At 41.2% G+C, this 72,089-nt stretch overlaps 2 protein-coding genes and 1 pseudogene across 7 annotated transcripts in view; 2 read left to right on the plus strand and 1 right to left on the minus strand.

The window, feature by feature from the left end:
* The first annotated feature begins 11,728 nt into the window (after positions 1-11,728).
* On the plus strand, positions 11,729-31,932 carry LOC148100138 (glutathione hydrolase 5 proenzyme-like). Of its 6 annotated transcripts, none has more exons than XM_087848916.1 (14): positions 11,729-11,922; positions 15,427-15,554; positions 15,630-15,661; position 17,106; positions 20,608-20,670; positions 22,459-22,636; positions 22,725-22,885; positions 23,116-23,295; positions 23,385-23,515; positions 24,246-24,433; positions 24,594-24,685; positions 31,026-31,132; positions 31,301-31,414; positions 31,502-31,932. In XM_087848916.1, exons 1-14 carry the CDS (start codon positions 11,729-11,731, stop codon positions 31,640-31,642), a joined length of 1,710 nt encoding a protein of 569 aa, XP_087705042.1. In that variant the 3' UTR covers positions 31,643-31,932. The 6 variants fall into 6 exon arrangements, with proteins under 6 accessions (XP_087705042.1, XP_087705043.1, XP_087705047.1 ...); XM_087848917.1 differs by lacking the exon at position 17,106 and adding an exon at positions 18,627-18,628 and having other exon boundaries at positions 11,829-11,922; positions 15,630-15,667; positions 20,615-20,670; ... (1 more) ...; positions 23,150-23,295; positions 24,255-24,433; XM_087848921.1 differs by having other exon boundaries at positions 11,846-11,922; positions 22,725-22,886; positions 23,150-23,295; positions 24,255-24,433.
* On the minus strand, positions 27,977-28,943 carry LOC148100139 (uncharacterized; annotated as a pseudogene).
* Positions 31,933-64,064: 32,132 nt separating the features above from the next.
* The window catches only part of LOC148100140 (glutathione hydrolase 5 proenzyme-like), a 13,276-nt gene continuing 5,251 nt past the window's right edge, over positions 64,065-72,089 (plus strand). Inside the window, exons 1-6 of the mRNA XM_087848663.1 lie at positions 64,065-64,186; positions 64,261-64,368; positions 70,807-70,984; positions 71,073-71,233; positions 71,462-71,608; positions 71,741-71,871. Of these exons, the coding sequence (XP_087704789.1) occupies positions 64,174-64,186; positions 64,261-64,368; positions 70,807-70,984; positions 71,073-71,233; positions 71,462-71,608; positions 71,741-71,871 (738 nt within the window). The 5' untranslated portion in view covers positions 64,065-64,173. The remainder of the gene's footprint in view (positions 64,187-64,260; positions 64,369-70,806; positions 70,985-71,072; positions 71,234-71,461; positions 71,609-71,740; positions 71,872-72,089) is intronic.

Below are 72,089 nucleotides of genomic sequence, written 5' to 3' on the forward strand. Positions count from 1 at the left end.
ACTAAACCTCCACCAGGGACACCAGCCAGCTTGCAGTGAAAAAAATAAAATAAAATAAAATAAAATAAAATAAAATAAAATAAAATAAAATAAAATAAAATAAAATAAAATAAAATAAAAATCAAGGCTATACCTTCCAAAGTAAAAGTCTTGATGGGGAGGGTATTGAAATTAGTTAAAGTTGGATATCAGAGACTCCAAGCTTCATAAAAGACTATGATGCACTGATTCCTAGTTGCAAAACACATTTTAAATTTGCAAGTCTCAATAATCTGCACAGAAATATAAAGAGGTTGATTTATGAGGCATGTTGTCTGTTTTTATAGCACAAGATGTCCTTCATATGGATGAATGTTTTTGTTCAAGATGATAATAAAAATAACAATAACACATTTTATTTATAGGCGGCTTTCAAGACCCTCAAGGTCAATTTACATTAGTACAACAAAATAAAAACCAAAGGTAAATGAAAAATAAAACAAGTATGAAAGATGAAAGTATGAAAGCAGGAATAAAAGCTTAAAAGGTAATAATAGTCTAAGACTTAATCATGATGAAGGGTATGCAATTTTGAAAAGATGGGTTTTAAGACGCGGTTTAAAAGTGGAGAGAGTTTGTATTCCGAAGATCTGGTGGAAGTGCATGCTAAAGTCTCGGGCAGAACTACTAAAAGCTCCCATGGAAGTCAGGCGAGCAGGTGGAAGAGACAGAAGGGAAGCTGAAGAAGAGCGGAGTGTACTAGGGGGTGAGTACGTATGAAGAAGACAGATAAATATGGGGGAGCAGGGTTATGAAGCGCTTTGAAAGTAAGACGAGTAGACGAGAGATTAAAGAATTACAGTAATCTAAATGAGATGTTACAAGAGCATTGACAAGTATGGTTGTTAAAAGATTTTGAATTTTATTAATATTCAACAGTGATAAATGTTTATGTTTAGCTTATTTAAATTGCACAGAAATGCCTGTACATAGCGTGTCAGCAAATTCTTTAGCTGGAACAAAGTGATCACATGAGGAAGTTGCTCAAGTTTAGACAACACCCACATGTATTGTTTTAACCCACTACAAGATCGTTAATCAACTTGTCCATCTTTGTCTTGCAAGGCTGCATCCTGTGCAGCCTCGTATGCAATCACCAGATAAGAAGTTGTTTTTTCCTAACTTGTACTCCACCCATTAGTAAAGCAGTATATAATAAAGTCTGACCAGATGCCTGGTGCGCTTTGCCTGCACGTCTTTGTAATTGACGGGACGTGGTCAGGCAATCGTCCATGTACATGAATTAACTCTGGGCCCGTGATTCTTTGCTTTCCTGAGGTTTTTCTCCTTACATTTCTTGGTCCTCCGAGCCAGAGTTGGAAAAAGCAACTCGATTGTTGTGACTCCAAACCAGAGATCTACCTGTATCCTGTCGCCGTGGGGGGCCGTACCGCAGACTGTCGACAGCCTCCTCAAGGAAGGAGCAAAAGTCCTGGGACGTAAAAAATTCGGGTCCAGGCCGGTTAAGCGGTCCACGGCGCTGGGATCCAGTGAAAGACCTCAAACATAGACGGAGAGATCTTGGAAAGGTAAAGAATCCACTCAATCACACTCGCGTAAAACGAAAGGGTTTGACAGTCTAATCCACTGTACGGATTTTTAAAAAATACGTGTAATAAGGTTGACCCACTGTAAGAGCTCATAGGACTAATCCGCCGAAAGGATTGTAAAGTAAAACACGTTAAAGGTCTCACCCGCCGTAAGGGTTTAGGAGTGATCCGCCGTAAGAATCTGCGCGACTGTGTATAAATGTTTGTGTTTTCTGTGTCGGAAGTAAGTGATTTTTTGACAGCACAATAAGTTGCTGAACTACTTCCATTGTTACTGTCTTTTTATTTACTGTAAGGAGCTCAAGTACTGGTGACAAAGGGGAAAGGTTGGGTTTCATCCCATAAAACTGGCACCGCTTCATGAGTAGTATGAAGTAGAAGGGCGTGTCAGCAACCACCCCCGCGTCTCGTGCCAGAGACGGCTCTGCAGTTGTGTGATAATGGGTAATCAGCTCACCAAACTCACTGCTGACGAGCAGTGGCTAGAGAAAAATGTCCAGGCGCCGGACAAATTAGTGTTTATACATGGAGATCAAAGTAGTTTAAAGTAGTTTAAAAAGGGTTGGAAACAGACCCAACTGAATAATGAAAAATAAACGAACGGCAAAATTAAATTACAACTTATCTTTAATGTATTCATACTAATAATAGCAAGGATAACAACCTGTAAATTGGTGTTAATGATGAAATAATATTAATATGAAGAGGCACCTCAGTCAGTCATGATGTGAGGTGGATAATTGTTGAAAGTAATCTGCATTAAGCTTAGGGTTGCTCAAATTCAGTACAATGACATATGATGTAAAATAGGTAAATATTTAAACTAATTAAGTGCATAGAGGCACTTGACCTGCTTGAAAACTTGTCATCCTGGATGAGACTTTGCTGAGATATAGAGCAAACCTATGAAAACAACTAATATGCTGAACCCTGTATGAAACAGCTGAAAACTACATGACGGAGAAGCTGAATTGAATATGAAAGTGCAAGTCTTTGCCACTGTGGGGCAAAGCATGCAAGCACTGTGTGAGGTTGCGTTTTGGTCTTTTCTGAGCTGATGAGCAAGCTACACATTATCAGATCAGAAGCTGGCTGAGAACTCTTCAAAGAGAAGGAAATAGAACTATGATAACTGTGATAACTGGAATGTGCAGAGTTTCCGTGAGCAGTTTTCCTCCATCTTGACTCATGTGTGTAGAGTGTTCATAGCATCAGCATCATGTTTTTGTTTATTTGTTTTGGTGGGTTGAAAAATAGTTAAATAAACTTGTGATCATATTTATGGATCACCATGGCACATGCCATTGGCCAAATTATTTATTTACGCAGATGAAAAAAGTGAGTGTTAATGTGTCTGACGTCACAGTGTTTTTGTGCGCTGTGTAAAAGTAATTGCCTCTGATTGTGAGAGCGGTGATTCTGCAGGTCACCAGCTATTAAAAAAAAAAAAAAAAAAAAGAGTAAAAAAGAAACAAAATTTACATTGTAGATGAAAAATAATCATAGAAAAAAGGTTTTGTGTTAATCAGCCAAGAACAACTACAATCTCATTTTCTGCTTTTAAGAAAGGACAGTTCACAAAAACAGAGAGAGAGAGAGAGTTGTGTGTGTTGGTTAAGCAGTGATAATAATAATGAAAATGTCTTAGTTTGTCACTTTTAGGTGACAAGCAGACCTGAATCAATTTTCCACATCGGAAAATCGGTCGGAAGAAAGTTATAGTTTAACATCATTGGAAACATTCAGGCCAAGTTTCTGGCTAACTTATTTACAGCACCATGTGTCTCTCAAACTCACAAGCTAGCTCTCACTCCTCCCTGAAGACAAGGAATGCATCTCCAAAGAGCAATAACATGGCAGATAAAGAGACAGCAGCAAAGTCCTGAGCAAAGAGTCCAAGCAAGCAGCAGCAGTGTGGACAAACAGCATCAGAGAAGAAGAGCAAACCCATCATCCTGCCTGACTGGATGAATGGCACTGTGTTCCCAACAAGCTGCAAATTCTCTGTGCATGTGAAAAGAACGTTTGAGGAGACTGTTGGAGTTTGACATTTGCCACTTTTGGAGAAAATGGCAAGAAGAGACAGTGAAACACAGGACAAAGCTGAAAGAGAACTGCCTGCTATTGGACTGTTGAAGTGGGAGAGGACAACAGTGAGAGTAAGTGAGAATGCTGGTGTTTAAAGTGGGAAATCAAAATTTGGGTTAGCAAACCTGGGAAAAACAAAACTGACTGCTTAAGTGGGAAAATTGTGAAGGAGTCTGAAACACTGCAAAAAGAAACATACAAAATCACACAAACACAAGCAGAACATGCATTAACCCTACTAACACAAACACAAGAGAGCTCATGAAGATTAGACAACATCTTAAGCATGTGAGTCTGTTTACCATCTTGTCCAAGTCACTTAGTGTGATGCAAAGATCAATGGACTCATAGCACATTAGTTACAAAATGATTAAAAATAGCAGAGAAATGTGTAGGAAAGGCAGCTTTAAGAACATGCTCTGCTGGATATGCAGCTCCACAGACATGCATTAAACCTGCCTAGTAACACAAACACCCATGCAATGAAAATTAGCTTGTTATCTCTCATCAGTGTTAAAATAGTGTGAATTTAACAGGCACTTGTTATCAAATGCTGAATTTATCCAATAAAAAAAAATTGACTCTCTAGGTTGCAGGACAACAGTTTAACTTTTGTGGGAAAAAAGATTCTGGTTTGACCAACCAGTAATCAGACAATAAATTTAGTTGGTAATACAGTAAATTGGGAGATGCTTCCCGCTTGATTGATGCAGCACAAGTAATTTACTGTATGAGGGAAATTCTATTTTTGTGATAACATTTTGAAGATGCATTTCTGTTGTCCTGTTATCTTAGTGGGTTAATAGCTGATATGCAAATTAGTTGATCATTTTTAGATTAATGAAAGGTGACTGAATCTTAGCACGAGTGAATGAGATGTGTTGGAGTTTGTTAGAGTGGAGACTCTAAAACACTGAGTTTCCTGTTTTGATGTGTGAGTGAATCCTGTACCTAGATACACAACTCTGAATACATAAGAACAAACGTCTTTTGTGAAATAGCTGATGACATGTCTCACGTTTTATGATGATGGGAAAAAAGAAAAACTGGATAATATGGATCTGTGGCCCAAATGAGTGAAAGGCACAGACTTGGGGATTAAACTCATAACATATTAGGGTTATGTTGTGTGTTGTGCAGCTGATGGTTGGTTCGGAGTGAATCTAGCTGATGATTTTTCTTTTGTTGTGAAGTTGAGCCTGCCAATTAGTATGATGATAAATCATGCTGATGGTATGATTTACCCTCCTGAGATGAGGAGCTTGTGTCATGACTCAACAAGACCTTTTTATTTTGATACTTTCACAGTGCACTGAAAGTTTTGTTCGATAATCTCTGTTTGAGCAGATCTGCACGATTAGAACAGAAAGCGCTGTACGATACGTCGTCAAGAAAATTGTTACAAGTGAGTTTCTCCACATTGAAATGGGCTCAGGAGAAAGCCACTTATTTGGGACAATTAGAAAATGAGAGTCCCTGCCTAAAAAGGATTCAGCGAGGTAATCCGATCTAAAATTCTTCTTTTTTCTTTTGAAATGACATCATTTTGCTGAGGGTGGAAATCAAATGCGGTGATAGTTTCCACTATCAGCAAAGAAAGAAAGAATGGATGAATGAATGAATGAATGGAAATAAAAACAAACTGACTGACTGGTAAAAGCTGACAAGACTGGGCACGACTCAAAGTTAACCTCCACCTAGACAGGCCAAAAGGGTGGATGAATTTATGTGTTTCTTTTACAGGAGCAGAAAGATGACAGCAACATCCGAGGTTGCATACCAATTTAACTTTTAAATGCCACTTTCTGTGTTTGTGAATCTACCAGGGGTGTGTTATTCATGGGTTTGTGTTGTTCATAGAGATTACTGTGAGAAAGAGTGTATACACCCGCGCAGCGCTAACATTTACATTTCTTTTCTACAGCATTACAGTTCTTCATGTGACTTGATCATGTGATTTATAACAGGACAACTGGTTAATGTTTTCCTACTACAGGATTTCTGGGTTTATGTGTGAAGAAACTGTGTTTATAGGTTATGAGTTGGTGATGCAGTTACACTGTGTTTCCTGTGTTGAAAACTAGTGTCACTTCTTTCCACAGCTATGGATGGCTAACTTTATGGTCTTTTTATGGCACCTCTGGAACCTGTCGACCTGCGTCTGACCACAGGGATGGTCAATGTGTATTGCTAATGTTTGTTTTTCTAAGAGTACATGTAGGGGATTCAGCAGAAGCGGACAAGTGACATGAGAAAAACAAATAAGAGATGCAGTGTTTATGGAAATAATTGTAGTTTACTGATTTGAAAAAACCTGCACATGATACTTGTCTTGCTGATGTTGAATGCTTTATTACTCTTATGATATAATTGTTTATAAGTGTGAAGTTTGATTTCACTTCCAGATCTTGTTTTTCAGGCCATGTTAGTGTGTATGCAGGCTCCTGGCGGAGCCAGTTTTTAAGCAAACTTAATATGCAAACACACTAACATCTTTTATTGCAGGATTATAGGTCCGGGGTGGTGCTGCTCCAGAGGAGGAGATGCCCTGATGTTGCCTGGGACGTAATCTAGCTAACCTCTTTCTTTAACACAGGAATCTGGTTTTGATGAGTTGACTCATGGGAGTGTCCATGCGTCAAGAGGAGGGGTCCAGGATTAACATGAACAATGAATTAACATTAAACTATGTTTTATATGATTTTTGCAGCAATTTGTGTGATTAACAGTTCATTCAATGGGTATTGAACCTATGCAAGTGGTGCATCCATGTTCAGATGAGGCTTTGATGGCCTATAAGTGAAGTTCACTGAACTAAAGAATGTGGTTTGATGATTGTTGACATGCTCTCCAAATAGAAGTTTTTCCTCCTAGCAAGGAAATACAGGTGCAGCAGTCATCTCCTGAGAAATCTTCAGAGGCCCGGTGAGAAACAAGAACCATTCTAGGCATAGCTGACAGCCCAGGCAGTGGTTGAGGTCAAAGGTCGAGCTGGTTGGGGCCCATCATGAGATTAGACTTTGGAGCTGCAGCAAGGACCACGAAGCTGCGTTGGAATGAGAACTGTGCCAAGGGGGATTTCCAGAGGCCAACAGAGGAGATTCTGGACAACAGACGGGCACCTGAAGGATGAGGGGAGCGTGCCAAGCTCCATCGACAGCGCAGAGGGAGTCTAAGGATGACATCATGATTCTGTGAAAAGCACATGAACCAGAAGCTATGGTGGTGATAACAGCAGTTTCCTATGAACATCACCTAATGCTGTGTCACTGTACTGTGCATACGATGACACTCTGAAGACTGCTGGGATCATAACAGCAGTAAGATAACTGGACCCAGCACCCTTTCCACAGAGGGTTTTTTTCTGCAGTAGAAGAGTCATAAGTATTCCTATCACAGGACAGAAAGTTCTCCATGCCCTTTTCCCATGGATAGGGACTGGAAAACATGCTCTCGGAAGTGAGACACTGGACTATAGATTCGGCTTGTTCCTCAATGCATCCTGCAAGGTCAACGAGGGACATAACCAAGAAATGGACGCTCTCCGAATTGCTGTAATGCAATATCGTGTAGCACTGGACATGATCCTGGCTGAGAAAGGAGGATTGTGTGTCTTATTCAACACCATGTGCTGCACCTACATACCAGATAATGTACATTCTTTAAACATGGCTTCAGATTCTAAAGAGACTGTTGATCGGCATTGGAGTTTTCCTGGTTTTATTTTACTTTATTATATTTTATTTTATTTTGCTTTTCTTTACTTGTGTTATACCTTGTTTAAAGGCTGTAATTCCACAGATGATGAGTTTATCACTCACAACATACGCAGATGTACCACAAACCGATGAAGATCATGAAGACTTCTTTTCTTATTTGTTAAATGAAGATGAAACTGCTCAAAGAAGTCCTGCCATTGATTAATTCTTCGATCTTATATATGATCAACCTATCTCTAATAATCGGCTATGTACCACAGGCCTTTAAGGTGGCTGCAGTTAAACCTTTACTCAAAAAGCCATCTCTAGACCAAGCAGTCTTAGCTAATTATAGGCCAATCTCCAACCTTCCTTTCATATCAAAAATCCTTGAAAGAGTAGTTGTCAAACAGCTAACAGATCATCTGCAGAGGAATGGTTTATTTGAAGAGTTTCAGTCAGGTTTCAGAGTTCATCACAGCACAGAAACAGCTTTAGTGAAGGTTACAAATGATCTTCTTATGGCCTCTGACAGTGGTCTCATCTCTGTGCTTGTCCTTCTTGACCTTAGTGCAGCATTCGATACTGTTGACCATAATATCCTATTAGAGCGATTAGAACATGCTGTAGGTATTACAGGTATTGCACTGCAGTGGTTTGTATCATATCTATCTAATAGACTCCAATTTGTGCATGTAAATGGAGAGTCCTCTTCACACACTGAGGTTAATTATGGAGTTCCACAGGGTTCAGTGCTAGGACCAATTCTGTTTACATTATACATGCTTCCCTTAGGCAGCATCATTAAAAGACATAGTATACATTTTCACTGCTATGCAGATGACACCCAGCTCTATCTGTCCATGAAGCCAGATAACACACCAATTAGTTAAACTACAGGAATGTCTTAAAGACATAAAGACTTGGATGGCCACTAACTTTCTGCTTCTTAACTCAGATAAAACTGAGGTCATTGTACTCGGCGCTGAAAAGCTTAGAAATATGGTATCTAACCAGATTCTTACTCTGGATGGCATTACCTTGGCCTCCAGTAACACTGTGAGGAACCTTGGAGTCATTTTTGACCAGGATATGTCCTTCAACGCACATATTAAACAAATATGTAAGACTGCGTTCTTCCATCTGCGCAACATCTCTAAAATTAGAAATATCCTGTCTCAGAGTGACGCTGAAAAACTAGTTCATGCATTTATTACTTCCAGGCTGGACTACTGCAATTCATTATTATCAGGATGTCCAAAAAACTCACTGAAAAGCCTTCAGCTAATCCAAAATGCTGCAGCAAGAGTACTGACAGGGACTAGAAAGAGAGAGCATATTTCTCCTGTTTTGGCTTCCCTTCATTGGCTTCCTGTTAAATCCAGAATTGAATTCAAAATCTTGCTCCTCACATACAAGGTCTTAAATAATCAGGCCCCATCTTATCTTAATGACCTTGTAGTACCATATCACCCTATTAGAGCACTTCGCTCCCGCTCTGCAGGCCTGCTTGTTGTTCCTAGAGTATCTAAAAGTAGAATGGGAGGGAGAGCCTTCAGTTTTCAGGCCCCTCTTCTGTGGAACCAGCTTCCAGTTTGGATTCGGGAGACAGACACTATCTCTACTTTTAAGATTAGGCTTAAAACTTTCCTTTTTGCTAAAGCATATAGTTAGGGCTGGATCAGGTGACCCTGAATCCTCCCTTAGTTATGCTGCAATAGACGTAGGCTGCCGGGGATTCCCATGATGCATTGAGTTTTTCCTTTCCAGTCACCTTTCTCGCTCACTATGTATTAACAGACCTCTCTGTATTGAATCATATCTGTTATTAACCTCTGTCTCTCTTCCACAGCATGTCTTTTATCCTGTCTTCCTTCTCTCACCCCAACCGGTCGCAGCAGATGGCCGCCCCTCCCATAGCCTGGTTCTGCCGGAGGTTTCTTCCTGTTAAAAGGGAGTTTTTCCTTCCCACTGTCGCCAAAGTGCTTGCTCATAGGGGGTCATATGATTGTTGGGTTTTTCTCTGTATCTATGAAGCGCCTTGAGGCGACTTTTGTTGTGATTTGGCGCTATATAAATAAAATTGAATTGAATTGAATTGAATTGAATGACTGCTTTCTTTTTTGCCAGCTCGTTGCGTCTCTGTAAAGCAATGCGGTGTCCTTCGTCCAGTTGACAGGCTATGTTAACTTTACCAAACATTGATGGATTTACACTATTTTCCAATGTGCTTCATTCATCAACTTCGTTCATGCTAATGTTTGCCATTGCAGCCATATTGATTTCACCTTCGACACTCACAAAAGGGTCTCTTCTCTCGTTCACTAAAATTCCTGCCTCTGGGCTGAACTAACTTCAGCCCAGCAAATCAAGGGGGCGTGGCCTGACACTTGTAAATCACTACTCTATGAAAGTGAATGGTAGATGATGCTGTGGAGCATGGGCTGTGAAAAATAAGCCCATGTAGCTAAATCCTGTTTAGCTGTTTTTCTTGTTTTTCTTTTGAACATTTGGTGTTGTTGCTGCACTTCGTTACACCAGCGTTTAAGCAATTGATTCTAAGATGATTTTAAATATATATATTTATTTTTTATTGAATAGGATAGGGAGGACTTAGCCCTGTCAGCCAATTCATACCAGCTGTCCCTGTTTGCGAACACTATGCATCATATATATTTTTACTTATTTATTTTATTTATACAACCCATATACAACACATATAGATATAACATGTTTTGAAAGAAAAAGAAAATATATTAAAATGCAAACACTTTGAATGCAGTTAACTTAGACATCTCAGTTTCAACAGAGGTTCTTTATGATGGTTGTGTTGACAAAGTTGTCCAAATCTGAAGTTAACAAAATACATTTAAGCTAAAGACAGTTCATATAGGTTTCATCTTAAATACAAAATATTGTTTCGGTTTTTATTTTTCCAAAAGTTTAGTTTTAAATGTCTGTTAACTACATTTTTTCACACTTGGGTTTTAATTTCAGTTTTAGATCACTATAAATAATTCATATTTGAGCAGTCCTGACAGATATCTGAACATTCAGCTGCAGTTGATATTAGTCCAACTGAAGATCATAATTTACTGCAGTAATATCTCTTCTCTCACTCGGTCAGACAGTGAACCAACATCACTGACCGGAGACTAAAAGTCACAATCTTGATGCAAAGTGCTTTATGGTTTGGGTGAAAAAGAGCAGCGCGTGGCTGAAGAACATCGCATAGAGTACAGTAGGAAGTCGCTAAAGTAGCGATAAGGGCCGTTGATGCTATTTTTTTTTTCAGTGGGAAAAACAATATCCATAATATCCCTGGTGGGATCACACACAATGAGGAAAAAGCTGAGGTAAGCGAGGTCCACCCAGTATTTTGCAGATATGAGTAAAAATGTCAGCCCTACCGCACCCTGTGGCGTGCGCAGAGAGAGAAAGAGGAAGCGGTGTTTATCAACCTAGCAGCTACCTCTGTTTACCAATGAGCAAACACACGTCTCCGCCTACCATACCATAGTTTATTTATAAAGCGCTTTAAAAACAACACATGCCTGACTAAAGCGCTGCCAATAACAATGTCCGTTATCCACTGAGTCAAAGGCCAGCGCAAAAATTAGTTTTTAACCTGGATTTACAAACCACCACTGATATCGATTTCCTAATGTGAAGAGGAAGATCATTCCAAGAATGGGGCCACAATCGGTCTCCGTGATTTTAGGGCTGAGAATAACAGCTGCTCACCTGACCAGACCGGTGTCAGCAGATCGGACAAATGTACAGGTGCCAGACCATTCAAGGATTTAAAAACCAGTAAAAGGATTTTAAAATGGATTCTAAATGTAATTGGAAGCCAATGTAAGGTGGCCAGAACCTGAGTAATGTGCTAAAATTTTCTTTTATCAGTTAAAAACGCAGCAGAATTCTGCACCAGTTGCAGGCGTGACAGAGTGCCCTGGCCAACCCCTATTAAAAGGGAGTTGCAGTAGTCCAAGGTTAGGTTATAAAAGCATGGATGACAGTTTCCAAATCACGCTTGGAAAGAAAAGGCTTGATCTTCGACAGACATCTGAGGTGAAAGAATGAAGATTTCACCACCCCGTTTACGTGGCCATCAAAACTAAGTACAGAGTCTATTTTTACCCCAAGATTAATAATCGAGCTCTTCAGGTGAGGAGTCAGAGCAGCAAGGTCAACTTCTAGGGTACCAGAGGAACGATTAGGATCGAATATACCATTACCCACACAGCGAATATATGTGTGTAATACGTCGCTGTGCTATCGGTTAATCATCAAGCGGTAAACTTTCAGAGTAAGTGAACTACCGACGGTTACGCAGAGAAGAAAGCAGGGATGTCAAGAAATCCGACAATACCTATTTTGGTCTTCGTAATTGTAGTCTTAAGCGCTGCTCTAATTACAGTTAGTGTAATTTGGGGGGTATGTAAATATAAAAATTGTTTTGCCCCGTCGGACAAGGACCCTAAATGCCCTTTCTCAAAAGCTGCTGTGGCCGCTGACTCCGGGAAATGTTCAGAAATTGGACGGTGAGTAACATTTTAACCCCTGTAATGTTAAGCAGACCACTTGGGAGTATTTTGTTGTTTTAGCTGTAATAGCGTTTTTCAACCATCTGGTAGTTGTTTTGCTCTGCAAAATTTGTAATCAGGGATTATTAACAGAAAAACACAACAAACAAATTTGAAATTTTACAATTTGCAATTTTTACTGAATAAGGCACTCAGAATGTACATGAATAAAATATTTAGAATAGCCAATTTAAATTGTGAACTGTATAACAACGAGAAGCATGCAACCCTTGGCCCTGTGGTTTGTTTTGGGGCATCGCTTTATTCTAAATAAGTGAAAAGCGAAAGAGCAAACCCACTCTGCTCTGCCTGTATGTTCTACAAGCCTCAAAACCCTGCTTTTTCAGGTGTTGGAAGAGGGCTGTGTATGTTTGCTGATGGGTGATGAGACATAAGATACAAGATACCAAAAAATGGCATAAAATGCTAAAAACGCAGCAAAAATCAGCTTTCGGTATAACTCCGTGGTACTAGTGATTAGGGCTGGGTATCGTCACTGATTTCTAGAATCGATTCAATTCCGATTCACAAGGTCCCGAATCGATTTGATCCACAATTAGATTTAATTCGATTCAATTCGATTTGAATCTGGGAAATTTTTGACAGTCAGAAATATTATAATTCAGATCAGTACATTTACATATTTTTGTATCTATAAAAAGGAAGCTGACACACGCAAGACTTTATCAAAGGTGTGAGCGTCACAGCAGATGCATTTGTGTCAAAGTAGCTGAAGATAAAACACAGAAAAACATGAAGGTGATTTTTCCTGGCCTGGGATTTTATAAAAATATTCTGCAGTACATCAAAAACGAAAGAAAACCATTAATCAACACATGAACATTACCTCTGAAGTTACAGCGGTTTTATCAGAGACACGGCTAAGCGTTTTGCATTTTGCATAATTTTAAAAAGTTTAAATTTGTTCAATATTGAAGGCAGAAATTAGGTTTTCTAAAAAACGTCGGCCGACAGCGCTGTAAACAACGGTAGACTTGTGCGTAACAAGCAAGCGAATAATGCAGAAAACAGACAGACAGGGAGAGACAGAGAGAGAGAGAGAGCTGTGCATGAAGTGTGATTTTATCATGGAGAAAGCAAAACAGTAAACGTCAGAGGGAATTCATGACGACGTTTATGTGAAGCTTAGTTTGGATCTTCTTTTGCTGCTGGTTCGGCTAGTATTGTTTGGAGAGAGATAAAACTAACAGCTTTATGATCAGCGCGAAAAGGGCGTAAACACACAGTGCGGACCGCGCTTTCAGCCCCGACCGTCAGCTGAGAAAGGCGACATCTCACTGATTCTGATCCGCGGGTCCGCACTGTGTGTTTACGTCTTTGTGCAGAATCCGTGTACCTGCTCTCATTTACTGTCTTAGCTGTTTGGTGGTTGTTGAAATTTTGTGATCTTTCACCAGAGACTCTGGCATTTCGGGCAAAATAAATTTATATTAAAAAATCGATTCAGGATTTTAATGAATCGATTTTACGTTATCCAAGCCAGAATCGATTTTAATCGATAAATCGATTATAAAAACCCACCCCTAATAAAAACCCACCCCTACTAGTGTCAGTCGTGAACGAAACGGCTCTTAGACTCTTTGAAGTGAAAGACGCGAGCCGGCTCCTTATTGGGATCCATGGTGTTTTTTGAGCAGAGGGGGTAAGGGGCTATAGTTAAACTGGCAGTAGCACAGGAACAGAGCGGGAGGGAAAGAGAGCCAGGGGCAACAACAAGAGACAACATCTTCACATTAGAAAGGTATAGTAATCATCCACAACTACTTTCAGTTGCAGATTATAAAGGATTCAGAATGTTTATTCATACAGTGAATCCTTTGTATGTAATTCCAAGGAGGAAAACACTCTCCCCAAAAAAATCATCCCAGGCTTATATGACAGAGAATGTGCATCTTTTTGTTTTGCATATTTTAAGTTATATTTTAATGTATATTTTTTGTTGTGGTTTGCAGTGTTTTGTGTTGTTTCACTTTAAATTTGTTTAAAAGGAAAACGCTGAAAATATAAGTAGTTTAAAGTTAAATGTAAATACTTGGTTTTTGTACAACAAAACACAACGGAAGTGCTCCAGGATGCTAGGGGCAGTGTTGAGCTTTTGTTACCTAGTGACTACACAAGCCAGGAAGCATCAATAACCAGATTTGGTAAATTAACATTTTTTGATTATTTGAATATATATGAGAATTTCAATATAAGAATTGTAAACCCAGTTTCTAGAAACAAATTGTGTTTTACAATAGTCCCTATATTTAGGATTGATTTGATGGAAATTAAAGTGATCAACTTAGAGAGGTGTGAATTCAAAGACACGCAGAAAATTAAAGTAAAAAAAACAAACTATGTGGCAGGCTAGTCCTTTTTACTGTACCTGTACTTTTTGACATTTCTTTTTTAATACACTTTGTTCTGTTTATATGTACTAACAAAGGCTTTATACAACACATGTAGTTTTCTAAGAGCAAACCTGAGCACTAAAACATCTTTGGAAGCTCATTAAACCATGGCATCAAGCCAGATTTATGTTGCTTTATTCTCCACAGCATCTAATTGCTTTGGACTAAATCTGAAGAAGGTCCTGAGTTCAATTCCACCATCAGGGTCTTTCTGTGTGGAATTTGCATGTTCTCCCGGTGTTTGCATGGGTTGTCTCCGGGAACTCCGGCTTCCTCCCACAGTCCAAAGACAGTTAGTGGGGCATGCATCATAGAAATTCAATTGCAGAATGGGAAAATCCTGATTGAGATCTAAATTCAGTTAATAAAGGTGAACTCTGATAGGTTTGTAGCTTAAACCTATTCGCTGGAACGTTGAAGACAATGTAATTACACAGCAAAGCAAGACACGAAGTAGGCAAAGATCTTCATGTTACTCATGCATGAGGGAGACCTGCCTGGAGCCAAGTGTCGTTCCACCACTTGACCCCCGTCAGACTCTCAGCCAGGTTCCCCATAGCACTCCTTTTATTGTGGTTACATGAATATGCATACGGTCATTAACATATAACATCTTACATAGGTAAACATGTGAACAAAGAATACAGAATACTGTGTGTGTGTGTGTGTGTGTGTGTGTGTGTGTGTGTGTGTGCGTGTGTGTGTGTGTGTGTGTGGGGTCAGAGTGTGACCCCATAAATGACTTCCCTAAACCTACTGGTCTGGAAAGTCCAGCAGTTCATCTAAACAAAAGGCACTCAGACGAAAACAGATATAGCTACGTTTATCCTACCATAAAACAATAAAACAAGGTACGACCTCTTCCCATGCTCCCAGGATGTAGGTGTGGATTCCAGAACACTCTGAATGCACACCAAGCCTTTGCAGCCTGCTAAAGATCACACATCCTATCACTACACAATTAATTATATACCTCTAAGCATATATGGTTAAATATTTCTAAGCATAAATGACAATCAACAATACAAAACCTAACAAACTCTTTCAGGGAAATACTAAGGAAAAACGGCTCTGCAGTAGATGCCGCCATTGCTGCGCTGCTGTGCACCTCCATCATCAACCCACAGAGTGCAGGAATCGAAGGAGGGTCCATATTCACAATTATGGACAGCTCTGGTAAAAAGACACCCACATTCTAATGCAGCTCAGTCTTGCTGAAGAATCAAGTAATAATATGTCATCTTTTCAAAGGTAAAGTAACAATAATCAACTCCAGAGAGACTGTCCCTGTCACGAACGGGCGGACTACGCACGGTAATTCGGCGTGCCTGTGTGGCGTGCTGGTTAGACCCAAACGCGGGGAAGGCTAGCGATGGGTAGGAACAGACACGCAGTTAATCTAGTAACGGTCAGTGCACGAAGCGTGGCTTCGGACTGGCGTTACAGAAAAAGAATCGAGAGGAAAAACACTCACGGTTGCTGAATCAGAAGGACACTGACGTCGGCAAAGAGTTGGAGCTTCTGACATGAGGAGAACGATGTCTGAGCGGCGAACAGGTGGGTGGCGTCTCCCTTTTAAACCCGGCCCCGTGATCAGCTGGCGATCAGCTGATCACCGGCTGACAGGACCCCCCCCCTGACGACCGGCACCCGACGGTCCAGGACGGCGGCGATGGAAATCGGAGATGAGGGAGGGATCCAAGATGAAGCGGGACGGCACCCAGGAGCGCTCCTCAGGACCGTAGCCAGCCCAGTCCACCAGATACTGGACCCCCCGACCCCGGGGACGGGAATCCAAGATCCGCCGGACAGCGTAGACAGGACCCCCATCGACGAACCTGGGCGGGGGCGGGGCCGGGGAGGGGGGCGCCAGCGAGGAAGTAACGCGCCGCTTAAGCTGCGAGACGTGGAACACCGGATGGACCTTCATGGCGGGCGGAAGCCGGAGACGGTAAGTCACGGGGTTGAGCCGGGCAGAGATCTCGTATGGACCAACGAACCTGGGAGAGAGCTTCTTGGACTCGGTGTGGAGCCTCAGGTGCCTCGTGGAGAGCCAGACGCGATCCCCAGGCTGAAAAGGATGACCCGGGCGATGGCGGCGACGATGCTGCCTGGCGTACAGAGCGTTGGCTCGGGTAATGGCCGCCCGCGCCTTGATCCAGGCCTGACGACAGCGGCGGACCATCTGTTCAGCAGCAGGAACGTCGACCTCCACCTCCTGATGGCCGAAGATAGGAGGATGGAAACCATAACAGGTTTCAAAGGGCGAGAGACCGGTGGCAGAAGAGACGTGGAGGTTATGTGACAGCTCAGCCCACAGCAGGTAACGAGGCCAAAGCGACGGTTGGGCAGAGACGAAGCACCTCAAGAAGCGCCCCAGCTGTTGGTTGGTCCGTTCAACCTGCCCATTGGTCTGCGGGTGATAGCCGGACGAGAGGCTGGGAGAGGCTCCAATCAGGCGGCAAAAGGCTTTCCAGAACCTGGCGGTGAACTGGGGCCCCCGGTCGGAGACGATGTCCTTGGGGAACCCGTGAAGCCGGACGACATGGTCCAAGAAGAGCTCGGCCGTCCGTTTGGCAGAAGGGAGACCAGCCAGGGCGACCAGGTGCACTGCCTTCGAAAACCGGTCTACAAAGGTGAGGATGGTGTCAAGACCGCCCACGGATGGGAGGCCGGTGACAAAGTCAAGGCCGACATGGGACCAGGGACGTCTCGGCACAGGGAGAGGGTGAAGGTCGCCAGTGGGAGGCTGAGTGGAGGACTTGGCCCGAGCACAGGTGTCACAGGCGGAAACGAATTCACGGACGTCCCGGGCCATGGAGGACCACCAGAAGGCACGACGGAGGAGTTGCAGGGTCCTGTCCGGCCCCGGGTGGCCAGAGAGCGGGGAGGAGTGAGCCCAGAGCAAGGCCTCCTGACGGCACCGGGAAGGTACGTAGAGCCTCCCAGCAGGGGTGTCAGGCGGAGGCGGTTCGGCGGTCAGGGCATCCCGGATGGAGTCCTCCAGGGGCCACCGAAGGGGGGCAGCGAAGCACTGAGAAGGTAGGATAGGTCCAGGGTCTGACGTGAGGCCGTCCTGGGCGAACTGTCTGGAGAGAGCGTCTGCCTTAGCGTTCTTGGAACCAGGGCGGTAGGCGAGGTGGAAATTGTAAGGCTCAAAGAACAGGGCCCAACGGGCCTGCCTTGGGTTGAGCTGCTTGGCAGACCGAATATGGATTAGGTTCTGGTGATCAGTCCAGATCAGAAACGGGTCTTTCGTTCCCAGGAGCCAATGCCGCCACTCTTCTAAGGCCCACTTGATGGCCAGGAGTTCTCGGTCCCCGACTCCGTACCGTTGCTGCGTGGGCGAGAACTTCCTCGAGAAATAGCAGCATGGGTGAAGTTTTCCATCCGGACCATGTTGAGAGAGGACGGCGCCAGCGCCGACATCGGAGGCGTCCACCTCCACCACAAAGTCTCTGGCAGGATCAGGGTGGAGCAGGACGGGGGCCGTGGTGAACCGGTGGATGAGGTCGCGGAATGCCCGTTCTGCGCCTGGGGGGAGGCAGAAGGGCTTAGGCAGGTTAGCTGGTTTGGTGAGGGATGTCAGTGGGGCGACAACGGTGCTGAAATTCCGTATAAAACGCCGATAGAAATTGGCAAAGCCCAGGAAGCTCTGTAGCTGCTTAAGGCTGGAGGGCTGAGGCCACTGGGTCACAGCTTGGAGTTTTTGCGGGTCCATGGTCAGGCCATCAGAGGAGATGGTGAAGCCCAGGAAGGAGGTGGACCGCTGATGAAAAGCACACTTCTCCAGTTTGCAGAACAGCTGGTACTCGAGCAGCCTGCTCAGCACGGCCCTCACATGGCGAACATGGTCCACTTCGGTGCGGGAGTAGATCAAGATGTCATCCAGATAAGCAAACACCCACCGGCCTAGCATATCCCGCAAGACGTCGTTGATTAGATGTTGGAAGACAGCAGGGCTATTGCAGAGGCCGAAGGGCATCACCAGGTACTCCCAGTGCCCGTGAGGGGTGATGAAGGCCGTCTTCCATTCATCCCCTTCCCTGATGCGCACCAAATTGTAGGCGCTGCGTAGGTCCAGTTTGGTGAAGACGCAGGCCTGGGAGAGGGAATCGAGGGCGGTGGATAGCAGAGGAAGGGGATGGCGGTTCTTGACGGTGACTTTATTCAAGCCCCGATAGTCTATACAGGGGCGGAGCCCGCCATCTTTCTTTTTGACGAAGAAGAATCCAGCAGCAGCAGGAGAAGTAGAAGGGCGAATAAACCCCTGTTGGAGAGCCTCAGCGACGTACTCCTCCATGGCCTTATTCTCTGCGGGAGACAGAGAGAACAGGCGACCACGAGGAGGGACCGCTCCCGGGAGGAGCTCAATGGTCATGTCGTAGGAGCGATGAGGCGGTAGAGTAGAGGCTCGCCTCTTACTGAAGACCTCAGACAGGTCATGGTAAGCCGGAGGGACCTTATCCAGATCAGTGGGCTCCGGGGGTGAGGCCTCTTCTGACTCCGGGTCCTTATTGGTCCGAGAGAGAAGGCAGCGGCGCGGACACTGGGGACCCCAATCCAGGACCTGGCAGGAAGACCAGGAGATGTGGGGGTCGTGTTGACGGAACCAGGGGTATCCAAGGATGAGAGGAGAGGTAGTGGCCGAGACTACAAGGAACCGGATCTCCTCCTGATGATCCCCAATAGACATGTGAACCGGCTGGGTCTGGAACTGGATCGGGTAGGGTTGGAGGGGTCGCCCATCGACTGAGGTCACCGGGAGAAATCGATCGACAGGAGTTAACGGAATGCGTAGTCGGGAGGCTAGTGTTTGGTCGATGAAGTTCTCAGCGGCTCCGGTGTCCAGGAGGGCTTCAGAGGAGAACTGGCGGTGTTTCAGGTGGAATGTTACTGGTAACAGAAAACGAGAGGGGCCAGAGGAGTGTGAAGGGCCAGGTGGGGCTCCCCTGCAGCCTACCTGGCGTCGTCGTTTCCCGGACGTAGCGGGCACTGGGGACGGCGGTGTCGAGCTGATCCACAGTAGGCGCAGAGGCCCTCTCGCCAGCGTCTCTCTCTCTCTCCCTTAGGGAGTCCACCCAGCTGCATGGGCTCCTCGCTGGATGCGCTGCGTGAGCTAGCAGCAGCTCCTTCAGAGGGGGGAGGAGACTGCGAAGACGTGGCCCTCTGAGGCTGGAAGGGGTTGAAGGCCCGGGGGGTGTGGCGAGGCCGCGACATCACTCGTTGGTCGATCTTCAGAGCGAGGTCCACGGCCTCATCCAAAGTTTTGGGGGCCTCACGGCCGGTCATCTCGTCTCGGATGTAACCAGCCAGTCCCTCCAGAAAAATGGAGCGTAGAGAGGCGTCACCCCACTTCAGCTTAGCGGCCAGGGTACGGAATTGGGAAGCAAAGTGACAGACAGGTCGACTGCCTTGGCGTAAATGAAGCAGCTGTGACTCCACTTCCACTTCACTGCTAGGGGGGACAAATGTCTTTTTTAATTCCTCCACGAACAGGGCATAATCATTGCAAGCTGCAGATTTGTTGTTGTAGAGGGCCGCGGCCCATTCCTGAGCCTGACCAGACAAGAGAGAAGTCAGCATTGCCACTTTTGCACGGGCGGTGGCATATTTAGTGGGCTGACACTCAAACAGCATGTCTAAAGTGGCAAGCAACCCATCAGGCCGGCCATCGACTCCATTCCACTTATCTGGTAGTCCGATCCGGGGCTCCGCGCTCACCGGCGCTGGCTGGCGTTGCAGCTTGGTGACGGAAGTGGACAGCTGGAGGAGATTCTCGGTGAGGGACTCCATCTTCGTGCTCATCCGATCTACCACACCGCGAAGATATATCACTTCGGCTTTCAGCCGTTCGAATTCCGCTGGGTCTATTCGGGGCTCAGACATCCTGTCACGAACGGGCGGACTACGCACGGTAATTCGGCGTGCCTGTGTGGCGTGCTGGTTAGACCCAAACGCGGGGAAGGCTAGCGATGGGTAGGAACAGACACGCAGTTAATCTAGTAACGGTCAGTGCACGAAGCGTGGCTTCGGACTGGCGTTACAGAAAAAGAATCGAGAGGAAAAACACTCACGGTTGCTGAATCAGAAGGACACTGACGTCGGCAAAGAGTTGGAGCTTCTGACATGAGGAGAACGATGTCTGAGCGGCGAACAGGTGGGTGGCGTCTCCCTTTTAAACCCGGCCCCGTGATCAGCTGGCGATCAGCTGATCACCGGCTGACAGTCCCCAGGAACGCGACCCCTGATCTGCTTAAGTCATGTGCTAACACCTCAGACTGGAAACAAGGTAGGATAACATAATACCATTATTTAAAGGCCTGCATCTGTTACCTACCGCCCCCCCCCCCCCCCCCCCCCCGATTTTTTTGTAGGTAGTCTTTATTGTTTTTCTAGATCCATCTGTTGTCGTGCACTAGCTTTTTGGTTGCAGGTCTGAGGTGCTTAGGTTAGTGAAATTATCAGATAATAACAAAAGAATTGAAGAACTCTGTTTGCTTGGTTTGTCACAAGAAGAGCAGCAGATCCTGTAACACAGTTCTTTTAACTGTAAATGTTTCTTCTTCATTAAGGTTCACTTAAAGTAGGTCATATAGTTTTTATTGTTGTTGTTGTTGTTGTTGTTGTTGTGTGTGTGTGGTTTTTTTTTTTTTAACAATTTCTTTTATTTCAAAGCAACTAGTATCATAATTAAATGATCTGAATAAATTGGTTGGATAACTGAACTTTGATGTCAAACTATAGCGGAGGAGGCTGTGGGGGTTTTATAGGCAGGCCACTGTGGGCCCGAGTACTGGCTGAAATGGTATTTAGTGTGCTTAGTGTGGGCAATCCATAGCCTGTTTGCACTTGGGATCCAAAAAAGTGCCATTGGCCCTCCACGGGTACAGGAAAACCAATATAGAGAAAAGCAGAACTTATTTAGCCATTAAGTAACTGTGGAGTGCAGTATGTTGAAAAATAAGTGTTAAAATGTGATTTCAAACTATGTAGACTTATTGACAAATTATATATTTTTTTAATTAAATGTAGTGCACAAACAGTTCTTTATTATCTACTCTAATAACCACCTCAAGTTGTTATATACGGTTATTTATGGTGGCCCTGAAAGGCCAAATGGGCTACAACTTAAGAAAACACCAGCAAATAGAAAAACACTGCAAACGCGCACAAAAACAACAGAAGTTGAAAAAAACAAAACTGAATTAGATAAAAAATAAATAAATAAATAAAAAAAAACCACAATGAAAAAAAGGAACAAAAACTGAAGTGTTTCTGTTTTCTTTTTTTTGTAATTCTTTTTTTTTTTTCTATTTCCATTGTGTTTTGCTGTGTTTTTCTATTTGTTGATGTTTTGGCCCATCATGTCCACCGTAGGGGATATCGGCTCAATTATTTATTTAAAACAAAAAAAATGTAAATGTTTGAGAAAAAAATCCATCAATAAGGGTGTCCACACCCACTATATATATATATATATATATATATATATATATATATATATATATAGTGAAATAAATAAATGTAAAACGCAAAGGTAAGTAATAATAATGGATTGGATTTATATAGCGCTTTTCAAGGCACCCAAAAGCTCTTTACAGTGCCACTATTCATTCACTCTCACATTCACACACTGGTGGAGGCAGCTACGGTTGTAGCCACAGCTGCCCTGGGGCAGACTGACAGAAGCGAGGCTGCCATATTGCGCCATCGGCCCCTCTGGCCAACACCAGTAGGCGGTAGGTAAAGTGTCTTGCCCAAGGACACAACGACCAGGACAGAGAGCCCGGGAATCAAACCGGCGACCTTCCGGTTACAGATACGCTTCCCAACCCCCTGAGCCCAAGTATAATATGCAAAACATTATCTATGATATAGCTAATTATAAATGGACGAAAAGTACACTAAGTACACCTCTGAAATGAAATAAAGTAGAAATCATTTGAAACTATATAGCACCAAACTATAATAATGTTATCTCAGGACACTAAAGGTCAGAACCTTACAGTTGACTGAAAACATGATTAAATGTATGAGTTACTTTCCTGCCCTGATTATCCATTATTCATCTGATCAGATGGGAGATGGATTGGGGTTCCTGGAGAAATTCGAGGTTATGAAGCAGCACACCGGCTGTATGGGAAGTTGCCGTGGGCCGACCTCTTTCAGCCGGCCATCAAACTGGCCAGAAATGGGTCCCATATTGAATACGTCCATGGTCAATACATCCAACGCATTAATAATACGTCAATACGGTATGAAATACACCCACAATGTGATTTCTAAAATATGAGGAGCAAACAGAGAATGGTTCAGCTTTATTTCACTGTCTTTGTCTTTTAGGAAGTTATATTTAGACAAAAATGGGAACCTGCTTAAGACCGGTGATACTGTGAAATTTGAGAAACTGGCTGACACTTTGGAGATGATCGCAAACGAGGGACCAGATGTGTTTTACAACGGAACAATAGCGACGAATTTAATCAGTGACATACAGGAAGCAGGTATTATCAGACCGGTTTCATCTTGCTCTCTTTCTGACCATTTTCTATATCTGCCAGGCACAATGATCTAATTACAAACAAACACATCAATTAGCTCTGTGAATCTCTGCCATGATCCCTCACAAGCTACACTGTGAGCTGTCTGGATTCATTAAAAGTCTAGATTATGAGATGTGTTGTGTTCAGTTTTGTTCAGCAGAATCATTTGTTTCACTGTTTTTGCTCTGAAGCAAACTTCACGGACTTGAAAAACCGTACTAATCCATGGAATATTTCACTGGACGACTTGGAATTGTATAAAGTTAAAGTGACTGAAGCGTGGAATATTTCTTTGGGAGATTATAAAATGTACTTCCCTCCACCCCCTGCAGGAGGAGCCCTCCTCAGCCTCATCCTCAACATCATGAAAGGTTCCTGTTTGATAGTGACTGTAGAACTGCTGCTCATCTACACTACAAATCATAAAATGACACTTTCTAACAGCTGTTTATATTTTCAGGATATAAAATAAATAAAGAACCTAACACGACCGATGAAAAGACATTATTCTATCACCGTTATATTGAAGCTTTAAAATTTGCCAATGGATTAAGGAAACGTATCAGAGATCCAGGGTTTGACCCAGATAATGTAAGTATCACATGGACAGATTTACACCTGCTTTTGTTCGATAGAGGTAAATTATTTTTAAGTAGTTACATTTAGTTATGACTGTGGTGAAAGAAATATTGAGATCCCTGACTTGAGTAAAAGTAGCAATAACACAGCACAAACCCCTAAAAATAGACAGTATAAAATATTTAAAAGTAAAGTTCCTGCTTTCAGAAAGGCAACATTGGTTTTTATCAGTGTTATATCAGTGGTTACATCATGAACTTGTTGTGGTGTTAAGAGATTTTTGCATTTTCTCTGAGCTTACTGATCTTACTTGACTGTTAGAGTGAGACTGTGTTAACACACCTGAATGCTCCGGACCAGGAAACTGCCAAACTTCTGCATTTATAAAGGTGCTTCCAGTTTAATGATTAGTTAATGAAGGTCATTTGATTATCAGCACCTGTCTGGTAATTACCCTCTTAATTCTTATGGAAGCAGCAAGGGTGTACTTAGTTTTTAAAAGATTGAGTGCTGTGAAAACTTTCCTGTAATCCCAACATTTCCCAGTAAATCAGCATTTACGGTTTCTCTTTAAAATGATAATTCTGACAAGTGGTGTAACATACAGAAACAAATAACGAGCTTTAAAAGCAGATAAACCCAAATCGTGTTAATATTTGACTCTAAATATTTTATGTATTTTTTGTATTTGTCTTGATGTTCATGGATATTGTGTAATGTGTTTATTTTTTATGCTCTGCAGTCCACAAAGGCAAAAAATTTAACAGAGGATAACTTTGCTGACTACATACGAAGTTTGATCACTAATGAGACTCATGCCCCTGAGTATTATGGTGACACCCAGTATGTGGACAGCACAGGTACCACACACGTTTCTGTGCTGGCTGAAGATGGATCTGCTGTGTCTGTCACCAGCAGCATCAATGATGAGTCAGTATCTGGATGGTTCTGTTTAAATGTTGGGAACCAGCTATCACATATTATTCTTCCTTTGAAGCTGAATGATCAGAAAGGTTTAAGAGATAATGGAGAAATTAATCACAAGGAGGATGCTAGTTTTGTAGTTCATTAAATATATTTTTCTTTTCAGATTTGGCTCCAAGGTCCTCTCTCCAAGCACTGGAATCATCCTCAACAACCAGCTGTCTGACTTCTGTGGAAGAAGATCTAACATCTCCCCTGGTAAGGGATCAGCAGGCTGTATTGCACTTTTAATATCTTTTAAATATTTAAATACACTGAGTCATAAAATAGCATTGTGTAAAAGCTGAGGCACAGTGAGGATTTTTTCCAAAACTATTACCACAAAGAGATTTTGTTTTCCCTCTAATGATTTTCCCAACAGGAATATCATATTTAGGATCCATAAGTAAATCAACTTTTTCCCAATAACCCTTTTATAACTTTTTAAGACACTTTTTTTTATATATATTTAAGGTAATAAAGATGTCGCTCAGTTTGAAGATGCTAATCTATTAGACCACTTGGTCAGTTTTTATTGTTATTAATAACAAATCTATCACACTCACAGAAATATGAGAAAATTTCACAAATTTGCAAGACTTTTGTCTAAATAACATACACAATACCTACAAATACTCTACATGCCAATCTGTCCAAAGATTATTTGTTTACAGTAAATTTTATTTTTGTGTGGTTGAATTGTATATTTGAAGATTTATCTGTGGATGCTGTTGCCAGTCAAAAATCTAACTACTCTAATATAAATAGATTTGAATACTTAGTTTAATTCAAGTGTGTCTTTCCAGTATTCTGAACTTCAATTATGATATCTGTTTAGAACTAATCAGCAATTTTTAGCTCATTTGCTAAAGTTACTCTGCCACATGTGTCCTCTCTGCAGCTTCTCTCCTGTTATCCCTTTAAAACCCACCTCTCTCTATAGAGACTGTCTGCTCTCAGACCACCAAAAAACTATTTAAGCATAAAAAGTAGCATATAAAATCCTCAACCAAAGATCGAAACAGTTAATTGTGGGTTGTTAAACGTAAGGTCCTTGTTGGCAAATTATTTAAATATTGAGAGATTTAAAATTCAATATGTAAATATCTGACATACTGATTTATTCTGCTTCATGGACACCTGGTGAAACTTCATTCTAGTGTAAATGATTCAACATTTTGGCAAAGTTTGTGCTTTTGCCAGGTTTCACAAACTGCAACACAAACTGGCTGTGATCAGCCATTGTGATCGTAGTGAGCACATGTGAGCCATGATGCATTTGTACAGCCATTATTCGCATATCACTATGACAGGCACAAGCAGTCCTACAAATCATTTAGACAATCCTAATAATACACTTAGTTTCATTGTGTTCCGGCTAATGACAAATTACAAATTTACCCTAAATTAGTAAGTTCAATGTCTTTATATAGCCATTTTTAAGCTGTTATAAAGCGCTTTACAAGAATAATAAAAATATATCACACATAAACATAATACACAAAAAGCATGCATTATTGGATTGTAATTCAGTGTTTTGAAAACTGTGAATAGTGGTTAAAAGGAAACAATGATAATTCGTTTCTTATTAGAACTATTGTAGTTAGTACTACTATCAATATTTAGTTTAAAGACATGTTTAAACTTTCTAAGACAATGATTTGTTTGAATGCATGGTCAGAGATACTTCTAAATTTGTTCTTAGAGTACAGATTCAGATAACAAAGTTCTCTTAAATCACTGATTTGCAGGAGAAACATTCATAGAAATTATTTACACACAGCTCTGTGTGTACACTCTGCTTGTAAAGGAGATCCATTAATTTTCTTCTTGTTCTTCTCACAATGATGAGTGTAGATTTTGTTTCTTTTTTTGTCACTCAAGGCTTTTGTAATACTTCTCACTGGAGCATCCTCCTTTCTGTTTGGCCCCAGCTGTCCTGAAACATTTGTGCACATGACTTATCATCAACATCATCATCACCTTTATTTATGAGTTGGGTCCAAACACCAACTCTTCAACTTACACACACAACAAAGACATCACATGGGAATACAGTCGGAGATCGGCAGCGTTACGGAGAAAACACTGAAAAAGTACACAACAATGGGAAAAGTACAAGAGGAAAAAAAGAGACCTCTACTCATGCTGGGCACCTATGGGAGGACAGCATGAGAACAGGAAATAAAAACTCTGCACAAAAAAGCACACAAATGTCTACATTACAACATTAGAGCACGTGACAAGCCACAGGGTTGGGTAGGGGGTGAGGAGTAATCCAAAGGAAACACAGCAGTCATCCTGCACAGCGCTACCATTCCAGCGCGGCACCCAGACCCGCCGTCTTCCCCCACAGGAAACAAGCATCGAAGGCGTTTGGAAAGGGAGGGGGATGAGTGCGTGCTTATCAGTGTAAGTGTATGTGTGTGCATGTCCAGAGTTCAGCTGAGACAGTGTCCTTCGCCCTATCAGGCTAGGTAAACAGTCTGCTAGCCAACCCAGGTGGCCTTGCATGGAATGGGAAGAATAGTCATCACACAGTCGTTATCAGGGAGTTGTTGTTGTTCGGCACCAGCCTTGGGCCCGCAGCTGGCGCCATGGTTTCCGCATGTTGAATTATTTTATGCGAGCAGCACAGGAGAATTTAAAGCTGTTCTTTAACACTCTGACGCTGGTCTCTCAATCTCCCGTTGGAGAGCCGTGAGCCTCCCCATGATGGTATCAAACTTCTGTTCCCTGGTGTTGTCATTCTTTTGATTCTGAGACCTCACAACTGCAGTGAGCCGTTCTGCGATGTGATCCAACTTTCGCTCAAGGGTCTCCTTTTGAGCAGGCCTCTCTCTGATGTATCCCACCATATGCTCAATGGTGTTGTTTTGAGCCTTCACGGCAGCTGTAAGCGTCTCCAAGGTGTTAACCATGCTGCGTTTGTTGTGAGAGGTCACGCCTCGTCCCATCGCTTCGCAAAAAAAAAAAGAAAATAATGTGGATGATACGCCGTTGTGAGGCGGTGGGTGGACCCAAGAGTGGAGAGAACAGTCTCAAACAGCTCACTGATAAAAGGTGAGCCCCTGTCCGAATTAAGGTACCTAGGACCCCCATGTCTAGCAAACACCTCGCTAATGAACTTACTGGCTGCCACTTGAGCAGTCACATCATGAACCGCACACACCCCAATCCACTTGGAGAAGTAGTTCACGAAGACCAGTATGTACGACTTCCCCAAAGGGTAGTGGTAGTGGTCTGACAAAATCGACCCCTGTGTACTCCCAGGGTCTCTGGGTCGCGAAATGTGGACCATGAAGCCCGCTGGCTTTCTTTGACTGGGTTTTGTGAGTTGACAGACTGGACATGACAAGACGTAGCGCTTAACGTCAGCTGCCATCTCGGGCCAGAAAAAGCTAGACTGCATTCTCGCTAGTGTCTTAGCAATACCCAGGTGACCTGCAGTAGGGTGGTCATGATAATAACTGCACAGGGTACCCCGGAGAGCTGTAGGAGCATACAGCTTCAGCTCCTCCTGGGGCTGAAGATTGCGCCTATGTTTCGGGCCTCGGTAGTAGAGCAGGCCATTGTCGACCACCAAGGACGGTGGAAGACCGATGTCCGAACCTGGATGGGGGGGTTCTTGAGGGGATGTGGATTGTGAAAGAGGCCCTGCTCATAAAGTCCATCCCTAAGACAAAGGGGTTCAGCCCGCACAGCAGACAGGGATGCTCCCGTGTCTAGTGTAGCATTCACTGCCACTGAGTTGAAGTTAACTTTGGCTTTCAGTAGAGTATTCCAGTGCGCTCCAGGCTCTACATCTTCCATGTGCCCCACAATGCCTTGCACAATCTGGTGGGCATCATGCAGGCGAGGCATACTTTGCGAATGGGGGGAGGGATGCTGATTCACTGATTCAAAAAGTTGGTAAAAGTATGCCCATGTAGTAATGTGAAAGCTGAGGGCCCTAAACCATTTACTGGGCTTTCCCTTGAGGAAGTGGGGTAGCTCACTCAGAACCTGCGAGTTGGTTAGGTGCAGTGACGATCTGTAGCTGTCCACCAATTGGAGCCACTCCTCTGGTGACACTCCACCGTCACCAGCGAACACTGGGGACTCCAGCTTGCCCTGGTGCAGCGCTGCAGCGATCATCCTTGATGTCTTGCAGAGTTCCGCCGACTGACGCCGGAGAAGCGGAGGGGGCTCTGCGGTAATCCCTTCCTGCGTGAATGGCGTGGAAAAAGCCACTGGGTTGGGGGTTCTCTGGGGAGATGTTCGCTCCCCCAGTTCCCCTATGATCTTTCTGTAGCTCCAGCAAATTGTGTAAGCAAACTCGCAGTTTCTCCACCTTTTCTTGCAAGCTTTCCACCTTAAGGTTGAGGTCAAGAGGGGTAGAGTGAGGGATGATGTACTTTGTCAGGCTGGGAGCTTCAGCATCCGAGTTCGAGTCGCAGCCATCCCCCTCACTCCCTGTGTCTGGGTGGGACGCCATTTCAAAAGTGTATGGCCGAAACTACTCTCCCCCACAAGAGTTACAGCGTAGGGGAAAAAGCGTTCACCCACCGTAAGTAAGCACCAATGTCAGTCAAACAGAGAGTGTCCGTGCACACTCAGATGCTTCAGTGTTCCACATAAAACAACACGTCCCTCCAAATGAACACTGAGTTAAAGTCACTGTGGTTTTTCCTGAGAACAGAACACGAGCAGCATGGAATGGCAGCTGCTAAAAACACACATCCACTAGGAGACTCCCACAACTATTACAATAGTAGGGCAAACCCCCGTCCAGTGGTGCTATAACCCAATAAGGGTTGTTACTAATAACAGGTACAGAGAAAAACCCAACAATCATATGACCCCCTATGAGCAAGCACTTTGGCGACAGTGGGAAGGAAAAACTCCCTTTTAACAGGAAGAAACCTCCGGCAGAACCAGGCTCAGGGAGGGGCGGGGCCATCTGCTGCGACCGGTTGGGGTGAGAGAAAGAAAAAAGAATAAAGACATTCTGTATAAGAGAGACAGAGGTTAATAACAGGTATGATTCAATGCAGAGAGGTCTATTAACACACAGTGAATGAGAAAGTTGTCTGGAAAGGAAAAACTCAATGCATCATGGGAATTCCCCGGCAGCCTACGTCTATTGCAGCATAACTAAGGGAGGATTCAGGGTTACCTGGTCCTGCCCTAACTGTATGCTTTAGCAAAAAGGAACGTTTCACAGAAGAGGGGCCTGAAAACTGAAGGCGGAGCAGGATTTTGAATTCAATTCTGGATTTAACAGGGAGCCAATGAAGGGAAGCCAAAACAGGAGAAATATGCTCTCTCTTTCTAGTCCCTGTCAGGACTCTTGCTGCAGCATTTTGGATTAACTGAAGGCTTTTCGGGGAGTTTTTAGGACTTCCTGAGAATAATGAATTACAGTAGTCCAGCCTGGAAGTAATAAATGCATGAACTAGTTTTTCAGCGTCACTCTGAGACAGGATATTTCTAATTTTAGAGATGTTGCACAAATGGATGGAAGCAGTCTTACATATTTGTTTAATATGTGCATTGAAGGACATATCCTGGTCAAAAATGACTCAAAGATTCCTCACAGCGTTAGTGGAGGCCAAGGTAATGCCATCCAGAGTAAGAATCTGGTTAGATACCGTATTTCTAAGCTTTTCAGCGCCGAGTACAATAACCTCAGTTTTATCTGAATTAAGAAGCAGAAAGTTAGTGGCCATCCAAGTCTTTATGTCTTTAAGACATTCCTGCAGTTTAACTAATTGGTGTGTGTTATCTGGCTTCATGGACAGATAGAGCTGGGTGTCATCTGCATAGCAGTGAAAATGTATGCTATGTCTTCCAATGATGCTGCCTAAGGGAAGCATGTATAATGTAAACAGAATTGGTCCTAGCACTGAACCCTGTGGAACTCCATAACTGACCTCAGTGTGTGAAGAGGACTCTCCATTTACATGTACAAATTGGAGTCTATTCGATAGATATGATACAAACCACTGAAGAGCAGTACCTGTAATACCTACAACATGTTCTAATCGCTCTAATAGGATATTATGGTCGACAGTATCGAATGCTGCACTGAGGTCTAGCAGGACAAGCACAGAGATGAGTCCACTGTCAGAGGCCATAAGAAGATCATTTGTAACCTTCACTAAAGCTGTTTCTGTGCTGTGATGAACTCTGAAACCTGACTGAAACTCTTCAAATAAGCCATTCCTCTGCAGATGATCTGTTAGCTGTTTGACAACTACTCTTTCAAGGATTTTTGAAATGAAAGGAAGGTTGGAGATTGGCCTATAATTAGCTAAGACAAGTAGTGTCTGGCGACCATACCTCAGCAGAGACTGTTTTGTGGATGACAAAGGTTAGAAGTAATATAAACAGGAACAAACTTAGCAGTGACAGACGAGCAGCCACACACACCGGCGCCATCTTTTATGCACAGATTTGTGTGTGTGTCCTATTTATGAATGAGGCCCAATTTTTTTTTTTTCCTTGTTCTTCTCACATTGATGAGTCTGAATTGTCGTTTCGTCCTGTCATTAAAGGCTTGTATTGTATTTCTCAGGGGAGCGTCCTCCTTCCTCTATGGCCCCAGCTGTGCTGAAGTCCCAGTCAAAGATGCTGGTAATCGGAGGAGCTGGTTCGACTATGATTACAACTGGAATAGCCTCGGTATGTATCCATAATAAACACAAAAAATGTGATAAATTAATGCAGACTGATGCTCCTCTTTGATGTTATAGCGGGTATCATAATCAAGACCTTCTTCACTCTAATCTATCCTGTAATCATCACTTCATCATCTCAAAGATTGCTTTGTATTTTTTATCTCTGCCCAAGGCGCTCATCAATCATCTTTGGTTTAACAAGAGCCTTGAGGATGCAATTAAAGCTCCAGTTTTTTTTGTCGACTCCGAATATGACGTTATGTTTGAACCCGAGCTTACCCAAAAGGTAATATATTCAGCACAGTCATATGATAAAATAAGAAATCATACTACTTTTGTTACAACTGAGTCTCCTTTCCTCTTTGCCCTGCAGGATTTAATAAATTCTCTTAAAGCTCTGGGACATAATATAACAATATTCTACAATGTAGTTAATGCTGTGAAGAAGGAGGATGATGGCTGTATCTCTGCGTGGTCTGATGAAAGGAAAAAAGGCAAAGCAGCTGGCTACTGAGATCAAGAGTCAGTGATGTGAGTTATTTAGCTTGGCCTTAAAGTTATAGACACTCCTGAATCCACAAAATCTGCAGCAGATGATGTCTTTACTGCTGGAAAATCATTGAAAAGGTTGATTATTAACAGTGAGGAGAGTCAAAAGGAAATAACAGACCCTCTGACCCTCTTTCTGTTCGGGTTGTTTGTTCACATTCTGATCTCTGTTCTGCAATTACTTGCAGGTTTCTTTGGTAAAAGTGAAGTCAGTACAGATCATTTTCCATCTACATAAACTTAATGACAAATAGATAATTCAATCAATTCAATGATCAAATCTTTTAAACTCAAATATTTATTCATACATGTGAAAAAAACAATTGTAAAATATGAGAAATTGTATTTTTTTAATTATTATCAAAAAAATATTGATCCTTGGCCACATTGTTATCTTAAACATTGATATCAGCCCTAAATTCCATGCAGCTCTTAAACATTTTAGTTTATTTTGATTTTAATGCCAACAACATATTCCAAAAAAGTTGTGATGAGGCACTAAAAGACTGAAACACAATTTCTTTTTTCTCTAAGCAAAAGCAACCATCAGGTCATAAGGGAAAACTTTACATCCTGTTTTGAGTGGTTCCTGGAGTTTCATGTCTGTAGGGAAAATGTCTGCTTACAGTGTTCGACAGCATGTCAATGTACGTGCTGTCAGTTGAACGATTCTGTGGAATCTGGTTACTTGCTCTTTAATTGTTTTAGTAGTTTGGTAGTTGTTGAAATTCTTTGGTGAGCTTTCAGCTTAGATTCTGATGTTTCTGACAATATATATTAGAATTAAAATAGATTTCAGGATTTAATGAATTAATATCTGATTATTTAAATTAAATTGTATTTGAATTGGGAAATCAATTCTTTTAAATCCACCTCTAGATCCAAGCCCCGATAAATGGGAGTGTTGCATTTTAAATTGAATTCAATTGTATCTATTGTCGTGACATCTGTAGTAGAAGGAGATTGAAGCATCTCTCTGGCTGCCTCTACATCACAGGTAGGAGAGGTTAAAGGTCTTTTTATCTAGTCTTATGTGATTAAAAATGTGCTATAAAAGAGCGTTTCTCTATTTCCTAATAATAAAGCATTTTTATTCTTAATCAAAGAGAAATTAAAATATAACTTTGATCAATAAATAAATGAGAAACATAGTTTGACTCGTGGAAATAACATTTCTAATGTCTGATGGCTTGTGTGTGTGCACATGAGCCAGCTTCAACCTTGGTAATTTTGTGTGCGTCTGGAGGAATGCAGAAAGATAAGAGCTGTGCCGCCTGCTCATCATACACTTAATTCTGAATCAATAAAATAACATAGGTGTTGTAATTTGTAAACACAGAACCATGATTTATATGTGTTTTACTGATGGTTAACACAGTAGCACAAACACCCAAAACTGTTTAAAATATAACAACATATTGAACGTAAATATGTACCATTTACCATAACTTGTATGTGGTTTTAATGAGGTTTAATTATGCGCTATTTCTCAATATTGGCATGTTGAAAATATATACAAATAAATATGTTTATCCTAACCAGTGTAACGAATCAGAAAATAGAATAACAATGATTCTAATAACAGACCTCACCAAGAGTCTGACATTGGTGTATGGTGTATGTGTGTGTGTGTGTGTGGGGGGGGGGGGGGGGGGGGGGGGGTAGGGGGGGTGCAGGATGGGGTGAAAGTGGCACAGTGGAGCCACTTATCTAAAAGAATGTCTGACTTACAAAATATGATGTACATGTGTAGCAGTATGATTTCATTAAAATTGACAATAAATCAGAATCAGTAGTTTTAAAAAGTAAAAGTTGTTATATTGTTATAATAATATAATTGTTATAATGAATGTTCATGTGAAAATGTGTTAAAGACAAATCTAACTGAAGGAGAATTACATAAACTGAATGAAGCATGAAGTTAGATAACTATAGTTTAAGTGTTTTGGTTATTCTTTTGTTATTTTTACTATTTGATCTTGCTTTTGCTTTTCTTTTGCTAAATTCATTGAATAAAATTTACTGCAATTAAAGTCTAAATTGTAGGCATTCACTTTTTAACCTTTCGTGAAACAGTAAAGGCAGAAGCAGGGGTGATTCTAGGATCAGAGCTTTGGGGGTGCTGAGCACCCAGAGAGCTGCCCAGTCAGCCAAGATAAACTTTACTCGTCACGATGAGACTTCTTCCCCATCTCTGTCTGTCCCTGCATCCTTAAATGTCTCCAGTTGTCCCGAGTTCTCTCTGATTGTCTCCTTGGTGCATTTAAACCCCTGTTCCTCCCTGTCCTCATCGTCTGTTGTCTTCGTCTCCGTTATCAGTCATCATAATTTTACCATCTCTGTGCAAGTCTGCAAATTTCTTTATTAAATCATAAGATTCTTAAATTCATCATGTCTCTCTGTGCCTGGGTCCTCTTCTCAAAACATTTTAACACAATTTAATCCCACATTTTGTGGCACTATTTAAAGAAAAGCAAAACACTTTTTTTGAAAATTCTGTAACAAAACAAATCAAATCTGATAAAGGTTATTTAAATGCTGCCAAAGAAGAATGGATTGGAATAAAAAAAATACATATCCTAACTTCAATTACTGGGGAAGATTAATGAATGATGCTCATAGTGAGTAAAAAGTAAACTGAGTGCATTTTTTTGGACAGAGATTCACTTTTAATGTGTATGTGTAATATATACACAAAACAAAGGCCGACTGAACAAACTACAGACCACAAAACCAGCCAAAAAAGGAGACAAAACGGATGAGCCCCCAAATCAAGTTATGACCCGGCTTGGAATGACTGTAACAAGAGCAGGATGTTCCGCGACTTCCCACATTTATTTAATTTATTTACGGCAATGGCACTCAGTACAACGATAGTGGGAGAGTATGATTTCAGGGTGAGCTAAGGCCAGCACAACAAACAAAACCCAACCTATGCTTCGGTTCCCCTTTGACCTCTTCTGGAAAAAAGACAAAAGAAATGACACAGTCTGACCTCCCTGGTCTAACAACACAGTAGAAAACAAAGCTTCCCAAAATAATCAGCAGCTCACCCCTACTTGCTCCGCACTTCACACACATGCCCGAATTTAACTAAGTAGCTATGGCTGCGGCTGCTCCATCTGGACCTGAGGCAAGTGCACGGCAAGTTTTCCACACCCCACACAGCGGCTCTTCCGTCGTCCTTTTATTGATTACGTCCACAGCGGGAGCCAGTTACATCAGGCCGTTCCTTCCGTCCACCAACCACAGCCGAGCCCCTGCACAGATGAATTGGCATACACACATTCTGAAACAAACAAACAACACACGCACGTAACACAGATACATAAAAAATTCACTCCAAAAATAGAAGACTTCTTGAATTTTACAAAAGTACAAAATATTAATTGAAAAAAAATCTAAAACTGGAGGCACCATTGGTTATGGTACAATGTATACAATGTAAGAAAAGATCTTTACTGCAGATACTACTACGGCTCTGCAGATTTTTTTATTTTATTTTAACTAGTGCTGTCAAAGTTAACTCGTTAACGTAGATTAAGCCGTCATCACGATTAACGCGCTAAAAAATGTATGCTATTAACGCATCTGGAGTGCAGAATGACTCAAAATCCCTGAAATAATTCTGTCAATGCATTTCGGGCAGTTTGTCCAAGTAGATTTACCTTCGCACATGCGCAAATGAGCAGTTGATCTGGTAGTGACAGCAGCTGAAATAAGAAGAAATTTTCTTTGCACTGAAGCACTTGCAGTGATATCACATCACATCTTACAATGCTGTGATTGCAACCATTCCCCAACCCTCTCTGAATGGTACTCATGGCCATTGATCAGTGGGCTTTGATCAGTGGTTGTTGATCAATGGTCATGAGAATTTGCATAATTATGATTAAGGAACTGACCTCCCAGCCCATTGTTCCTTCAGTGGGCTGGTTTCAGTCATTATGCAAATGTATTGTTTATAAGGTTGGGGAAACCTGCAGTCAGCTGAGACTGAAGAAGTCACTTGGATGAGTGACAAAACGTTTCTCCCACTAAAAACGCCACGTCCAGATGAACACAATCAACTTTTGGAGACGCGAAGCATACGTTAGCCGGGGATGCTGCTGGAACTTTGGCTAACGCGTCACGCAGCTTGCGACAAACCACTCATGGAGCTTCGGGGACTCAGTAAGTCTACCTCAGACATATTGACTGACACAGTTGCCAAGTGGATTGCAACAAACTGCAGAGCTGTTAATGTCGTTGAGAACATGCACTTTACATAGCTTTGGTTCCTCCTTTCAAGGACTTGAAGTGCCTGCCCAACAGTGTTTTGTTAACATGAATGTTCAAGATGTTCAATAAACATGTTAAGTGTGTATATATTTCCTTTTTTCTCAAGTCTGTTCGCTCATGCAAAATGAAATGTAATTAATATAGATTAAACATGAATATTTACATTTACATTTATAACTCTCCAGACTGACAATCATACACAATAATTTTAGTGTTATAGTTTCAAAAACACAAATACTTTGGACACTTATACTTTCACAATTATCAAGATAATTATATGATTTACAGTTTTTATAGTGTGTTTGTCACAGTTTGCGAGGCGAGTCGTGTGGAGTTATTAAAGTACCCAAGATCCGACACAACTGAGGTGAGGAAGCTTTATTTATGGAGCGTGCTCATACAACAAAGGCGAGGGTGGTGAAAAACAGAACTGAGTAAACTTAAACTGGGTAAACTAAGCATAGAAAACAAACCTGAAACCTAGAGACACAAACGGAGATGCAGGGAGACGTAGACAGACGCAGAAAAACCACGCTGAACAACAGAGGGGAAAAATGCAGATGAACCAGCAACTAACAGAGGCAGACACAAGGTTTAAATACACAGAAGGATAACGAGGGAATGAGACACAGAAGGAGGGCACAGCTGGGAATAATCAGACATGAAGGGACAGGGGAAACGTAAACTAAACATACTGAAATCAGACACGGACTTTCAAAGTAAAACAGGAAAAACACACGCACACACACGCAAAGACACAGACTCAGAGACTTGGGCTAAACACAGAGACCTGACTACAATAGAGGGGATACACAGGCAGGGATGATACCAAACAGAGGGAGCACAGACTAAACCCTGGGAAATCAAAACACAACAGTCATAATACATAAAAATATCAAAAGTAAAAGTACAAAACCAAAAACACTGGGTCACCGACCCAGGACCATGACAGTGTTCTAATGATCTGGTTTGACATCTGACACAAAAACTTATTTAACCATGAAGTGAGTGTGGACTACAGCATGCTGAGAACTGGGGTGATTTCAAATTATGCATATAGACTGAGATATAAATTATTTATAAAATGTGGTGTAGGAACAGTTCATTACTGGTTAACTGAATGACCGCTATTGTTGTATAGAGTTCGCAGTTCATTAAAAAAAATTCAGACACTTATGTATAATGCCAAGAAAACTACGCTCCACCCCTGCATTATCCAATTATTAGGGCATAATGCAGGTTTACATTATCCTGAACAAATATTTAAGGAAGAAAATGTAAATAAATGCAATGAAATGATTACAAATAAAAAGGAAAGGCAAGTATAATATACAAAATGTTTAACTAGTTATGAGTGGACACAAGATTTAAAAAGTACACTTTCCCTTTGAAATGTATTAGAAAAGAAATCAATAGAATTTTTAATTACATAGCACCAAATTATAACAAACATCATCTCAGGCCATTAAAGGTCAGGGGGTTACAATATACTCGAAACATGAGTCAAGGTATGTGTTGCTTTCATTTGATCAGATAGCAGATGGATTGGGGTTCCTGGAGAAATCCGAGGTAATGAAGCGGCACACCGGCTGTATGGAAAGTTGCCGTGGGCCGACCTCTTTCAGCCGACCATCAAACTGGCCAGGGAAGGGTTTCCTATTCCTTAAGTCCAAGGTCAACACATCCCGCACATTGATAATACGTCACTACGGTATGAAATACATCTACAATGTGATTTCAAAAATATAAGAAGCATATAATGGATGCTTTAACTTTATCTCACCGTGTGTATCTTTTAGGACACAACTGGATATTGTAGTGGTAAGACTACACACCTCCAGAGCAGGGGTCACAAGTTCAATTCCCACCCGCTATCCAGTAAGGGTCCTGGCTAGACCCACTATGCTAAAAACCAGCCCTGGAGTGGCACATCCTGTCTTCAGTTCAGGGCAAGCATTTCACTGCATGTTCATTATATGTTGTACTGTGTATGTGACAAATAAAATCTGTATTTATTTAAGTTATATCCAGATAAAAATGGGAACCTGCTTAAAATCGGTAATTTTGTGAAGTTTGACAAACTGGATGACACTTTGAAGATGATTGCAGAGCAGGGACCAGATGTGTTTTACAAAATAATTTGCAAGTGATCCCAAACCTTTAACCAACAGTGTTTTTATATATATAAATAAACCGGTGTTCTGAGAAACCATCCTACTCTGACAAATCGTCCTACCCGTATTGTAATTTGACCGTGACTTGTGACTAAACGTAACCCTACCCCTAACCATAATCCTAACCTTAAGAAGTAGTCCGGATGGGTGAGAGAAAAAGAAGTTAATCTGGCTCTGGTGTTGTTCGCATGCGCCACGTCTGCGCAGAAACATTGGGTAGGATGTTTTTTGAGGTAGAATGGATTCCCAGAACACCGGGTCTATGTAGTCTTCAAGCTTGTTTTTATTTTGCCTAATGAAAGGAGAAGTGTTTGACCTATATGGCAACACTTTGAGCCGATCTTTCCCAATAAAGTAGCACACATAATATGCCTCTGAATTGTTCAACTGATGATTAAATTTAAAAAAAATCAAAAGAAAAGCATTTTCATTTATTTCACAAACAACTTTATCTATTTTACAAAAAAATATTATTTTTACAGAGTGATCTACATTTTTGCATAGAGGCCTCTTGTCACAACTATCAGCCCTCTGCAGATGAATGCTAATCCAAGTTATTAATTTTTTAAAACTGACCAACTGGAAACCATTTTGCAGTTGTGTTGCTCAACTGGAAACTACTAGTTTAGTATCTGAAGCATCAGTAGTTGTTTGTTTCCAAATACCCATCGGTGTAGTGTTGTGCATAGAAAGACTATTCGACAAGAGAAATTGCAAGAATACTTTAAATCTCTTACTGTGCTATTAACTACTGCCTTCACAGACAAGAACAGAAAAAGGAGTGAGAAGGCCCAAATGCACAAATGTCCAAGAAGAAAAATATCTCAGAGTGTGTAGTTACTGACAAAGACAGGTTATCAACTGGTAGCTACACTAAATAGTAGCTGTCAGAGAGCACTGAGGTGGAACACAACTTCAGCGCTGAAAGTGCTCTCACCACCAACCTCTCTCTCCCCAACAAAAGGCAAGGAGCCAGGCTTCACTAACTGAAACTAGTTCAACAATCCAGCAAAGACTGAATGTTAGCCACTACCTTATGTAGTAATGGTGACGAGGTCATCAGGGACAGGTGCAAAGATTCCTTTGACGCACACGGAACCAGGGGTGGGGCCCCAGAATAAGTCTTGCCCCTGAACACAACCAAAATAAAAACAAACACAAAGTTATTAGAGGAAATGAGAGAATGAGGAATAAGGAGATAGAGAGAAAATAAAAACACCCCCCCCCCCCCCCCCCCCAAAAAAAAAAAAAAACAAACCCAAAAAACAAAAACAAAACAGTGAGCCATGACAAGAACACTGCTTAATACCATAAGTTAAATATGATGGTTGCAGCATAATGGTCTGGAGATGCTTTGGAGGTGTTAAAATAGGCTTCAATGACCGATTTCAAAATTACCGTTCATTGCTAAGATTTTAGAAAAGGTTGTGGCTAAGCAGCTTACAGCTGTTCTAGATGAATACAGCATTCTGGATGAATTCCAATCCGGCTTTCGTAGAGCTCACTCTACTGAAACTAGTGTCCAACGACATTTTGATGAGATGTGATGCAGGAGAATGCTCCGTTCTGTTGATGTTGGACCTGACCTCCACCTTTGATACTGTGGACCATCATATTCTACTAGATAGGCTGAGACACTGGGTGGGTATATCAGGGGCTGCTTTGGACTGGTTTGAATCCTATTTGCATGAACGATCCTTTTCTGTGGCTTTTCTCTGGTCCCCTCCCCAATCAGACCAGGAGTGACATGTTTAGCCGCATGTTCTCCTTAAATTGCTGGCTGTCTGAGTGGTGTCCCAGAAATGATGTGGGCTTCATAGATAATTGGCAAACCTTCTGGAGGAAACCTGGTCTTGTTAGGAGAGATGGCATCCATCCCACTTTGGATGGAGCAGCTCTCATTTCTAGAAATATGGACAAATTTATTAAACCCCTCAAAATATGACTATCCAGAGTTGGGACCATGAAGCAGAGTTGCAGTCTTACACGCCTCTCTGCAGCTTCTCTCCTCCTGCTACCCCCCCCCAAAAACCCATCTCCATAGAGACTGTGTCAGCTTCCAAAAAGACAAAAACCCAACTAAAAACCAGCAACAAACAACTTAAACATTTACAAAGAAAGAACAATACAGTATCCACATCTGAACCAAAGAGTAAAACAGTGAAATGTGGATTATTAAATATTAGGTCTCTCTCCTCCAAGTCTCTGTTAGTACATGACTTAATAATTGATCAACAAATTGATTTACTCTGCCTTACAGAAACCTGGTTGCAGCAGGATGATTATGTTAGTTTAAATGAATCAACACCCCCGAGTCATTCTAACTACCAGAAATCTCGAAGCACAGGTCGAGGGGGCGGTGTGGCAGCAATTTTTCACACCAGTCTATTAATTAATGAAAGACCAAGACAGACTTTTAATTCATTTGAAAGCCTGATGCTTAACATTGTCCACCCCAGCTGTGAAACTCAGAAACCAGTCTTACTTGTTATCATCTATCGTCCACCTGGGCCTTACACAGAGTTTCTGTTTGATTTCTCAGACTTTATATCTAATTTAGTTCTCAGCTCAGATAAAATAATTATTGTGGGTGATTTTAACATCCATGTTGATGCTAAAAATGACAGCCTCAACATGGCATTTAATCTGTTGTTAGACTCAATTGGCTTCTCTCAAAATGTAAAAGAACCCACCCACCACTTTAATCACACTCTAGATCTTGTTTTAACATATGGCATAGAAACTGAACGTTTAACAGTGTTTCCGGAAAACCCTCTCCTGTCTGATCATTTCTTGATAACATTTACATTTACAATAATTGATTACGCAGCAGTGGAGAGTGGACTTTATCAAAGTAGATGTCTTTCTGAAAGCGCTGTAACTAAGTTTAAGAATATAATCCAGCCACTGTTATCATCGTCAATGCCCTGTACCAACACAGAGCAGAGCAGCTATCTGAACGCTATCCCAACAGAGGTCAATTATCTTGTTAATAATTTCACCTCCTCACTACGTACGACTCTGGATACTGTAGCTCCAGTGAAAACTAAGGTCTCTAATCAGAAGTACCTGACCCCGTGGTATAATTCTCAAACACGTACCCTAAAGCAGATGACTCGTAATCTGGAGAGGAAATGGCGTGTCACAAATTTAGAAGATCATCATTTAGCCTGGAGAAATAGTTTGTTGCTTTATAAGAAAGCCCTCCGCAAAGCCAGAACAGCTAACTACTCATCACTGATTGAAGAAAATAAGAACAACCCCAGGTTTCTCTTCAGCACTGTAGCCAGGCTGACAAAAAGTCAGAGCTCTTTTGAGCCAAACATCCCTTTAACGTTAACTAGTGATGACTTCATGAACTTCTTCACAAATAAAATTTGTATCATTAGAGAAAAAATTACCAATAATCATCCCACAGATGTAATATTATCTACAGCTACTCTTAGTACCATTGATGTTAAGTTAGACTCTTTTTCTCCAATCGATCTTTCTGAGTTAACTTCAATAATTACTTCCTGCAAACCATCAATGTGTCTTTTAGACCCCATTCCTACAAAACTGCTCAAAGAAGTCCTGCCATTGATTAATTCTTCGATCTTATATATGATCAACCTATCTCTAATAATCGGCTATGTACCACAGGCCTTCAAGGTGGCTGCAGTTAAACCTTTACTCAAAAAGCCATCTCTAGACCCAGCAGTCTTAGCTAATTATAGGCCAATCTCCAACCTTCCTTTCATATCACAAATCCTTGAAAGAGTAGTTGTCAAACAGCTAACAGATCATCTGCAGAGGAATGGTTTATTTGAAGAGTTTCAGTCAGGTTTCAGAGTTCATCACAGCACAGAAACAGCTTTAGTGAAGGTTACAAATGATCTTCTTATGGCCTCTGACAGTGGTCTCATCTCTGTGCTTGTCCTTCTTGACCTTAGTGCAGCATTCGATACTGTTGACCATAATATCCTATTAGAGCGATTAGAACATGCTGTAGGTATTACAGGTATTGCACTGCAGTGGTTTGTATCATATCTATCTAATAGACTCCAATTTGTGCATGTAAATGGAGAGTCCTCTTCACACACTGAGGTTAATTATGGAGTTCCACAAGGTTCAGTGCTAGGACCAATCCTGTTTACATTATACATGCTTCCCTTAGGCAGCATCATTGGAAGACATAGCATACATTTTCACTGCTATGCAGATGACACCCAGCTCTATCTGTCCATGAAGCCAGATAACACACACCAATTAGTTAAACTGCAGGAATGTCTTAAAGACATAAAGACTTGGATGGCCACTAACTTTCTGCTTCTTAACTCAGATAAAACTGAGGTCATTGTACTCGGCGCTGAAAAGCTTAGAAATATGGTATCTAACCAGATTCTTACTCTGGATGGCATTACCTTGGCCTCCAGTAACACTGTGAGGAACCTTGGAGTCATTTTTGACCAGGATATGTCCTTCAACGCACATATTAAACAAATATGTAAGACTGCGTTCTTCCATCTGCGCAACATCTCTAAAATTAGAAATATCCTGTCTCAGAGTGACGCTGAAAAACTAGTTCATGCATTTATTACTTCCAGGCTGGACTACTGCAATTCATTATTATCAGGATGTCCAAAAAACTCACTGAAAAGCCTTCAGCTAATCCAAAATGCTACAGCAAGAGTACTGACAGGGACTAGAAAGAGAGAGCATATTTCTCCTGTTTTGGCTTCCCTTCATTGGCTTCCTGTTAAATCCAGAATTGAATTCAAAATCCTGCTCCTCACATACAAGGTCTTAAATAATCAGGCCCCATCTTATCTTAATGACCTTGTAGTACCATATCACCCTATTAGAGCACTTCACTCTCGCTCTGCAGGCCTACTTGTTGTTCCTAGAGTATCTAAAAGTAGAATGGGAGGGAGAGCCTTCAGTTTTCAGGCCCCTCTTCTGTGGAACCAGCTTCCAGTTTGGATTTGGGAGACAGACACTATCTCTACTTTTAAGATTAGGCTTTAAACTTTCCTTTTTGCTAAAGCATATAGTTAGGGCTGGACCAGGTGACCCTGAATCCTCCCTTAGTTATGCTGCAATAGATGTAGGCTGCCGGGGGATTCCCATGATGCATTGAGTTTTTCCTTTCCAGTCACCTTTCTCGCTCACTATGTATTAACAGACCTCTCTGTATTGAATCATATCTGTTATTAACCTCTGTCTCTCTTCCACAGCATGTCTTTTATCCTGTCTTCCTTCTCTCACCCCAACCGGTCGCAGCAGATGGCCGCCCCTCCCTGAGCCTGGTTCTGCCGGAGGTTTCTTCCTGTTAAAAGGGAGTTTTTCCTTCCCACTGTCGCCAAAGTGCTTGCTCATAGGGGGTCATATGATTGTTGGGTTTTTCTCTGTATCTATGAAGCGCCTTGAGGCGACTTTTGTTGTGATTTGGCGCTATATAAATAAAATTGAATTGAATTGAATTGAATTGTGGCTACCTCTAAGTACAGTTTCTCTTATACTTTTCTTGCCTATGGTGTGCCACAAGGTTCAGTTTTGGGGCCTTTATTGTTCTTACTGTATTTACCTGCTCTTCAACACTTATTGGGCACTTTTAAGGACATTTCGTATCACTGCTATGCAGATGATATTCAGTTATATATCTCCTTTAAGCCCCGTGATGTTTCCAAGCTACAGATTTTGCATAAGTGCATAGACTCCATTAGATGTTGGATGGCTGGAAACTTTCTTCGACTAAAAGAGGAGAAGACTGAAGTTCTTGTTTGTGCTCCTAAAAGTTTTGTACCTAGTGTTATGGAAAACTTGGGTCCACTTGCTACATTTGCAAAACCGTCTATCAGGAGCCTTGGTGTTAGTATTGACTCAGCTCTGACTTTGGATGCCCATGTAAAATCTTTGGTTCGCTCCTGTTTTTATCACTTGAGAAACATTGCTAAGCTGAGTCCCATTGTATCGCGCTCCGAATTAGAAATTGTCATTCATGCATTTGTTTCATCTCATCTGGACTGGATTTTTAGGTTTTAGCTTCTGTGAAGCACTGATTTTTATCTTGAAAGGTGCTATATAAATAAAGTTTTACTTACTTACTTACTTTACTATTTGTATGGAATGGAAGGTAACTTAAGTAAGGAAAGTTTTCAATACATTTTGCAACACTACGTGGACAGCACTTGATTGGGCCCAATTTCATCCTATAACAGGATGACCTAAAACAAACCTCAGCAATATTTAAAAAATAATCAGTCGGCTAGAATCCTGATTGTAATGGCGTGGCCAGCACAGTCTCCGGATCTAAACACGACTGAGCTGTCAGAACAGCTCGAACTGTTTGACAGGAAGGAAGACTCCATCATGCCAATCTACCTTGTGGTATTTACTCCAGAAAGTATGGGGTGAAGCCTTATCAGATTACCTTGAAAAATTGACACGTAGAATGATTGCATTGCTGAAAGAGGTGTTTGTTTTGAGGAAGGCAAAGTTGGAAGAACACATTCATGATTTGATTTCCATTGAAATCATTATTTCTAACACTGATTATGTCAGCATTTCCTGCCCATTTGCTAAATTTCCTATTCAGACTAACTTCATGTCTGATCCCAAACATTTGACCAGTATATCTCTTTCTATTTCTATCTCTTTAGAGGAATAGATAGAAACAAATCCTGATACATTTACGGGAGGAATTGGCCTGTATCGTTCTTTAATAGGTACCGCCATACCTGTGGGGACAGAGTGAGTGATTACATTTGTGTAGCCACAATCCTATTCATGGGCAAGAAACATATCATCACATTTCATCACCACTTGTCTTGTTGCCCTGTAGATAGATCTGAATTACTGTGTATCGTAACTTCTACATCAGGAGTATTAATAGCAAACTCTGAGCTGCCCTGGTGATCACATGCTTTATTTGAGATTCAGACAGGAGTTTATTATCTTCTGAATAGGGGTGCAACAATACTCGTATCGATATTGAACCGTTCGATACAGTGCTTTCGGTTCGGTACGCATATGTATCGAACAATGCAAAATTTTTAATTTATTTTATCAACTTTTCATCTGACGATGCTGTCTGTGTTGAGAGTTCAGTGGCTTGGCGCTCGACTACTCCGCCTAGGCTGCACTGGATGTATATATTTTTGTAGTATTTCTGAATTAAGAAGCAGAAAGTTAGCGGCCATCCAGGTCTTTATGTCTTTAAGACATTCCTGCAGTTTAACTAATTGGTGTGTGTTATCTGGCTTCATGGACAGATAGAGCTGGGTGTCATCTGCATGGCAGTGAAAATGTATGCTGTGTCTTCTAATGATGCTGCCTAAGGGAAGCATGTATAATGTAAACAGAATTGGTCCTAGCACTGAACCCTGTGGAACTCCATAATTAACCTCAGTGTGTGAAGAGGACTCTCCATTTACATGCACAAATTGGAGTCTATTAGATAGATATGATACAAACCACTGCAGTGCAATACCTGTAATACCTACAACATGTTCTAATCGCTCTAATAGGATATTATGGTCAACAGTATCGAATGCTGCACTGAGGTCTAGCAGGACAAGCGCAGAGATGAGTCCACTGTCAGAGGTCATAAGAAGATCATTTGTAACCTTCACTAAAGCTGTTTCTGTGCTGTGATGAGCTCTGAAACCTGACTGAAACTCTTCAAATAAACCATTCCTCTGCAGATGATCTGTTAGCTGTTTGACAACTGCTCTTTCAAGGATTTGTGATATGAAAGGAAGGTTGGAGATTGGCCTATAATTAGCTAAGACTGCTGGGTCTAGAGATGGCTTTTTGAGTAAAGGTTTAACTACAGCCAGCTTAAAGGCCTGTGGTACACAGCCGATTATTAGAGATAGGTTGATCATATTTAAGATCGAAGAATTAATTAATGGCAGGACTTCTTTGAGCAGTTTTGTGGGAATGGGGTCTAAAAGATATGTTGATGGTTTGGAGGAAGTAATTATTGAAGTTAACTCAGAAAGATCGATTGGAGAAAAAGAGTCTAACTTAACATCAATGGTACTAAGAGTAGCTGTAGATAATATTACATCTGTGGGATGATTATTGGTCATTTTTTCTCTAATGATTAAAATTTTATTTGTAAAGAAGTTCATGAAGTCATTACTAGTTAACGTTAAAGGGATGGTTGGCTCAAAAGAGCTCTGACTTTTTGTCAGCTTGGCTACAGTGCTGAAGAGAAACCTGGGGTTGTTCTTATTTTCTTCAATCAGTGACGAATAGTAAGATGTTCTGGCTTTGCGGAGGGCTTTCTTATAAAGCAACAAACTATTTCTCCAGGCTAAATGATGATCCTCTAAATTTGTGACACGCCATTTCCTCTCCAGATTACGAGTCATCTGCTTTAGGGTACGTGTTTGAGAATTATACCACGGAGTCAGGTACTTCTGATTAGAGACCTTAGTTTTCACTGAAGCTACAGTATCCAGAGTCGTACGTAGTGAGGAGGTGAAATTATTAACAAGATGATCGACCTCTGTTGGGGTAGCGTTCAGATAGCTGCTCTGCTCTGTGTTGGTACAGGGCATTGACGATGATAACAGTGGCTGGATTATATTCTTAAACTTAGTTACAGCGCTTTCAGAAAGACATCTACTGTGATAAAGTCTACTCTCCACTGCTGTGTAATCAATTATTGTAAATGTAAATGTTATCAGGAAATGATCAGACAGCAGAGGGTTTTCAGGAAACACTGTTAAATGTTCAGTTTCTATGCCATATGTTAAAACAAGATCTAGAGTGTGATTAAAGTGGTGGGTGGGTTCTTTTACAGTTTGAGAGAAACCAATTGAGTCTAATAACAGATTAAATGCCATGTTGAGGCTGTCATTTTTAGCATCTACATGGATGTTAAAATCACCCACAATAATTATTTTATCTGAGCTGAGAGCTAAATTAGATATAAAGTCTGAGAAATCAGACAGAAACTCTGTATAAGGCCCAGGTGGACGATAGATGATAACAAGTAAGACTGGTTTCTGAGTTTTACAGCTGGGGTGAACAAGGCTAAGCACTTCTTTCATTAATTAATAGGCTGGTGTGAAAAATTGCTGCCACACCGCCCCCTCGGCCTGTGCTTCGAGATTTCTGGTAGTTAGAATGACTCGAGGGTGTTGATTTATTTAAACTAACATAATCATCCTGCTGCAACCAGGTTTCTGTAAGGCAGATTAAATCGATTTGTTGATCAATTATTAAGTCATGTACTAGCAGAGACTTGGAGGAGAGAGACCTGATATTTAATAATCCACATTTCACTGTTTTACTCTTTGGTTCAGATGTGGATACTGTATTGTTCTTTCTTTGTAATTGTTTATGTTTAAGTTGTTTTTTGCTGGTCTTTAGTTTGTTTTTTGTCTTTTTGGGAGCTGACACAGTCTCTATGGAGATGGGTTTTTTGGGGGGTAGCAGGAGGAGAGAAGCTGCAGAGAGGCGTGTAAGACTGCAACTCTGCTTCCTGGTCCCAACTCTGGATAGTCATATTTTGGGGGGGTTTAATAAATTTGTCCATATTTTTAGAAATGAGACCTGCTCCATCCATCCTCCAGAAGGTTTGCCAATTATCTATGAAGCCCACATCGTTTCTGGGACACCACTCAGACAGCCAGCAATTTAAGGAGAACATGCGGCTAAACATGTCACTCCTGGTCTGATTGGGGAGGGGACCAGAGAAAACTACAGAGTCCGACATTGTTTTGGCAAAGTTGCACACCGATTCAATATTGATTTTAGTGACCTCCGATTGGCGTAACCGGGTGTCATTACTGCCGACGTGAATTATGATTTTACTGAATTTACGTTTACCCTTAGCCAGCAGTTTTAAATTTCCTTCAATGTCGCCTGCTCTGGCCCCTGGAAGACAATTGACTATGGTTGCCGGTGTCTCTAGCTTCACATGTCTGAGAACAGAATCACCAATTACCAGAGTTTGACCCCCGGCGGGTGTGTCGCCGAGTGGGGAAAAATGGTTAGACACATGAACGGGTTGGTGGTGTACCTGGGGCTTCTGTTTAGGACTATGCTTCCTCCTCACCGTCACCCAGCCGCCCTCTTTCCCCAGCTGCTTGGGATCTGCCGGGGAACAGCTAGCGGGGCCTACGCTATCTTCGGCTGCACCATCTACATGGGCCTGGCTAGCTACGGATGAATGAAGGGTGCGAAGCCGAGTCTCCAATTCAGTAATCCTGGCCTCCAGAGCTGCAAATATGCTACATTTGTTACAGATATCATTACTGCTAAAGGAGGCCGAGGAGTAACTAAACATCTGACACAATGAGCAAGAAAGTGCAGGAGGGACAGGTGAAGTAGCCATGGTGCTAACGAGTCGGCTACGAGCTAAGCTAAGCTAGCAAAACAGTACAGAGACAGTGAGTGAATACTTTGGCTATAAATTAGGTAGTGAGTACACAGAAAGTGTGCTTCGGATGAAGCACGTAAAGATTATACTATGAAAAAAGAATGTGTTTAAAAGTTTTTAATTAAATTGCTAAGCAGATAAGCTACTCAGAAACACCACTGTGTTTGAGCAGGAACAGGAAGTGATACTCTACCACAGAGCGAGCGAACACCAAGTGACAGCGCCACCAAAATGACAAAATGATGACGTCTGAAGCCTCGCTGCCCGGCTGTACCACGTGACTGGTTCAGGAAGTGGTTCGAACTTTGCCGCGAGCTATGACAGCGATATAAACCCCTCAGACTTCATTCAAAATGTTGGTGTTTGATGGAGAGTTGCGGTTAGTGAGAGTTTGGAGAGAGTTTGGAGACAGTGAGGAGAGAAAGTCAGGAGAGAATGGAGTCAGCTAAGAAGAAGAGGATGTCCTCCCCTGTGTGGGAACATTTTGATCTTATATCTCCCAACAAGGTATGTAAATTTCTACAGAAGATGTATTTTCATAATACTGATGGTGCAATACAATTTATGTTAAGCTGTCTTTACTTTTGTACAAAGTGAAGTGTTTGCTATGTGCCAGGGAGCTGGGATATAACAACAACACCTCATCCATGCTTAGGCACTACAGAGCTTTGCATGAGAATAAGGGGAACACCGATTGTGGAGCAAGACCAGGTGAGCCATCAAATGCCATGATAATATGCCCAAATCTCATGCAGTAATGTTACTAAATGATATAACAATATTCTACAACTGTAATAAGTTACGTGTGTGATATTTATATTTGTGCTTTGTTTTTATTGTCTTTCCTCAGGAGAACAATCTCAAATAGATGAAGCATGGTGATTGAGGACTCCCAGCCATTTAGCATTGTGGAGGACAAAGGATTTAAAAGATTTGTTAAATCATTAAATCCTAGTTATGTTCTCCCCACTAAAAAGGTTATAAAAGCAGTGAAAATTTAGTTTTTACAGAATAAAATGTGAACAGGCAGGACTGAGGCTCAAAGCCTCAGTGTGTAGCTACACTACACACTGCTTCACAGCCACATCGTACGTTTAAACAAAATGTTTTTTCTTTCCTTTAGGCCCTGAAAGTCGTGGTGGAGGCCAGGTACCAGGAGATGAAGAAAAAAGCTAAGGCCAGCATTGAGAAGGCAGCAGCTGAGAGTCTGACATCAGATATGTGGACCTCCATCAACACAGAGGCCTATTTTGCAGTCACCTGTCATTTTGTTGATGAGTCCAGCACATTAAACACCGTTGTTTTAGGAATGCAATATTTTCCTACTGCACACAAATATTGCACAAGTGAAAGGCTCACTCATGACAGAATGTGCAATTACTGACAAAGTCACATGCCTAGTAACAGATGGGGCTGCCAATATGGGGGCTTGTGCAAGGGAGCTACGACTCAAACATGCCATATGCATAGCTCACTCCCTGAACTTAGTGGTGAAGAAGGCCCTTGACCAGATCCCTGAGCTCTCTGACATTCGAGCCAAGTCCAGGAAGATCGTGGGATATTTCAGGAGCAGTACCACTGCAAAGGTAAGTTCTTAAGTGGCTTAATTAGTTTCTTTAATGCTACTTAAGTGTATAGTTCTGCTCCCTTGACAATCTAATGTATGCTTTTTTTAATTGTATTTCTAAGGAGAGGCTTTCAGTGGTGCAGGAACTACTAAGGAAGCCTCAACTCAAACTAATACAGGAGGTGGAAACCTGCTGGAACAGCACTTATAATATGCTGCAAAGACTGTTCGAGCAGAGGGAGCCAGTGGGTGCTGCTTTGGCAAGTCTCACAACAGACATGACACCTATTTCATCTGAGGAATTTGGTATAATTTCAGAGTGAATAAAGTAGAATAATCCTGTAATTGTCCCACAAGGGGAGATTTGGGTGTAACAGCAGCAAGAAAACACATATACAAACAATCAGTACACAAGACACAGAACAGAAACATACACAATTTTTACATATTTACATGAAGGACAATGGTTACCAAAAACTGAGTACCATACTGTTGTTAAATTAAATTAAATACAGATAAGAGGCAACCCTGGTTAAAGTGTGAATCGGTTGATAAAAATAGTGCAAGATACAGCACTGATGTAAACATCTATGTTTGTTGGGAGCAGTTCTGATTGTACAGTCTGACAGCTGCAGGGAGGAAGGACCTGCGGAAACGTGTGTCTGGTTGTCCTAGCACCATTAACGATGCAACCACTGAGCTCTCTCAGGAAAAAAAAAAAAAATCCCCATCTTCTCTGGCTCAGAAGCTGAGGATGCTATTGGGAGAAGCTGGATAAAATACAAACCATGAGCATTATGTTCCTTGCGACACTGCTGGACCCAAGGTTCAGAAAACTCTGGTTTCTCTGTCCCGCAAGAGCTAGCGAAGCAAAAAAAAAAAAAAAAAAAAAAAAAACTGACTGAAAGACTGAAAGCAGGATGTGCTTCCGTAATGAGGGCCTCCACCACCTCTTCCTCCGCACCACCACCACAACCATCAACGTCACAAACTGTTGAGGCCGTTTCCCACGGTACTATTGTTATTGCATTTGAGTTGCATTTATATAAACTGATTGTTGGGATGTTCTCTGTATCTATTATTGTACGATCTACTGTACAATATAAAGCACCCGGAGGCAACTGTTGTTGTGATTTGGTGCTATATAAATAAAATTGGATTGAAAATTGAATTGTTAGTATCACATAAAAACTCTCCTTATTGTTTAGGTAACAACCTGTGGCGTCGCCTGGATGAAAGTGTCAGGCAGACAAAGACAAATGTAACAGTAGCCGCGAATATTGATCTCCAACGGTACATGATGGAGCCAAATATTGGAAGGCTGGAGGACCCCCTTAAATACTGGGAGAGACAAAAATATGTCTATCCTCACTTATATAAGTTAGCACTGACATACCTGTGGACCCCTGCCTCATCTGTGCCCTGTGAGAGAATGTTTTCAAAAGCAGGGGAAATATTGTCACCCCCCCAAAAAAAATAAAAATAAAGATAAAGAATCGCCTACAACCTGCCACAGTGGAAAAACTGCCGTTTTTAAATAAAAACCAATGATGTGTCCCCTAAACACTAATCACTGTCCATACCTCAATGTTACAAAAGCACAACCACTGTCCATACCCCAACCACACCTCACAGTAAATGATCATTTCCATTTTAAGCATTTCCAAATAATCATTTTCCATATTGCCAGTATAAATATACACAGTATACTGCCATCACTACAATATACATGTTTTACACACTCCTTTTGTTGTTGACATTTACAGGCTGTGTGCAAAATGCCACACTCTTCAAATTCATGCCAACTAATATTTTTTACGTACAGTAGGTGTCCTACTAGAGCAAATGAAGCTTCAAGACGCTTTGCGCTGGGGTGAACCAGTTGGATGAAAAGCTTCAGTGCTTCATGAAGCTTCATCTGCCCATCACTAGCTGGACGGGCTCCTCGGGCCCTCCAGCTGGAGCAGATGCAGGGCCAGAGGCAATTGGGACCCCTGGCTGAGGGTGAAGATGAGCGACTGACTGAATGGGTGAAAGCACTGGGGCCTGAACTGATGACAAAGTTAATGATTCCTCTACCAGCTGAGCTACTGACTGGGCTGACGACTGAGCTACGGGTAGTGGGGCTGAAGACTGAACAGAGGGCGACTGTAGCTGAGGTAACAATGGAGTTGGAGATGGTGGAGTTGGTAATTGGGCTACAGGCTGAGCAGGAGACACTGGAAACTGAGCTGAAGGGGGCTACGGGCTGAGCAGGAGACACTGGAAACTGAGCTGAAGGTGGCTGCTGGGCAGCGGAAACTGAGCTGAGGACTGAAACCCACCAGGTTCTTGTTTCTTCAGGCATCCAGAGGTGGCAACAGACACAAACTCAGCCTCTGGGGAGAATCTCCATCTCCGTGCAGCCTGACTGGGCAGACAGGTCCTCTAACTGCGTTGCAGTCCCCATGACTGCTGCCTCAACTAACACCACAGGTGAAGGTGGAGGTGTGATGGGGTGAGCATGGCGAGGGTGCACCTTCTTCTTTAAGGGTGGATCGAGTGATTTGGCAATAAATAATGACGGGAAAGGCCGGTGCCGAGAATACCAAGCGGCGAGGGCTTCCAAGAGGGCAGCTGAATTGTCCTTCCCCGGATCGCCCATGCTAAACAGTTCGAAGCTGAGCCACGGTCTCAGATCAATTATTATTTGTTTTAATCTTTATGTCCATAAAGCTGACAGTGGAGGTAGTTGATGACAAATAATGATCAAAAAACACTACCTCCAGTTGCCTCTTGAAGTGATCCACAGAGTGAAGTATGCACTGGCAATAATCCCTCAGCTGTGCGAGACACTCCTCCTCTGAGGCAAAACGTGAGTCCGCTGGATCCATTACAGGTTGCATCATTCTGTCAGGGCTCTGTGTGCGGGCAGGCGGAGATGAGGATTCAAGTGCAGGACTCTGAGACAGAAAAATTCAGCTTTTATTGCTGGCACCAATACAAAAACCAAACCAAGAAGCCGAACAGACAGGCAGGATCTGAGGGTACGACGCAACACTGAGCACAGGAAAACAGGGCTAATATACACAGGGTGGTAATCAGGGAATGGGCAACAGGAGGGAGACACAGCTGGGAGAAATTGGACTAACGAGACAGGAGGATCAAAGCTGAACACAGTGACATAAGACAGGAACATGAAGCTTCAAAGTAAAACAGGAAACAAGACACACTTTACTAGGACACTGACTTGACAGAGTGAGACAGACTACACTGAACTAAACCTGCGATAATAACAAAATACAACCCGAACCTTAATCATAATGCAGAAACATACCAGAATAACTGAAACACAGATTCATCATAAAAACCAACAAAGCACCAGAGAAACATAAAGAACAATCCATCATTCAAAAATAAACCAAAACATAACAACTCAAAATACTGGGTCAAACTGACCCAGAACCGTGACAAAATTATGGGGAAATTTCAAACTATGCAGACTTACTGACCTATTTTAGACTTTCATTAAATGCGATATAGAAATACCAGATACCCTAATGACCACTACAAATTGTTTTGTACATGTGTTGGATCAACTCCTTATTAAAAAAAAAAATTCAAAATCAGAAGATATGTAAAAGATATGGATCAAGAAAGACAGAGACTGCTTATGGATAGTGCCCAGACATCTGTGTTATGTTCCCACATGGAGGCCTATGTAAATAGCAAGGAAGATAAGTATATGACATCATTGTTGCAGTCACTCACCCTCATTTTTCAAGTATTTTCCATGACAAACACTCAAACACAGACACTCACATTCTCTTTCTTTCACAGCAAAACTATATGTTTGTTTGTGTACCTCCCTTTGTTTTGTCTTTCTGGTGCTGTGTATCATTTGAGTGTGACAAAAACAGACAATTAAACTTATGGCCTTAAATACTAATTTGAAAGTGTTGGCTGAGCTTGCACCTGGTCACCTTGCCTTTTTTATTGCGATGGTTGGAGCTGACGACCTTTCTCCATCACTATCAAAGCTTTACTTGTTAATTTACTAAAGGACTTAGGAAAGCTGCCAGCAGCAGCTTGCCCTGCACGCTCGTCTCCCCTCAGTCTAATGTCAAAGCGTTACAGTGACTGATGCGTGAAATATTTCTTTGGGAGAGTACCAGATGTACTTCCCTCCACCGCCTGCAGGAGGAGCCATCCTCAGCCTCGTGCATCATGAAAGGTTCCTGTTAGACACTGACTCTAGGGCTGCTGCTCATTTACACTTTGAATATGATGCTTGTTGGATACGTTTATGTTTTGAACTGATCTGTTTAAATAATGCATTTAGTGGTTATTGAATTTGGCAACAGGCACACACACACTAAAAATTGTTTATATTTTCAGGATATAAAATGAGTTCAGAACCGAAGACAATTGATGAAAAAACATTATTTTATCACTGTTATATTGAAGTTTTAAAAATTGCCAATGGATTAAAGGAACATATGTGAGATCCAAAGTAAGTAAGTATCATGAAATACTGCTAAGAAAATTCACTAATAGATTTGAACCTGTTTTGGTTGCATACAGTGCAACAAAATAGTACAACACAGCATTCAGTTAGGACTTAACTTTTATTTTCAAGTGGTGTAGCAACTGACACAAATGAGTAACAATATTTCTAAAAGCCCAAAGCTCAAACACCAGAAGCCCTGGGGCACCCGCCCTGGGCCTGGAGTTGTCTGGTAACCCTAGGGTGAAGGGTGAACTTTTTTCTTGGTCTTCCTCGCATGGGGGTCCCTTGAGTCACTCTTTGGTACTCAGACTAGAGCCCTTGCTCCTCCACATCAAAAGGATGCCTCCTAGGCGCCACCTGGGTGAGATATTCTGGGCATGTTCCACTGGAAGAAGGCTCTGGGGCAGACCCAGGACACGCTGGAGAAACTATATCTCTTGGTTGGACTGGGAACGCCTTGGGGTTCCGCCGAATAAGCTGTAGGAGGTCGCTGGGGAAAGTGAGGTTCTATGCGTAGTGCTGCTGCCCCCATGACCCGGCCCCAGATAAGCGGAAGAAGATGGATGGATTTTCTTTTCTTTTTAATATTGCTTATTGTTTTGATATCTCTGTATTTTATGCAATGTTTTTGTTTTTGATTCTCTTTTCATTCTCTCTACGGCAAAAAATAACTAACGAGACTCGTGATAACAATTATTACAAATTCATCTCAAATTGAGACACCACTGGTACCACACATGTATCTGTGCTGGGTGAAGATGGACCTATTGTGTCTGTGATTAGCACCATCAATGACAAGTCAGCACCTGCATCATTCTGTTTCACTGTTAGAAACCAGCTATCACACATTTTTCTTTCTTTGATAAGAATGTAATATCTTTTTGTTTACAGATTTGGCTGCGAGGGCCTCTCTCCAAGCACTGAAATCATTCTCAACAACCAGTCTGACTTCTGCAATAGAACTAATAGCATTTCTCCTGGTGAAGAGATCAGCAGGATGCTTTCTACATTTAATATTTATATCCAAATATAAGTAATCAGATGAGGATGGCAGATTATCTCAAAACTAATACCACAAAGAGTTTAATTTTTTTCCTAAAATTATTTTCCTGACAGTTCCTGACATTTCTTTAAATAGTAGTCCGCTACTAGTAGTCTAGTAGGCCGCTCAGCCAGTTTCAATTACTGTGAAGGAGTTTCTATTTTTATTTACAAAAACGTGATAAACAATCCTCTTTTGTTAATGGGAATAGAAAAAAACTTGTTCTGCCCTATTCTTTCAAACACTCCACTATTTTGATTTAATCTGATCACTCAAAGATGGTGCCTACAAATTGATAACTAAAATATTGATGAGCTGTAGCATTACGTAAGGCTCCATTTGGATGTTTGAGGCACTGATTGATTCACACGTGACACTGATACCGACACAAAAATTATGACTGCTGCGGTTAAACTGACAGTGTGCTAGTCATATAGACAGTATAAACCAATATAGACAATATATTGTATAGTGTCTATGGTGCTAACTAATGCTTTGTCAGCAATATGAAAGTGGACATATTCCAAGTAATATGGGATAACTATGTCTTGCACTTAAATGTTTATCACAACATTTTTAGCTTGATTTAAACGGTTAGTGTCTATGGTTATCTTTTTAAAATGTGCATAGCAATACAGTCTTTATGAGTCTGGCTCCTACACTTGAACTGTCAGCATTTTATCATCTGAACTCATCAAGTTCACACTTTTCTTCTCCAGTTGGTTTAGCACATATTCATTAGCAGTGTTGGTCAAGTTACTTAAAAAAGGAATCAGTAATTAATTACTGATTACTTCCCCAAAAAAGTAATCCCGTTACTTTACTGATTACTTATTTTCAAAAGTAATTAATTACTTAGTTACTTAGTTACTTAGTTACTTTTTAAAAACATGATTTACAACCTGAATAGGTGATCAGCCCAATTCTACTTTTTCTACATAATCATCATACAAAATGTAATCAAATGGAAAAGTCTCTTTTTAAAGCTTGTTTTGTTAGTTTTAATCTTTTAACTTTATGCATGAAGCAAAATTTTAATTATATGCACCATTCTCTGACTGGAAGAAATTAGTTTAACATTTAAACCTATTTTCTGCACATTCCAGCACATAATATATATATATATATATTGTGTTTACACTCACTCTTTCAGATGCAAGTAAAACACAGCAGAAAATAAATAAAGTCAAAGACTAGCGGTCCTTTTGCTCTATTTTCACCTGTAAAGCAGGAGTAGGGTAGGTGGAGGGTTATCCTGGTGCAGGTGTGCCGCAGCGGTCAGTGGAAGGATACGGCAGTTTCTCTGTGAGTTTCCCATTACGTCGTAGCTACTCGGTGCTTGCTCGGAAGTTTAGGGGTTTTTTTCGCTGTAAAAAGAAGTTTTCTTCCCACGCACAACGGACACTAATGTTTTTGTCACTTTTTACGGAATCAAACTCAAAATAAGGTCAGTACGTCCACGCTTTAAACGCTGCACGCTCATACTCTCTCTGCACTCGATATATGATCCATTGTTGATCTGCACACAGCTGTTGTCACGAACGTCGCACTCGCTTACGTCACTGTCATGAGACATTCTCGCAAGAAAATCACGGTTTTAGTAACGCAGTAACGCAGCGTTCCTACGGGAAAGTAACGGTAATCTAATTACCGTTTTTGCAATAGTAATCCCTTACTTTACTCGTTACTTGAAAAAAGTAATCGGATTACAGTAACGCGTTACTGCCCATCTCTGTTCATTAGTGAAGATAGTGAATGTACATGAATTTTAAAAACTCGGGTTAACCATCCAAAGCAACATATATTGTGACAGAAGGATAGCAGATAGATACGGGACAGAAAAGGGAGGAAAGGAAGAGGAAAGAAAAGGGAGAAAGGAAGAGGGGGAAAAACAGCGGAGAAGAGGGACGGGGATAAAGGGCAAAAAAACAAAAACCAACTAAATAAGCAGAAAAAAAAAGACATATATCAATCACCTGGATCACCTGTTGAGAAAGAAAAAAGAAAACAAGCAGAAGAAAATGAGAGCAATACAATAAACAACATCACGGCGATCTATGGGAATATAACAGTAAATACTAAATATTAAACATTATTGTGCAGCACGTAAGATCGACAGCGCACAGTGTGCTTTGAGGTAGGAGCCAAAAAGGGTGTAGTTTGTGTGTGTGATCACCCGTGTGTACACCTGTGAGCATGGACGCGCTTGTTTTTAAAAGGTTCCTTCATGTAATGATCTGCTAGAGGGTGTGGGGGGGCCACAGCCCCGTCCACCAGGGCATGAAGCAGGTATGGAGGAGATCAAAACTCCAGACATCCAGAAGGCCCCAGAAAACAAGAAACCAAGGAAGACCAACAGAGGGGCAGCCGCGCCACTATCCCAGAAAGAGCTGAGGAGAGTCCCAGATGAGGGGTCACTCAGCAGCCGCGGAGCAGAAGCCAGGGGGGGGTTGCAGTGACAAGCCCGTGAGCTCCGCCATCAGCCAGCTGTGCCTGAGTGACCGAGCCCCAGGCCGAGAGGCAGAGGGCACCCCACCCCCAAAGTGGCCCGAGCGAGCCCCAGGCTCCAGGCCCCGATAAGCAGCCACCAAGGAGTGAGCCGGTGTGTACCTGGGCGCCCATCCCCGACACAAAGAACCACCAACGCACCGATGTCTGAGGCCTCCATACCTTAGAGGTCCTGAGATGTCCCCAGAGAGGTGGCGTCTGATACCCAACCTGACATATAGACACAGACATACAGGCACACACAGATACAAACATCCATTCCCACCCTCATGCTCTCATATGCACTTAGCACCCAACGTGGAGACAAACATAGAGAGACACTGTACACACAATCACACTCCCCAAGCGTACTCTAAGAACCAGGTCTAGGTACCCTTGTCCCTGGAGGGGGAAACTGCACCCAGACCCAGCTGGTGTTACCCTTTTCCCTGCGGTGGGGAGAAGCAGACTGCCCCGACTCCGCAGCAGCAGGGAGGCCCCACACTCCAGACCCCAGTTGGACGGCCAACTCCTCCTCCTGGCCCCCCGCTCCAGCAGGTCGCAGAGAACGGGGGTGTGAGAAGACTCCAAACCTCCCTCCGCCCGCTCATATGTAGTGTTGATGCATGTGTGTTCTAAGGTGTATAGAAGAGGACATTTTTAACAAACTGAAATAGTAAGGCACATCAGCTCCTGATATTTAAGCTACATTTGGAGGGTGCTCAAGCCTGGCCTGAACTTGCCTATGACTTGCAGGATTGCTTTACCCTGCTGGATCCTTTTGGGATCTCCATCCTCCTTCTGTGCATGATTGAAGAAATCAAGCTCACCTGTTCATTTGCTGACTAGCTGGCCAGTATTTATGCTGAAAGCAAACCTTCAGTTATTCCCCGAGTGTTGAACTAACTGCGGTAGTGAAATCTTCTCCAATCAATAAATCTGTTTTCCTGTTGTTGCCTTGATGATTACCCTACAATAACTGTTCTCGCCTCTATGCAGATGCCCCATGTTTATCTCTGTAAGAAAGGTCTTAAACAATCAGGCCCCATCTTATTTCAATAACCTTATAGTACCATATCACCCCATTAGAGCACTTCCCTCTTGCACTGCAGGCTTACTTGTTGTTCCTAAAGTATTTAAAAGTAGAATGGGAGGGAGAGCCTTCAGTTTTCAGGCCCCTCTTCTGTGGAACCAGCTTGGTCAGGTGACCCTGAATCCTTGATTAGTTATGCTGCAGAGCAATACTGGAATCGCACATGGAAAAAGACACAACACATAACAACAATGTCCAGTGGCTAGCGGAGATAAGAGCACACTACAGCGACCTCCCTGAGGCAGAAACAAGTTTGATATTCAGAAACCTAAAGTGTTTATCATAAATGTCCATATTTGTTTCAGTTCAATGAAGCTTTGAGTATTTTGGATTAGTAGCACTGTTGTGTTTGTTGCATCATATTGTTGTAATTGTTTATATGCTTTATATATTCTGAGGTAAGTTGATCTATAGTGTTACATCATATTCTATAAGGATGTTATGTGTTTGTTTACTTTCTGCCCAGTTTGACCCATTTAGCAGAAGTCAGCCTGTTTAAGGCTCTGATATCTATTCTGTATGACTTAAAGCAGTTATGACATGGTCTGATTTTCTCACCCAATAAAGGAATATTTCATATATCAGTCTACTCTTCATTCTATCAGAAACAGTTATCACAGCTCGTACATTTTCTTTTTACACATGTATGTAAGCATTGAGCCAAATTTAGCAATGCCAACATATTAAAAGAACAATATTTGTCTCTTATATATAATACATCTATAGATACACTGTCACAGATACTTGTCTTTGAGTGAAGATTTAAGGTAATAGGACATATAAATAGATGCAACTTGAATCTTTACTGAAGCTCAGTGTTTGACACAGAGTTCAAACTCACTGCTGTAATGACTAATAATGATTAATATAATAACTATAATATTGGCAATATTATATTTACATTACCACAGTGAGATGACTTTAAAATCATGAACAACATTAGCTAATTGTTATTTACTGGCTAATCTTAAAACGACTGCTCAGTAAGAAATGAAGCCCAACAATTGTGTTTTACAGTCCTGTGGTCTCAGCCTCAGATACTTATTAAATCACACAAAGCTCATGTAGAAACGAATGTACAAAATATGTTATCCTTCATTTCTGTCAAACAAAGCTGTATAAAACGTTTCCAGCTTTTAGTGTCATGGTTGCTAGGCAACCTGGCTAGACCGTCCCATTTCACAAGCCTACAAGCCTCTCACTTGAGGACCATTAAGGCTGCGTACTTTAAGGCTGCAGAATCTGAATTAGGATACAGCCAGAGTAAGGCAATAGCTGAGGAGTCAGCAAATTAGGAAGAAGTAGACCCAGGTAATCAACATCTATGCCCTGCCCGCGATCAGATACCCTTTTGAGAGAATAAGCTGGCCAAAAAAATGAGACAGAAGTCAGTGACATCCAAACAAGAAATTTATTTATCATGCATCAAAGGGTTTCAATCCAAATCCAGCACCCTGAGACTTTACACTAAGGAGAAGGAAGTAGGCCGAGGACTAGTGAGTGTCAGAAACATTGTCCAAGATGAAACAATAGAGATCATATGTTGCATATATATATATATATATATATATATATATATATAGATAGATAGATAGATATACACACACATATAAGTCACTTATTGACAAATAGCTGAATAAGAAAGAAGAGCATGTGCAAAAAGGATGTAGCTATTGCAGTATACAGTGTGTTAAGTGGATGAGTTGTACAGGGAGATGGCCACAGGCAGGAATGATTTCCTGTTTCGTTCAGTGGGGCTTTTTCGTCATCTCAGTTTCTCACTGAACGTGCATGCTCCTGTGACTGGCCAGCATGTCATGGAGTGGGTGGGAGGTATTATCCAACATTGTCGTTATCTTGGACAACATTCGCCTCTCCAACACCACCTTAAGAGAGTCCAGCTCCATCCCCACAACATTACTGGCCTTGTGGATCAGTTTATTGAGTCTGTTAGCGTCAGCAACCCTCAATCTACTCCCCCAGCATGCAACAGCATAGCACTGGCCACAACAGACTCATAGAAAATCCTGAGCATTGTCTGGCAGATGTTGAAGGACCTCAGTCGCCTCAAAAAATAGAGGCGACTCTGGCCCTTCCTGTAAAGTGCTGTGGTATTTTTAGCCCAGTCCAGTTTATTGTCAATGTATACTCCTAGGTATTTATAGTCACCCACAATGTCAACATTGACCCCCTGGATTGAAACAGGGGTCGAGTGTTTCCTGGCCTTCCTGAAGTCCACAATCAATTCCTTGGGCCTTAGTGAATACATCAGCTAGTAGAAACCTGAGAAAGAAGAGGAACCATTATGGAAGGACAGGCCCTGCACGGCATGTAACACATGCAAATAGGAGATGTGGCTAACATTCAGAAAATTTACCAATGGCTGTACAAAGCTGGTCTGAAAGACAACACAGAGGAATTAATCATTGGAGCACAGGAACAAGCCGAAGCAGAAGATCAATAGTGGCTGGAGTCTACCACACCAGGCAAGACCCCAGGTGTAGGTTGTGTGATCACAGGGATAACATCTGAGATCTCTGTGCAGAAGGCGCAGTTCTAGGAACAGCGAAAATGCTGCGCAGGACCCTCAAGCTCCCAGGCCTCTGGTACAGGACGACCACCCACAGGGCGAGAGAGGAATATTTTTATGTGACAGTGAAAAAAAAGATTACTTGTATCCTTGTATGTATCGCTTGTCAAGAATAATTTTGTGTGAAAACTACTTGAACAAACTTGTAAGAAAAGTTGTAAAGTCCTGCTTATTCGAGATCTGTTGAAATATGATGCAGATAAATAGTTATTTAGCACAAATGTTTTTTCATTTTTAGATTATCACATGTCCCTGATGCTATCCACACTTTAAGTAGAATTTGAGTAAACCAGTTGTCCTATTATCAGATACATAATAATCATACATTTGTGAACAATATGCATATATTTTTACTTATTTGATTTATTTAAAGAACACATATAGATATATGTTCTTAAAGAAAGCAAACATTTTAAAATACAAACACTTTGAATGTACTCAAACATCTCAGTTTCAACAAATGCTTTCAAAAGTTCTTCATGATGGTTGTGTTGACAAATTTGTCCAAATTTGAAGCTTACAAAATACATTTAAGCTAAAGACAGTTCTCATATGTTTCATCCCTGGTGGGATCACAAAAAAAAGTTGAGGTCCACCCAGTGTTTTGCAGAGATGAGCAAAAAACATCAGCGCTACCGGACCCCTCTCTGTGTGGCGTGGCAAGAGAGAGAGAAGCAGCGTCAAACAGCAGCTACCTCTGCTTACCAATGAACACGTGTGCGCCACGCTGCGCCTATCAGTACCCACACAGCGGAAATATGTGAGCAACACGTAGCTGTGTTGTCTGGGGAGTCAACAAGTGGTAAACATTCAGAGGAAGTGAACTACTGACGGTTACGCAGAGAAGAAAACAGCGATGTCTGAGTCAGACAAGGAGGGTCGTACTTGCTGCCCCTGCACTGAGAGGGTTGCGGTGACAATACCTCCCTTCTGTTGTTGTTCCGAAATACGCAACCCAAAATGTCTCGTCATCTGTTGGATTTGTTTTTGGTTTTTTTTAGGTTGTGCATTAGTTGGTAGTATTTGGTTAGTGGTATGGTTCAATGTATGTAAAAGTAAAGGTCAGGTTGCCCCGTCAGACGACGAGGACCCCAATTGCCGTTTCTCAAAAGCTGCAGTGGCCGCAGACTCCGAGAATTGTTCGGAGATTGGAAAGTGAGTAAAATTTTAAACTTCTGACACGTTTTTTTTTTTCACATTACACATACGGTCATATATATGGTCATAAATATTTTGTATACAAATCTTTTTTTACACACACACAAATTCTTTTTACACATACAAAACTGATTTACAAGTACAAAATATTTATGACCACAATTCGAGCCCATACGAACAGCTTTATCTCATGCAGGGTTAAATTCAGTTAATTTAAACCTTGTATTCTTCGGTCTTATTTTACCTCTTTTTGCTACAACTTTTAATGTTTTTTCTCAGTTTATTTGTTTGAAACAGTATGTAACCATTTTACTTCTATTTTTTTTAAATCTGCCAACACAATGCTGCTGTCTTTTCTGCTTCTCTGGATGCAAACTCTTAACGTTCCCGCTAATGTACAAATCTTTGGATCAAAATAAAGTTGTTCCTCCTTATTCACCTAAATTCAGAGCAGGTTTAATGTAGTTACCAAAACCTAACGCAGGATTAAATCCACAGAGCACTGCTTTCACTTTTAAATTGTTGTTTATATTGCTTTTTTACTGAAACTGACCACTCAGAATGCTTAGTTCCATCAGAGAGCTTTGTGATCAGCTTCACAATCTCTCCAGTTATATCAAACCCTATGCAAAAAATCTTGGTGTGATTTTTGACATATTTAACTTAGTGGTTAAATATTGAAATGAGGCCTTTTCTTTCTGTAAAAGATGGTGAAATTGTAATTCATGCTCTCATTTCTTCCCACTTGGACGATTACAAATGACCTTAGACTGGTCTCAGTCAGTCCTCTCTGCCCTGTCTCCAGCTTGTCCACAGTCGTTATGCTAGGCTCCTCACAGACATCCGAAAAAGTGGTTTTATACATTTCAAGATCCTCATTTTTTGTCTGCAAATGATCAGGTTAATTTAACTGTGGGATGTGATAGAGATTAAAATTCAGTGAACTGTGCATCTCTAGCACATGTAACAACAAAAAGCCCAACACATCGTTGTGTTATTCAGTCATGACAATTTAATTGTGGGAAAATTACAATTTTGATGAAGATTAAAATTAAATTAATTGTGCACCCCTAACACACATGATAACAATAACACTAAAGTGTTAACGATGAACTCTTTCAGGGACATTCTTCAGAAAGGCGGCTCTGCAGTAGATGCTGCCATTGCTGCGCTGCTGTGCACCTCCATCATCAACCCACAGAGTTCGGGGATCGGAGGCGGGGTCGTATTCACTGTGATGGACAGCTCCGGTAACAAGACACCCTCCCTCCTCTTTGCTCAGCCCTGCTGGGGAATAACATAATAATATGTCATCTTTTCAAAGGTAAAGTGAAAATCATCAACTCCAGAGAGACTGTTCCCAAAAGCGTGACCTCTGACCTGCTTAAGTTGTGTCCTAATACCACAGAGTGGACCGTGGAGTGGAAGCAAGGTGGGCTGTTTATCTGGCATAATGCTAATATTTATAATGTTTTAGTCTAATCTGCTCTTGGACTCACCTTTATGACACAGCTAATTTATTCTGTACAGGTGACTGCTAATGCACACTGTGAGTCATTCCTCATTCAGCTTTCCTCAAAAAAGCAAAACTGGGGTAATATAAAAAGAAAAGAAAAAAGATAAAGCAAACCACTACAGAGGGTTTGGCTGTCAGCAGATATTAAAGACAATGAGTCGGTGTCGTATATGACACTATCAGAATAATCTAGCATAAACACCATGAAACATATGCTCCTTAGTTTCAGAAACAACCAGAGAGATTGAAGTAGTCAGGTTTTTCTCCAAACAGGTCTAACAGGTCTTTCTCCAAATCATGCACAAGATGTAACACAAAAGTTTTAAAGGTGTAGTCAGTTATCTGTAGAGATATATTTTAAATTCTGCACTTTAGTCTGCAAGACAAACTCAAGATATGAAGGATCATACCTACTTTTTATCACCTGAGATAGGGTTCTTGTCATCAAAGAAGCAAAGGAAAGAGACAGCATGATTGGTGTCTTGTTAAAATGTCACCCTCCTCCTCACCTCAAACCTCATCTCCTGAACTAAAGTCAGGACTCTAACACACTAAGGAGTGCATAACCATTATTATTTAATTATTGAAAATAATAATTATTGAAAAAAAATAATAATACAGTCAGCAACAAAAACCTAAATGATCTTATACCTCTTCATTTTTTATTCATTTATTTATTTATTTATTTTTGCCTGTCCCGTTTGGTTCTTTTGCCATCAGAATTATTGTCTAAAGGCAAAGAAAGATGCCCAACGGATTTACTTTACCAAATTGACCATCCCAGCCTTGCCGTAATGGTCTATTTGATTCACCTTTTATTGTTTATTTTATTTATTTTTTATTTTCACTTGCTAGATATGGGACAGACTTGAATGAGGAAAAGAAAAGGGAGAAAGAAAGAGGGGGGAAAACAGCAGAAAAGAGGGACGGGGATAAAGGGCAAAAAAACAAAAACAACTAAATAAGCAGACAAAAAAAGACATATATCAATCACCTGGATCACCTGTTGAGAAAGAAAAAAGAAAACAAGCAGAAGAAAATGAGAGCAATACAATAAACAACATCACGATGATATATGGGAATATAACAGTAAATACTAAATATTAAATATTATTGGGCAGCACGTAAGATTGACAGCGCACAGTGTGCTTTGAGGTAGGAGCCATCTTATACCTCTTCAAAGAAATATATAACAAGACCAGAGAAATTCAAATACTGGGTCAAAAAACCCACATTTTTGTTTGCCAAAGGATAGCTGCTCCACAGTCCTGGGTCCTTTTTGTCATATCTGTCATTTCATGATGCACTCGATGTGTTTTTTCTTGGTCAAAGGTTTGAACTGCAGGCAGGCCATTTTAACACCCAGGTACTTCTTCTGTGAAGCCATGCTATTGTAATAGATGCAGTATGCGGTTTAGCGTGGTCTTGCTGAAATAGATGTCAACTTGATGGGAGCATAAGTTGCTCTAAGACCTGTGTACACCTTTCAGCACTGATGGTGCATTGCCAGATGTGCAAGCAGCCAATTCTATAGGCAGTAATGTAATTACATACCTTCAGAGGTTTTGAATTGAGTCGTGATAACAAGCTGCAAAAACAGCAGCACTTAACGTTAAAGCCCTTTACTGTTTATCCCAGAATGCAGGATCCACATTTTGTAAAAAAAAAAATTGATTTGTCTGACATTAGAACAGTTGTCCACTTTGCCTCAGTCCTTGTTGAATGAACTTTGGCCCAGAGAAGACAGCTGCATTTCTTGATCATGTTCATGTATGGCTTTCTTTTTTGCATGATAGAGAATTTAAATTTGTGGATGGCACACTGAAGCATGAAAACCTAAGTACGTGCTTACTGTTGTGGCTCATTGGGCGTTATATTTAAAATGCAACACCGCCACCTAGGGGAATTTCCAATATTAAAATGCCTTTATTAAATGCATTTGTTAAAAGACAAAAAAGGATTAATAAGCAATAATAATACAATAATAAAAACAATAATAAAGCAGCCCAGAGAATAATGAAAGGTGACTGTGGTACAGCCAACTCTAATAGACTCTAATCGAGTCTGCAGAGAATGTCCACACATAAAGTCTTCATACAGTATTAGTCCTTTATTTTATCCAGGTAAAAAATCTCATTGAGATTAAAAATTTCATTTCCAAGAGAGACCTGGCATCATGGCAACAACATCCCATACAAACATGTGAGAAATATACAATAACAGATCTAATTAAGAGCGACATTAAAAACAATCACACTGAGTAAAAGAGTTATTCTCTCGTTCCTTTAAGACAGACTTAAACTCTCCCAAGGTAACCAATTCTGATCATTTCAGTTCCTTCTGCAGATTATTCCAGGAAGCAGGGGCAGCGTAATTAAAAGCCTTTTTCCCAAATTCTGTTCTGATTTTAGGGCCAATCAATTGTATGATATTGTGCGAACGAAGGCTGTATTGGTTGTGGTTTTTATACATATAAACACATAAATAAGATGGAACCAGCCCAAGGAGAGGTTTATAGATAAACATCAACCAATGGGAGAGTCTACGAATATGGAAAGATGGACATTTAGCAGCAGCTTACAAAGAACAATGATGTACACAATTTCCATAACCAGTAATAAAACGTAAAGCACAATGGTACACGGTATCCAACCTCTTTAGGTAGTGGGCAGGTGCATTAAAAAAATCACCAAAATCCATTAAAGGTAAAAAAGTTGCATAAATCAAGTGTTTTCTCACTTGGAGGGAGAAACAGGATTGATTTCTAAAGAAGAAACTTAGTTTTAGTTTTAACTTTGACACAAGCCTTTGAATGTGAGTCTTAAATGACAAATTCTGATCTATAATGATCCCTAGATACTTGTAAGATGTGACCATTTCAATTTCAGTTCCTTGAATTGTTGTAATCTTAGGAGATGTAGCTAACAACTCTTTGCCATTTGAGAATAACACGAACTTGTATTTCTATGGATTTAACACCAACTTAAGTTAAACTAAATGGGACTGAAAAACATCAAAGGCAGACTGCAGAAATTGCAGGGTTTGTGCTACTGAAGGAGATGAACAATAGATAATATTATCATCTGCATAAAGATGAAATGCAGCATTTGATAAATTATCACAAAGGTTGTTTATGTAAAGAGAAAAGAACAATGGCCCTAATATGGAGCCCTGCGGAACTCCTTTGGATACTGGGAGGAAAGAGGAAGTTTGCAGTCCATTGAATCAATGATGTCATTAACCACTTTAATAGCAGCAGTTAGTGTGCTGTGTTGTTTTCTGAATCCTGACTGATGTTGGAAAGAACTGAATTTTTGTCAAAAAAGTCTTTCAGTTGTTCACTAATGAACAGCTAAACTCTGAATCTAGAACTTTTGCTAGAACACACAATTTAGATATGGGCCTGTAGTTATTAACATCTGAAAGATCACCTCTTTTCAGCACAGGGAGAACACAGGCAGATTTCTATATTACAGGGATCTAACTTTTCGAGAGGCTAAGATTAAAAATGTAAGTTAGTGGTTCTGCTATAAAATCTGCAGCCAACTTAAGAAAATAAGGATCAAGTTGATCTGGTCCTGCAGATTTATTTAGATCCAACAGATTTAAAGCCCTGTGGACCTCAAAAACATTTAGTGCAGAAAAACTGAAGGGTTGGACCAAAGATTCAGTTTGAGTGGTTGCAGAGAGAGCCTCCTGTTGATTAAGCTGTTTTAAATCTGGATATAAAGATTCAAATAGAGATCCTGAAGAATGAAAAAGCTCATTAAAGCAGTTTAGAATATCACATTTCTCCATTAAAGTGCATGCAAGTCCATTTACGACAAAGGCAGGCATCTCATTTGTAGTTATGTCTCCATAAGAAGATTTTATTATTTTCCAGAATTTTTTAGGATCGTTCAGATGTTTAGTAGTTTTTGAAAGATAGAATTCTGATTTGGCTTTTTAAATTATGGAAGTTGAACGGTTTCTGAGCTGTCTAAAAATCAGCCAGTCCGCTTCATATTTAGTTTTTCTGGCCTTAGCCCAGGCAGCATCCCTTTTTTTTTTTTGAGTAGACTGGAGAGCTGAGGAGAAAACCAAGGGTTGTTTCTGCATTTTACTCTAAATTTGCGCATGGGGGCATGTTTATTTATAATTTTGATAAAAGTGTCATAAAAATAGTTCCATGCCAGCTCAACATCAGTTATCAGGTAGATTCTATTATAGTTATAGTCCCATAAATAAAAGAAAAGCTTGCTCACAGAAATCCTCAAAATCCTGTTTAAAAACTATTTGTGGCCTTGATTTTGGGAGCTTCAATTGTCTGACTACAGCTACCACACAGTGGTCACTGATATCATTTGTGAAAACCCCAGTGTGAGAATATTTATACGGCATGTTAGTTAAAAATAAGTCAAAAAGTGATGACTTTACTAGGCATTTAAGATTTGGATGAGTTGTGCTGTAAATTAGTTGTGTGAGATTATATGAATCACACAGGGATTTAAAACTGTCTGAGGCAGAAGACAACCAGTCCCAGTTGAAATCTCCAGCCAGCACAATTTCATTAAAATCTAAAGTAGTCTCACTACTAGCCGAGGGGGGGTCTATAACAGCCCACAATGGTAATAAAATAGCCCTTCAAAAGTTAGAGCTTGAGGGCAAAAAGTTCAAACTGTTTACAAACAGATACTGATGATTGGACAGTAACAGGGAATTTGTTTTTTACGTAAATTGCAACACCGCCACCCTTTCTGGGGCGGTCGCAACGGAAAGGTTTATAGCGCGTTATTGCAATGTCTTTGTAAGTAACCGATTTCGTAAGCCAGGTTTCTGATAATGTAAGAATATCAGTATCTAACTCTTTCATCCAAATTTGGGAAGAAGACTTCTGACATTTAAATGAGTGATACCAAGACCCGTTCGAGCTTTAAAATCACAAGGAGTACTCAAGCATTTGCAATCTGGACCGGGATTAGGTTGTATTTCCAGATAAAAGAAGCAGAAAAACAATAAAACATTTTCTTTTCACAGATTTTTTTTGTAGTTTAACGGACTGATTTCTCGTACGGCTCAATCTCTTTGGGTGGTGAGAGAATTGGGAAATAAACCAGTGATATGGAATAAATAAATCAGTTAAATCAGATGGAATGAGATCTCTGCTGATGATTACATTTGAGAAGCTTCTAAAAAATGTAAAATCCCACCTTGTTCCCTTTGAGAGGAGTAAGAAGTATGATTTCCCTTGTTCTGCAGACTGTTCCTGCACCTCATTTAGACAAAAAGCTGTCAATAAAATCAATAAAGGAAAAAAGGCTACTGAGGATCCTGACTGACAGGGAAAAAAAAGGTAGACCCAGTAGACCTGTGGTAGAACCTGGTTGTGGTCTGCTGGCTGGACCTGCTAACAGTAAAAGATATAATCGTCGCATTAAACAGCTTCTAAGAGCAAGATCAGTTTCTGAATGGGCTGTTCAACAATAGACAGCTTGCCAGAATGCTGTCCCATCTTTCCCATTTTCTGGTCTTCAATTAATGTAAATTGCTCCCCAGGACGAATCTTAACTTTCCTCACAAGTCCATCTTTATCAGTCATTGTTTCTAATTTGGCTAATCTCCACTCGTTCTGTGGCAGATTATCTGCCTGTGGAGGTGAAGCTGGAAATGTTGTGAGATGCTAAAGTGGGGCCAGAGACACAGGCTGCTGTGGATGCACATGTCCCTGTCTCTTATGTTGCTGTCAGCAGAGTACAAATGACCTTCCTGCATTACTTCCTGATTGTCTATAGTGTGTTGACTTTGAAGCGAAGCTGTGGATCCATATGTAGAATCAGCATAGTCTCTGTTAAGAAGCGTCTTTTGACAGCATTTGAGTATGGGATGGACAGCAATAAGAACTGGGAGTAGTTATTGGAGCAGTTCACTTGTGGCAGACATTAAAAAAATAAAGAAATTAGACATTAGAATATGTGTGAGAAGGATGGATCCAGGAAAGAAAGGAGCTACAGACAACATTTATTTATGGGGCCAAGAGTTCTGTGCTACACTCCTGCACACAGGCTGCATAAACAGTAAGAAAAGTAAATATAAGATATACTAAATGCTTCTTCAAACCAGAAATAGTGTAAATATAGTGAAATAAACTAAAAGTAAGTGTAAGATGCAAAATGTTATCTCTAACATAATCAGTTACAAACAGACACACATTTCCCTCTGAAATGGAGCAGAATAGAATAGAGTATTTACAAAGCACCAAATTATAAGAAATGTCATCTCAGATCATTAAAGGTCAGGACCTTACAATTTACCCAAAACACAAGTAAATGTATGTGTGACTTTCCAGCACTGACTACCCATTATCTATCTAACCAGAAAACAGATGGATTGGGGTTCCTGGGGAAATTCGAGGTTATGAAGCGGCACACCGGCTTTATGGGAAGTTGCCGTGGGCCGACCTCTTTCAGCCGACCATCAAATTAGCCAGAGAAGGATTCCCTATTCCTTACTACCAAGGTCAACACATCCCACGCATTAATAATACGTCAATAAGGTATGAAATACACCCACAATGTGATTTCAAAAATACGAAGAGCAAACAATGAATGTTTTAGCTTTATTTCACTGTCTTTGTCTTTTAGGGAGTTATATTTAGATAAAAATGGGAACCTGCTTAAGACCGGTGATACTGTGAAATTTGAGAAACTGGCTGACACTTTGGAGACGATCGCAAACGAGGGACCAGATGTGTTTTACAACGGAACAATAGCAAAGAATTTAATCAGTGACATACAGAAAGCAGGTATTATCAGACGGGATTCATCCTGCTCTCTTTTCTGAACATTTTCTGTGTCTGGCAGGCACAATGATCTAATTACAAATTAGAAAATCGATTGGCTTTGGAAAACTCTAACATGATCCCTCACAGGCCACACTGTGATCTGTCTGGATCCATTCAAACTCTTGATTATGAAATGCATTGTGTTCATTTTTGCTCAACAGAATCATTTGTTTCACTGATTTTGCTCAGGAGGAAAACTCACACTGGAGGACTTGGCATCGTATCAAGCTAATGTGACTGATGCGTGGAATATTTCTTTGGGAGAGTACCGGATGTACTTCCCTCCGCCCCCTGCAGGGGGAGCCATACTCAGCCTCATCCTCAACATCATGAAAGGTTCCTGATTGTTGCTTCTAGCATGTAGAGTTTGATTCATATAGGACAATGATCCTTATCAATCGTTACAAATGTGATACACTAAGAAATGATGTTTTAAATAAAAGAAATAACAATTATTTATATTTTCAGGATACAAAATGAATTCAGAACCTAAGACGACTGATGAAAAGATTTTGTTTTATCACCGTTATATTGAAGCTTTAAAATTTGCCAATGAATTAAAGACAAATATCAGCGATCCAAACTTCAGCTCAGATAAAGTAAGTATCTCAAAATTTGCACCTGCTTTGTTGCATATAGTATGATTCTATTTAAGTGACTAAACAATTTAAAGTAACAATACCACATCACAAAACACAAAATAAACCACCCCTTGCCTGCAGCTCATCCACAAACTACACCCCACCACAGTCAGTTTATGCACACTGATAATGAGTTGAGGAGTGAACAGATCTGAAGTTTTTTTGTAATATCTCTG

Source organism: Neolamprologus brichardi, chromosome 12, assembly GCF_056152115.1.
Source record: "Neolamprologus brichardi isolate AB-2024 chromosome 12, ASM5615211v1, whole genome shotgun sequence".
Classification (NCBI taxonomy): Eukaryota; Metazoa; Chordata; class Actinopteri; order Cichliformes; family Cichlidae; genus Neolamprologus; species Neolamprologus brichardi.

Bases quoted from the DNA above. Each gene is read 5' to 3' on its own strand.
- LOC148100138 (XM_087848916.1), top strand. From the start codon at position 11,729: ATGTCAAGAAATCCGACAATACCTATTTTGGTCTTCGTAATTGTAGTC. The intron at 23,516-24,245 runs GTAAGTATCACA...TATGCTCTGCAG, and splicing joins CAGGGTTTGACCCAGATAAT to TCCACAAAGGCAAAAAATTT. The intron at 31,133-31,300 runs GTATGTATCCAT...TCTCTGCCCAAG, and splicing joins TTACAACTGGAATAGCCTCG to GCGCTCATCAATCATCTTTG.